Genomic DNA, 66,693 nt, shown 5'->3' on the forward strand with positions numbered 1-66,693 from the left:
CACCGTACGTGACAGCATCGTTAGCATTATCTAATCCTTTAAATTTTGCAAGGGTAACCTTTTTAATTTTGCCACTAAAAAATGTGACAGACTACGAACCTGCACCCCCTTGAGGATGCCAAAGGCAAACCTTTAAATTAGTGACACGTAAAGAACTAAAGGGCATAAATTTTGCCACTACCCCGTTGACGCTATCTGGCAATTACAAATGTAAAATATTTAAGGATGGATTGATCGGCAATTAATTTGGGTTCTTTGATATCATAAAATTAACTTATAAAGCCAACTGGCTCGCTCTAGGACTATATGTGACTATTGACTAATCCTACCATGCTTCCCAGTGCACTTCCCGGTTGTGACAAACAAGAAACTTTCTCACACAATTTCCTAATAAATCCCACAATACAAGACAACATAACAAACCTGAAATTCCTATGCTGCTGAGTAGGGAACAGACCATTTGGCCCTTGGAATATTATCCATATATATTCTTAATCATTACAATTACATACATACCTCATATCTCATTAATTCATTCCTTAAGTGGAGAAAAGCTAGCTTCATTGGTCATAACTATATCTGCGGTGGTGGTTGGTCGTATTAATTAAGTTAATTAGAGAATGGCGAAATTGAAGTTGTTGTCAGCTCTAGACACGGCGAGGACACAGTACTATCACTTCAAGGCCATAATAATAGCAGGGATGGGGCTATTCACCGATGCATACGATCTCTTCTCCATCACTCTCATCGTGAGGATGATAGGAAGGACATATTACGGCGACCGCCACGGCGACAACCAATACAAGACCCCACCCGTCGTGGTCGCCGCCTTGATAGCCGTCGCACTGTTAGGGATGGTAATCGGTCAACTCGTATTCGGAAGGCTCGGGGATCTCAAAGGGAGGCGCTACGTTTACGGATTGGCCTTGTTGTTGATGATCATGAGCTCCTTAGCTTCTGGCTTCTCCGTTTGCATAAGAAGACCATGCGTTCTCCTTTCTCTTGGCTTATTCAGGTTTAGCTTTGAACATCATGCATAATGTTTTTTCATGCTTAACACAAACACAAAGATCCGTTTCATTTATTTTAAAATAAGTGACAAATATCATCGATCAAATCACATGCATTAACGGACACAAGATTAATTATTTCAACTTAAGAAATGATTTAGAGTTAGAGTTTTGAATGCATCTAATTATTTCGGTTTTATTGTGTGTGTGAAAAATAGTACTACTTTATTTCATTTATAGGTATTACTAAATTTTTTTTATTATGCATATTAATCATCAAAACAACTAGTAACAAAAAATTATTATTTGAGTCAAGAATCAATTCTCACGTGCCTCAATCGCTCCTCTTATATTGTTCTATTTTGTGTGCCTCGATTACTTACTTCTCATCTATTATTTTACATGTTAGTCCAAATATAAGCTCGAGGAAATATTAAGGCTAGAATCTAACGTTGTTAATTTTGTTCTCACGAGGTTCTTTCTGGGGTTGGGAATTGGAGGAGACTACCCTCTCTCATCTACCATAATGTCTGAGTTTGCAAACAAAAGGACGCGAGGGTCTTTCATAGCGGCGGTGTTTTCCATGCAAGGATTCGGGATATTGGCCAGCGCCACCGTTACCATGGTGGTGTGCTCCATATTCCGCCGCGAAGAGGACGCTGACTTTGCATGGAGGTTGATACTGATGATAGGTTCAGTTCCGGCAGGCTTGACGTACTACTGGCGTATGAAGATGCCCGAAACTGCCAGGTAGCTGCCTCTCTTCACGTTGACGTCTTTATTTATTTATTTATTATTATTATTATTATTATTATTATAAGGTAGGATATTGTAATAATCAATTAGTGTTACTATCAATATTACTATCAATATTACTATCAATCAATTTCACCGTTAGATCGATTATGTTGATCCAACGGTTATATTTATTTTCATCTTTGTATGGTTATGATTCTTCGTATTTAACGTGAAAGTATTAAATATAAAAAATCATAACCATACAAAGGTGTATATCTCTAAGAGTAAAATTGACTGGTAGTAAAATATGAGAAATCATAATCATACAAAGATGTATATTTATTTTATCTTTGTATGATTATGATTCACTATATTTCACTAATTGATTGTTACAATATCATTTTTCTATTATTATTATTACTACATTTTATTGTTCTTGTATCCATTCAATTGAATTTGATGTTGCATTGGTGTCTCTAACCATACAAACTGAATTGAAATGAAAAGTTTGATGTAATTAATTACGAAGAAGCTTATATTTATAAAAAATTTATTTAAAAATTACACTACGTCTTGTTGGAAAGATATTTTTGAATGAAATCCTACCAGTAAGACACAATATAATTTGTAAGTTTATAAAAAAAAAAATTTGTGGAATATAATTAACGTTACTTATTAATTATATGTATTGGTAAAGAATGAGAAGTTTGTCTGACAAGACGCGCTGATATATGTTTACCCTGGTTGAGTTCTTATTTATATACTCATTAGCTATGATGCACGGACACGGGACACGACATGACACGACACGCCAACACGTTAATTTTAAAAAATGTCATATTTCGACACGTTGGGACACGTTTTGATATTAAATAAAATTTGTAATATATATAATATAATTTATATTTAATACATATAAGAGTCCATTATAAGTCATATAACCAATCAAATATTTAAATTTCATAACATAAATATAAATATAAGTAATTTCTCGTATTTTGTTAATTTTTAATGTCAAATTTCATAACAGAAAAAAATTAATTTATAAATTATTTCTTTTATATTTAATTAATAAAATAAAATTAAGATTTAAAAAAAAAAATAAAAAATGTCTGAGCGTGTCCCCAAATGTTGACCGCGTGTCGAAACGTGTCGAAGAGTTGACCGCATGTCCCCAAATGTTGACCGCGTGTCGGACACATGTCCGAATGTATCATAAGCTCATTAGTGCTTGTCGTAGGCCAGCCATCAAGGAGCAAGTTTAACCACTTAGTTAACTGTTTTAGTCAAAGGAAAAACTATTCCTTTTCTCGTTCATTGTGTCCATGTCGTTGAATTTCCGTGTTGATCAAACCAAAAAAGATTTCAAGCAGTGTACGTACACCCATAAAAGAAATGGCAAGCACATAGTAGAAAATGCAAGGTTGAGTTACCCAAAAAAAAAAAATGAGGCACAATTGAATAGTTTAATTTACAATGATAGAAGGGGCTTGTTTGCACGGCTAATCGTCCCTCCTAAATTTTGATTTTTTTTATTATATAACTAAAATGATATTTTTATAATATTAATAAATAATGAATGCTATTTTTTTCACCCTCAAAAATATTTATGATAGTTAGTCCTTCCGATTAATTTTAATAACACTTGTAATTTTAATATTTTATTTTTGCCTCATCGTAACAAATTCTGAATTCGCCACTGCTTGTTCATTGGTGGTTTTCGTATTTGATATTAAAAAGAAAAATAGTCTTAAAACAATTCCTAAATTGGGGTGAGTCTAGCGGTTTTCAAACCGAGATAATCGATGAACCAGTTGAAAAAAATAAATAGATAATCAAACAAGTAAAAAGTAGTACAAGACGTTATGTTGGAACTTAATAGGTGCTAATCAAGACAGGCAGGAAAAAAAATCCAAATTCTTGTGTTATGATCAAATTCAATGATGCAATGTTCCAAACAAATAACAATGAATGTTGTCATATATATATATATATATATATATATATATATATATATATATATATATATATATATATATATGTGCCTCAGGTATACAGCGCTAGTGGAACAAGACGTTACGCAAGCAGTAAAGGACATGGAGAGAGTCCTAGAGTTCTCAATGAGCCAGATTTCTGGAGAAAATACATTGCCACCAGCGCATCCGTACCCGCTCCTTTCCAGGGAATTTTTCCGTCGTCATGGTCGTGATCTTTTTGCTTGTTCCTCTAATTGGTTTCTGTTGGACATTGTGTTCTACAGCAATGTTCTGTTCCAGAGTCAAATATACAAGCACTTCCTCGAGCTCGACGACAATCACCAAGTGAATGTGTATCATGAGGTTTTCCATGTTGCCAAGATCCAAGCCATTATTGCTGTATGTTCCACCATTCCTGGCTACTTCTTCTCAGTGTACTTCATTGACCGTGTTGGAAGAGTCAAAATCCAAATGATGGGCTTTTTCTTCATGGCATTGATTTTTTGGGCCATAGGGATTCCTTATTACTCATACTGGACCACCGAGAAAAACAAAAATAATAAAGGTTTTATTGTACTCTATAGCCTTGCTTTCTTCTTTGCCAATTTTGGACCCAACACCACCACTTTCATAGTCCCAGCTGAACTATTCCCAGCCAGGTTTAGATCAACATGTCATGGCATTTCTGGGGCTTTTGGCAAGGTTGGTGCAATCATTGGAACCGTTGGATTTCTATGGGCTTCACATAAAGACGAGGAGGACGGATATCCCAAGGCAATTGGAATGGAAGTCTCCTTGGTCATACTTGGAGTGGTGTGCATAGTTGGAATGTTGGTTACCTACTTTTTCACCATGGAAACCATGGGAAGATCTTTGGAAGAGAATGAGATTGAGCCTTGTGAACATGAGGAGTTTAAATGGAGCACCCCGAATTTTGTTAAGGATTTAATTTATATGGGTAGGTAAGTATGCTATTATATGGGAAATATCATTAGGAATTGTATGATAATTTTGTTATGTTTTTCTTATCTAGAAATAAAACTATAATTAAGAAATAGCATTTTGACCCTAAAAAAGTTAAAAATTATGCTTTGACCCCCATACTTAGAGCATGTTTAGTGTGATGTATAAGGCCTAATAGTATAAGCTTATATTATACATTATAACATTTATAATTGTTTGGTATGACCATAGTATAGTATAAACTTATATAGCATAATCCCTTAATACATCAAGATGATGTATTATTTAAGGGAAATCTTTTTGTTATGTTGTTGGAGATGAGTTATCTTATGTTAGTGAAACAAAATTATAAGAGGGACTCACAAAATGATTGGAGAGAAAAAAAATAAAGGTGGGACCCATCTTTGTTATGTGTGTATAGGAAAATGGATTATCTCATGTTGAATGAGATAAATATAGCTCATTATTTAATTAGGCCTAGAGGGTGAGATTAGATCTAATAAATGATCGATATATTAGAGTAATCCCTTCCCATTTTTTCTTCCCCTTTCTTCCTCATAGTAATCCCTTTTTTCTTCTTCTCTCATTCTTCACCAATCATTGTGTTCGTTTTTTGTTTCTTTTTCACTCTTCCAGAACCATCACAACACACAAACTTTCTCTCTCAGAAAATTGCAGAACCTCCACTTTCACAACACACAAACTTCGTGGAACTTCACATCGTTCAGGTTAGCTTTCTCGATCTCAGTTTATCTTGTTGTATATATAGAATAGAAATAGTATGGGCTTAGCCCACATCATGCATTTTAGGTTGTTTGTTTCCTATAACCCTCTGTATATATTATATTCTCCATTGTGCTATTACACACGAATTAATTAATGTTCTTTTTGTCTCTTGTTTCTCTACATGGTATCTAGAGCCTAACGAGAGGAATCTCAATCCTCTTATTCTCTCCGGTGAACTTATTATTCATCTCCTTTTCAAAAAAAAAAATGAATATTGTCTATTTGTCAGTTTCTGAAAGTCTCTTTTTCTTTGGGTCGCATCAGCATTGTTAATGGGCCTTTCTCATCGCACATCATTGTCAGACACCGGTTGACCGACGTTCCTCCGCCGTTGACTACCATTGTCCGTTGGAAATTTTTGGCGACCCACCTACCGTTGTGCTCGTCTCAGCCGTGCATTCGTTTGGTCTAAGTCTAGTTGTTGCCTGGTTAGCCATGCGCTCGTGGAAATTTTGCTACTCAGTTTGGTTGTCCGCATGTAGAGCCTCTTCTCCGGCTGCTATCGGTTCGATTTTTCTCCTCTCTCTGAGACAGTTTTGGATCTGGTCTTGTTTTGGAGTTTTGACCTCGTTATCAGTGACGTCAAGATCCCCCATTTCCGGTTTGTTTTATGATCTGACGTTTCTGATTTTTTTTTCGTAGTTTCTTTTATTTGGTGATTATAAACTCTCCTATCTTTTCTGTTTCTGGATCTCCGACTAGCCCCAAGTCAGATCCTCCTATTGTTACCAATTATATCCTTGCTCCACTTAATGTGGATAACTTGGATGGCTCAAACTATGATTCGTGGACTTTAGATCTGCAACTTTGGTTGGATGGGCATAATTATACAGCTAACCTAAATACTCAAGCTGGTTTTATTGTGGCTGGTGAACGCACGTGATGGAAGATGATTGATGCTCAACTGTGCAGTCTCATCAAGTCCACTCTTCATCATTCCATTAAGCAGATTTTTTGGCCTACAAACACTTGTAAGGCTATTTTGCGTCAAGCGAAGGCCTTGTACACCAAAGACACGCAACAACTCTATGCGTGTGTAAGAAGTTGATGTCTACCTTTGCTCTTCGCGATTTTCATGGTCCTACATCTGAGTACTTGGGGAAAGCTCAGAGTTTACTTTATAATCTCACTGAAATTATGCCCATTACTGGTGATATTGCTAAGGAGCGGGAAGAGCGTAATACTCTTTTTATGTTGTTGATTCTCTATTGTTTACCTCCTCATTTATTTGCCAATCATGATCAATTTTTGGGATCTGCTACTATTTCTACACTGGATTTTGTGATGTCTACTTTGCTTAAGATTCAACCTAAGCCCTCTACATCATCATCACCTGTTATTGTTAATGTCTCTCCGGTTGACACCTCTAACTCTTCTGCCCATGCTGCTCATGGCTCTAGTCGTGGACGTAAACCCTCTACAGGTCGGCTACTCTGCACTCATTGTTATCAGACCAATCATATTGTTGATCACTGTTGAAAGCTCCATGGCAAGCCACCTCAGCTTCTTCGGACTGCTCATGTTACTCAGGCTCCTTCTATTGCACCTAATCCAGGGTTACCTTCTGCAGCACAACCTCCTGAAGCTTTTCTTAATGAGTTTATAATTTGGTGGTCTAAGAAGTAAGCATCTGGTACTCCTGCTTTCATTACTCTAACTGTTAATTCTTTTGATGGGATCTCTCAGATACAATCTCTAAGCCCTTGGACTCTTGATTCTGGGGCTTCTAATCACATTTTGGGTAATAAGTCTTTATTCACCTCTCTTTGTACTACTAGTTTATTCCGTATTATTACTATGGCCAATGGGTCTTTGGTCCAACCCCGTGGGATCGACACGGTTTTTCTCTTCCACACTTTATCTCTGGATCATGTTCTCTATGTTCCTAATTCCGATTTTAACTTACTTTCCATTAGTCATTTGACCAAATCCATTGATTGTATGGTTTTCTTTACTAAATCTTCTGTCATTTTGCAAGATCGGAGTTTGGAGAAAGAGATTATCAGAGGATGTGAGTCTCATGACCTCTACCAACTTTTTCTTTCTTCTTCAGCTTGCTCTATTGTGGATTCTCCCCTCACCACCCATGCTCGTTTGGGTCATCCCAGTCTTGCCAAGCTTTAGAAAATGGTTCCTCATTTTACGTCTCTTTCTAGTTTACATTGTGAGTTATGTCAGTTTGGGAAACATACTCATAGTATGTTCTTGAGTCATCTTAGTCGACAAGCTTTGTCTTCTTTTTCTTTGGTCCAATCTGATATTTGGGGACCTAGTCCTCATCCTATCTACTTTAGGTTTAAGTATTTTGCTTCATTTATTGGTGATTATTCCAGATGTACTAGGTTATTTTTAATGAAAAATCATTCTGAGCTATTTTATAATGAAATCAAAACTCAATTTGATAGATATCCATGTCCAAAAAAAAATTTACTTAATCAAGCGAACCTATATAATGCACCCCATATGGATATTGACTTAAAAATTACAATTGATAGCAACTCATGATAATTATAAAATTGTTAATGTTTAATAGAATAAAAAAAACACACACACAACAAGCATGTTTAAACACAAATAGATAATCACTAATGTAAAGAAGTTTGAAGCATATAGTTTCCATGTCAAAATAGTATGTATGAGTTTGTGTCAAAGTATATATATATATATATATATATATATATATATATATATATTATCAAACTAAATGAAAAATAATTATATTTTTGTTTTATTTTAAAAATATGTGACGAAGTATATATGAAGAATAAAGTTGAATATCAAGAGAGATTTGGGATAAAAAGGTTTAATAACTTCAATAGGCCATAAAAATGTATAGGTTACAAAATTAAGTAAAAAATTATAAAAAAATCGAATTATTTAAACTTATTCAACTAATTTTCTAAACGAGTCAAAATTGGATACTAGGAAAGTTTTTTTTTTAAGTAAGGATACTGGGAAAGTTAATTGAGTTTTTTTGTGTATAATTTTTTAAACGAGTCAAAATTGGATACTGGAAAAGTTTTTTTTTATTTTTGATAATTTGTAGCTATATCATTTTTACCAATACGGGAAAAGAATGGGGAAAACATGAGAGAAACATATGGGAGATGAGAAAAATTGTAAGGAGTAATAGACAAATGAAAGAGAGAATCAAGACATGGGAGCGGAGCAGGTGAGGGAGATGAGAACATGCATTACTGGAAAATTTCATATTTTGACAGAATTTTTCCATAGCAAATGATGAAAATTCATGAATATTTCATCGAAAAAGCATTTTTCAATGGAATTCTTTCGTCGAAAGCCGATGGAATTTTTTTTGTCAAAATTTGCAATGGAAAAAATTTTCGTTGAAAATTTTAACGGAATTTTTTCCGTCAAAGCCTTACTTTTTCTTTCGACAAATAAAGCCATAATATAATATTAATTTAATAATTTCCGTCAAAAAAGTTCCATCACAATTTGCAACGGAATTTAACTAGAATTCCATCGAAAATATTTTTCGCAGAAAATACCAACGAAAATTTTTCCATTGGAAATTCTAACAAAAAAAAGCCACATTTCGTACTGTTTCAGTAGAGAAATTTCTACTCTGTTCATCTTTTTCACCAGACAGACGGATAAAATCAAAAAGAACAGAAGAACTAAAACAACAAAAGTGCAACATAATCAATCCAAATCATTATCATACAGACAAAAGGATCGACCAAATCTTATTTCTACAACTGCAACTTGAAAAAAAAATTATGGCCTTATCTTCTTGTTTCTCTTTTTCTCCGTACAAAAACAAAACTATGACTTTATCACCATAACAAAAAAGAAAACTTAAAAAAAAACTACACAAATTTTCTTATCAAAGATCGCTCTTTCATCTACTTGTTTCTCATTTTCTTCTTTTTGCTGACGAAGCACAACCCTCCTTCGGTAGCTTCTTGGTAACCTTCAACTTCTTCTCCACCAGTGGTGGCTTCTTTACCACCATGGATTTCTTCCCCTTTGCATTTGCTTCTCTGTTGCGTTTTGCTTCCACATTAGCTCTTTGGAACTGTGAAAAATATTGGGATTAATGAAATGGATAGATATATAAAAGTTTTAAATCAAAATTTTCAACTGAAAAAATCCATTGCAAAATTTAAATTATTCAAGTGTTCCCATTGGCTAATGAGTTTCACGCGGATTGTGTTTTTATTTGAAATTTTCAACAGAATTTTTTTCGTTGAAATTTGTAACAGAATTTAATTATGTTGCAAATTTTAAATTATTCAAGTGTTCTCGTTGGCTAATAAGGTTTCACGAGGATTGTGTTTTTTATTCACAATTTTTTACGGAAAAGATTTCGTGGCAAATTTTAAATTATTCAAGTGTTTCTATTGGTTAATGAGGTTTAACGCGGATTGTGTTTTTATTCGAAATTTTCAACGAAATTTTTTTTCGTTGAAATTGCAACGGAATTTAATTCCTTTGAAATTTGCAACGAAATTAAATTTCGTTACTAATTTTAAATTATTCAAGCGTTCCAATTGACTAATGAGGCTTCGTGAGGATTTTATTTTTTATTCACAATTACAAATTTTAATTTATTCAAATGTTTCCATTGTCGAATGAGGTTTCACATTGATTGTGTTTTTATTCAAAATTTTCAACAAATTTTTTTCTGCGGAAATTTACAATAGAATTAAATGACATTGCAAATTTCGATGGAAAAAAATTCCGGTAAAAATCTCGATGGAAAAATTATGTTGCAAATTTCATCGTAAAAAATTTCTTTGCAAATTTCGACGAAAAAATTCTGTCAAAAATATTAAACTATTCAAGCTAATGAAGGTTCACGAAGATTGTGTTTTTATTCGAAAATTTTTTTGTCGATAATTGCAATGGAATTTAAAATTCTGTTGCAAATTCTAAGGGAGAAAAATTCATTGCAAATTTCTACGAAATTGATTTTCTGTCAAACATATCTACGAAATTATTTTTCCGTTGAAAATTTCCATCACAATTTTCAATGGAATGTTTTTCGTTGATAAATTTTGTCTCTATTTTCGACAGAAATATTTTCTATCTCTATTTTTTATGGAATTGGATTTCCGTCAAAAATTATGTCTCTCTTTGCAATGGAATATTTTTTGTTAATAAACTCCGTCGATAATTAGAACTTTTCTAGTAGTGATGTGTTTGATCCTTCTCATTACCACCTTTAGAAAGAATTTAAAGCCTTATTAATAGACTTGTCCCAAATAATCGATCGGAATATTTAAAAAGAAAAAAGAGAGAATCAAGAAGTTTTGGGGAAAAGATAGGGAGAATCGAAGAAATAGAGAGAGAAATTGAACGAGGGAGATTTCAAACATTTTCTTCTATGTAGCTTTCGCATTGATACTACTATTGTTTGACAAACAGTTTGTTGTTATCAATAGTCAACAATTCTAATTTTTTTTTTTTTTTTTTGATAACAATTCTAATTAACTAATGGTAAGGAAGTATTAAAGAAAAAATACAGAACTTAGCCTATGAAAGGTCTAAAAAAAATAAAGCTGGGGCCGTTGGGTTTTTATTTTCCATTAAACCAACCTCGTCTTCAATGTTAAGATATAACAGTAAAGATGAAAGTACATTACATTAGTGATAATGTACGTGGAGCAACAATACTAGAATCTTCAGTTAGAAATAGCCTTAGCAAATTGTTGGATCTGAAATATATATTCTTGCATTTCGTACCCGCGAGCTTAGGGTGCGCATTTTCGTTGAAAGAGGAAATATAGATGTAAAGCATTCCAGGAGTGGAAAGAAATCCTTATATAAATTCGAAAGTTACTGCCACTTCTCAACTAATGGTGTAGCATGAGAATGTCAAAATAAACAGGCTGATTCAGCTTTCCTCCAAAAAAAAAAAAAAATTCAAATATCTTATTATAAAGTAATCTTGGATATCCATGATTTGAACATAACAAATTACTTAAACCCCTCGTCACTAAACTAATCCCAGTGGCTTGAAAGTGTAGTATTCAATTGTAATATTAAAATGAACATTAAATAGTTCACTATCTTACAACTCATATATTAATTAACTATTTACAATATACAAAAAAAGAATTAACTGTAGAACACCATCACATGCTCTTTTAAGAGAAGTCAACTTCAATTTGATCAATGATTTGGTTGTACGCATAAAACTGCTAAGTTAAGAGTTTTTTAAGCACAATTAAATCTCAGTTTAACGGGATACCCAAAAAAAAAAAAAAAAATCTCAGTTTAACGATCTACCAAAATAAAAAATATCTGAGTTATTTATTTATTTATTTTATTTTTTTAGTAGAAACTCGTAGCTGAGTTAGCTACAAAAATGCAAAGTGCACGCCTTAAATTTTGCCACTAAAAAATGTGACAGAGTGCAAACCTGGATGCCTGTAATGTCCCACATCGGTTGGAGAGGAGAACGAAGCATGCCTTATAAGGGTGTGGATACCTCTTCTAGTGTGAGGCCTTTAGTGGAGTGTCCCAAGAAACAAAACCGTGAGCCCGAGGGCAAAGCGTACAATAATGCTACAGGGTTTGGGGCTGTTACATTTGGTATCAGAGCCTGATCCTGGACCGGTGTGTACAGCGGGGACGCTCCCAGTGGGGGAGGATGTAATGTCCCATATCGGTTGGAGAGGGGGAACGAAGAATGCCTTATAAGGGTGTAGATACCTCTTCTAGTGTGAGGCCTTTTGTGAGGTGTCCAAAGAAGAAATAAAACCGTGAGTCCGAGGGCAAAGCGGACAATAATGCTACAGGGTTTGGGGCTGTTACATTTGGTATCAGAGCCTGACCCTGGACCGGTGTGTACAGCGGGGACGCTCCCAGTGGGGGAGGATGTAATGTCCCATATCGGTTGGAGAGGGGGAACGAAGAATGCCTTATAAGGGTGTAGATACCTCTTCTAGTGTGAGGCCTTTTGTGAGGTGTCCAAAGAAGAAATAAAACCGTGAGTCCGAGGACAAAACGGACAATATCATGCTACAGGATTTAGGGCTGTACGTTACAATGCCAATGCCAAAACAGTTGAAATTAGTAACCTGTACGGACAAAAGGGCACACGTAGCAACCTTTGCAGATGACGCCGGCAATTACATATATATGACAAGTATAACATAATTTTTTATTGTTTTTCGGAAATAACATAAATTTTTCTTATACAATACCCATGACACCAAGTTTTGAACCAATAATCTCATACTAACTATCGATTCCCCTGGCCACTACCCAATATTAGGCACTCGTATAACATGAATTTTAAATATTCAAGGATGAAAGTGATTCGCATCTTTAGTGGAATGATACATTCATGAGTTGACTATTGACTAATCCCACACCTCCCTAACAACCTTCCTAGTTCCTAATACTTTGCCAGTTGTCACAAACCAGTGACTTTCTCACACAATTTCCTGATAAAAACAAATAATTAACCCCACAAGACAATAAAAACAAAACAAATCAGAAATTTCTATGCTACTTAGTAGTAGACTACATGCCATGGGACAAAAGCCCCATAGGCCATAACCATATCCGAGGTAGTTCAGACTTGAAAAAAAAAAAAAAAAATTTTGAAGTCAGAGAATGGCGAGATTGAAGGTGCTATCAGCCCTTGACACGGCGAAGACACAGTACTATCACTTCAAGGCCATAATCATTGCAGGGATGGGGCTATTCACCGATGCATATGATCTCTTCTCAATCACTCTCATCATGAAGATGATAGGAAGGACATACTACAGCGACCGCGACGGCGGCAACCAAAACCAGACCCCACCCGTCGTCGTCTCCGCCTTGGTGGCCGTCGCACTATTAGGAACGGCCATCGGTCAACTGGTCTTCGGTAGGCTCGGCGATCTCAAGGGGCGGCGCCACGTGTACGGATTCGCCTTGTTGTTGATGGTGATGAGCACCTTAGCTTCTGGCTTCTCTATTTGCATTAGAAGAACCTGCGTTCTCCTCTCTCTTGGCTTCTTCAGGTAATTCAATTTGTTTTCAACACCAAAATATTTTTATAAGGTAAAACTTTGTGTACCTTGTCTTGAGTTCGAGTCGATGCAGTGGGTATGCAAATGTTTTATAAAATAATCTCTTCCCAAATATGTTATGATAAGATTGTGGATTACCTCAAAGAAAAAAGTTTATTTGTGAGAAAAAAATTTGTCACAAATGATAATTTTTGACATAAATAATCAAATTTTGTAGTAAATAAAAATTTGTGATGCAATTATATAAAATTTCATCATTTATAGTGACTCTATCTTTGTTAATAAAAAATTAACGGGTATTGATTTTTTTTTTTTAGGAAATTGGTAGTGATTAAGGTTTGGATTTTGATTTTGTTTTCTCTAGGTTCTTTCTAGGGTTGGGGATTGGTGGAGACTACCCTCTCTCATCTACCATCATGTCTGAGTTTGCAAACAAAAGGACGCGAGGGTCTTTCATAGCGGCGGTGTTTTCCATGCAAGGATTCGGGATATTGGCCAGCGCCACCGTTACCATGGTGGTGTGCTCCATATTCCACGGCGAAAATGGCATTGACTTTGCATGGAGGTTGATACTGATGATAGGTTCAGTTCCGGCAGGCCTGACGTATTATTGGCGTATGATGATGCCCGAAACTGCCAGGTACGTAGCTAGCTGCCTCTCTTGACTTTTTGATATTGATGTCTCTTATTTTATTGTTCTTATTATTTTACTTTTGACTGTGGAAAAATTTTATGCACTTAATTATATGTATTGGTAAAGAATGTCAAACACGAACCTGTGCTTACGGTTTACCTTAGTTGAATTTTTATTTGATATACTTAAAAGTGCTTGTCGTAGGCCATCAAGGAGCAAGTATAACCACTTAATTAAATCTTTTAGTCAAACAAAAAATATTTTATTTTATTTTTGTTCTTTGAGTCCATGACTTTAAATTTTCGCGTTTATTAAGTCGATTAAATTAAAAAAGATTCCAATCACCGTATAATAGAAAATACAAGGTTGAGTCACCAAAAAAAAAAAGACGGAGGTTAATGTTGATTAATTTAATTTAGAGTGGTTCAAGGCGTGATTCTTGTTTCATACTAAGAAATACAAAAAAAAAAAAAAAAGTCAAACGTATAGATAAATCAATACATGGCTATTAATTAAGGACATTTGACTTGGGTCAAAGAAATAACAATGAAATGATGTCATGTGCATCAGGTATACAGCGTTAGTTGAACAAAATGTGTTGCAAGCAGCAAAAGACATGGAGAAAGTTCTTGATGTATCAATAAGCCAGATTGCTGAAGAAAATCCTGAAGAAAATGCGTTTGTATCAAAAACGCATGCGTACTCTCTTTTTTCCAGGGAATTCTTACGTCGACATGGTCGTGATCTTTTTGCTTGTTCCTGTAATTGGTTTCTATTGGATATTGTGTTCTATAGCAACGTTTTATTCCAGAGTCAAATATACGACCGCTTCCTTGGAAGCAACGAAGATAGTACGGTAAAGGGACAGATAAATAGTGCGGATTTGTATCATGAGATTTTCCGTATGGCAAGGATCCAAGCCATTATTGCTGTATGTTCCACCATTCCTGGCTACTTCTTCTCTATGTACTTCATTGACCGTGTAGGAAGAGTCAAAATCCAAATGATGGGCTTTTTCTTCATGGCATTGATTCTTTGGGCCATTGGGATTCCCTATTACTCATATTGGACCACCGATAAACACAAACATAATAAAGGTTTTGTGGTACTCTATAGCCTTGCTTTCTTCTTTGCCAATTTTGGACCCAACACCACCACTTTCATAGTCCCAGCTGAACTATTCCCAGCCAGGTTTAGATCAACATGTCATGGCATTTCTGGGGCTTTTGGCAAGGTTGGTGCAATCATTGGAACCGTTGGATTTCTATGGGCTTCACATAAAGACGAGGAGGACGGATATCCCAAGGCAATTGGAATGCGAACCTCACTTATCATACTTGGAGGTGTGTGCATAGTTGGAATGTTTGTCACCTACTTTTTCACTAGGGAAACCATGGGAATGTCTTTGGAAGATAATGAGGTCGAGCCTGAAGAGGTTAACGGTCTATGATTTAAGTCCATCGAGGACCTGTTTGGTATTACCTGTATAAAAAAAAAATGTTAGTAAGAATAATAATTCAATAATGAATTTTATATATGGAGATTTGTATATAAAGTTTATTCTTCAAATTTTCACAATTAGAGACTTGAACCACACTATTCGTGTTTAGGAATGTATATAATTTCATATTTAATGTGAATTTAGGTGAAAAGTTAATTTTTACATTTGGCAGAATTCCTTACTATTACCAGTTTTTAGTTAGTTTTGGTTATTATAGTGATTAGTTCAATTATTTTATTAGTTCGTTAACAATTTGTAACACTCTGTTTTATATGTAATAGCTCTGACTTTTGTACACTCAATGTTGTTCATTAAATCTAAACTCAGTTGTCCCTTTTAAATTCACTTTCTATCAAGCTCTTTGTCATGTTCTAAACACTTACCATAGTAAGAGTGTGTAATTATGATCTTCAGTACCAAGAATACATACATGAGTGAATCAACTTGATTGATTATATAAAATATGGGGAAAGTGTGTACTTTTGAAGGACACAAACTTAATTAGATTCTAGCTATTAAGATATAGATAAATATCAAAATATTAAACTCACACATTTATTTATTTATTTATTTAATCTTTATTTTTTTCAATGGAATCCATATTTTTTTATATTTATCTCTCTCTTAAAATGACCTAAATTTATGTTCTTTAAAATCACATATAATTTTCCCATAAAATATATGGAAGAATTATGCCTAGCTTGTAATACTACAGATATGACTGTTCTCATAATTAAAAAAGGGATAAATATTTCTGCAGCCACTTTAGATAAGGTTATCTATAGCTACTATTTATAACTATGTTCTTTCGGGATAATATAGTTATAATATTAAAAGTTATTTTTTTTCTCTCTCCTCAGTTACTTTTCAGAACTTGTTTGCTGACGTGGAGAGAGAGAAAAAAAAATAACTTTAATGTTATAACTATGTTCTTCCGGGATAATATAGTTATAATATTAAAAGTTATTTTTCTCTCTCTCCTCAGTTACTTTTCAGAACTTGTTTGCTGACGTGGAGAGAGAAAAAAAAAACAATTTTAATGTTATAACTATGTTCTTCCCGAAGAACATAGTTATAAATAACAGCTGTAGATAGCCTTATTTAAAGTGGCTGTAGAAATACTTTTTTCTCGTAAAAATCATGCTTGATATACGTTTTATTAGCATACATCACTTCTTTACATTAAAGTGTTGATAATAAAATCAGAATATAAATATATAAAAAAGATTAAATTAACTATAATTAAATAATAAAAATCATATATATATATATATATATATATATATATATATATATAGAGGTAGGATATTTTGACTACCAATTTTTTTTACTACCACTCCACTACCACTTTAATCACCATTAGATTAAAAGTTATTTTTTTTCTCTCTCTCTCTTCATTCAATTTTTTCTCTAATCCAATGGTGATTAGAGTGGTAGTGGAGTGGTAATAGAAAAAATTAGTAGTCAAAATATTCTAACCCATATATATATATATATATATATGTATATATATATATAAAAGAAAACGTATTTTTCTTTTTATATAATATAATAGACGGCTTAGACGCAAAGCCCCAGTTGGAAGGAAAATGACACCACCCTATAATAAGTCAACTCAACGGTCCTCCTCACCCTAAGCAGACTTGGGAAAGGGTCGATGGTATTAGGTAAAGGCATACGTAAAGTAAAGGAGTGAAGCATGCCTTGGTCGCTGCCTTATCACCCCTTATTCAGGTGTTGACCTATCAGCGTCTTCTTGCTAAGAGTAAGTCAGTCTTTAAAATGCGACGAAACGGTCTCTTCAAATTTCCTAAAGTCTCTTTCAAAGACTAAAGTCAGTCTTCAAAATACCTAAAATTTCAAACTTTTTTTTTTTTTTTTCCATAAGAAAATTTCAAACTTTCTAAGGTAATAGTTCTTTATCCTGACCGTTCAATTTTAGGAGATCATCTTTTGTATATAGTAAGTACATCTATCATTTAACAAGTGATATTTGAATAAATTTTTGTTGTTGTTGTTTTCCATACAAACATAATAATTATTTCTCATTTTTTATTGAATAAATACACTGAGTAAATGGTACAGTACCATAGATATTTCTCAATTTTAGGGAAATATTTAATCATTTGACATGTAGGCATGTATTAGTTGGATAATTGACCAACTTATGGTGGAAGGAACAGAACACACGCTCAAAGACACGCGTCTAAATTAGCATGTTTAACAGATTTTTTTATTTTTTTATTTATAAAAAAAAGGTGCAATGCACAGCGCCCCTTAAGAAATTTGGGGCGTTATGCTCCATCCATTTTGAGCCGCCAATCTTGGTTAAAATTTGATCAACATCCAATCTCTCTTTTGAGCATCATAGACGGCACACCTAAATGAAAGTGAGTGGCTAAATACATTTTGATCACTCCATCTGTTCACAATAGGTCTCACAAGCTTAATTTATTGATTTCACTACTAAAATTTAAAGAAATACTATTCTCATTTTATATGAGTTAATTATTTCATGTTATCTCATTTCGAAAATCACACCCATTTTTTTCTTTTTTCTTTTTTATCTTTTAATGGTGGACCTACGTGACTTCTTTCTGTAACATGAAAAAATTACTCTCGTGTAAAATGAAAATAGTATCCCCTTAAATGTATATAAAAGGTCATATTGTTATACTTTAAAGTAAGATAATTAAAACCTCATTAAAGGAAATTTCACTCCCCCTAGCACACATTTCTCATGCAATGGGTGAAGTTGCCTTATGCTCCAAAACGGACATGGTTCTCTTTGTCACTCATCATTAAAAAATCTTCTTCACCTATATATATACCATTATTTTGTCATTGAAGAGGCACAAAAATTTTGTGTACTAATTTATATATTATCACTCTCCTAAACTAATTTCACAAAGCCACCATACCCTACATCTTCTCATGATTCTCAATCTTCGCCCGAGGCTTACTTATAGTGATTCACCATTGAGCTTAGGTTTATACCTCTCCTTAATGAGAAGATTGTTACATTGACATACCCCACCTCATCGAGGGAAACAAACCCATAAGTTCAATACCTTTGTCAATTGGCTTTACAAAACCTGCCAATTGGCCTTACAGAACTGGCCAATTGTGTCCCCCGGCCAGATTTATGACCAATACTCATAGGGTGTCATTCCCCCAAACGATCCACTACAACATTCATTCATTACCCAGGCACAACGTGCATCAAAATCCATCCTACTCTATTGCTCACCCTGGCCAAACCCCAGGCCTTGACCTCAATACTAATACCAGTAAATCCAATATCAGCAAGCTCAAGCACATTTAGGAACTCTAAGTGCTTCCTCCGGACGTACGGAACAAGCCACTTGCCAATGCATTCTGCTTAGCTCCTATTCCTTTGGGTTTTAAGGGCCCAGCAACATCCCCACTTATGAAGGTGATATTGATATCTTCGAATAGATCAAAAAATATGAGGTTGCTATGACACTTCACAGAGAATGAGACCTTCTAATGTACAGAACCTTCCCCACTTTGCTTAGGGTAAGAGCATTGGATGGCTACACAAATATGTCGATCGGTTCAATCTCAACATGGGATGACCTAGCAAGGAAGTTCCAAAAATAGTTTGTGACAAGTTGACATGCCCTTAATTAGATTTATACAAGAGGATCATACCAAAAGTGTGTGATTATTTGATAAAGATATTTCTTGTTGATAATATATTATTTTATAATAAAATTTTTAATATTAAGCTATATATATCCTTTGGAACGACTTTTTTTTAATCAAAAATTACTTTTTTTATCATAAAAAAATATCACTTTTATAACAAAATCCATTTGGATAACTAGTTTAATAAAAAGGAGAAGTCACCAAACAAAATCAAAATTTTATTTTTTTAAGTTAAAAATTTTAACTTTTTAAAAAGTAAAAGTCAAAAGTTAAAAATGATAAGAAATTTGTACAAAAAAAAAAGGGATAAGAAATTTATATCCTTAATCAAAGATTTCAAGTTTGAGATTCGGAATAAAAATAATAATTTTGAAAGAGCCATATCCTATTATACTGCCCAGTCTTGGGAAAGGGTCGACAGAGATTTGTAAGGACATACCGTGTAGGGAAGGAGCCGAACTGCCGAAGCATTTGTAAGTCGCTGCCTGATCAGTTATCACCTTACTCGGACGTTCACCTTTCAGCGTCTCTTTCAAAGAGCAAGTCAGTCTACAAAATGCGACAAAACAGACTCATAATTTCCTAAGTTTTCAAACCTTCTACAGTGGGTAGAGCAGACATCCATTACCACAGTGATGCAGGGTGGAAATTGTGCCGTCTAAAAATCAAATTGTTTTTTGATAATTAATTAAAAAAATTATAAATAACTTATTATCATTTTGAGGTGTTGCATACGTGGGGTGCCACGTGTGTAGTACGTTATTTTACTTGACTACTTATAACTCAAAAAAAAAAAATTCAGAGATTGTGCCACATGCCTAACGTACGTACATGGAAGATAGTACTATTTGATATTATAAGATGTTACGCGGAAGTTGCCACAAGTGAATTTATACTGTCGAGGATCACTGAATCTTTGGTGCTCTCTCACATTATTAATTTCTTTTTTATTTTTTTATCTCTGTTATTTTTTCTCTTTTTCAATTTTATTCTTCTATTTACACTAAGGGACTACCTAAAAAATAGTGGTTCCGGTTCACAATAAATAATCTCCACAATAAATAACCTTTGTGAAGTTCATGTGAGGAGAAAATAAAAGAAAAATTTAAACCCCACACCTTTTTTTTTCTATACTAACCCGAATTATCTCTTCGATGCAAATCAGCCTCTCGGTAACCTCATAAACTTAACTCTTTGAACCAGTTTTGTAATTATTGTTGAGTCGGGACTTACACATAGTTACACCTATATATTTTTATGTATATATAAAAGATAATTTTATTTTTTACTATATGAAAAATTATAAATTCTATATAAAAATTATTTCCTACTGCAGGAAAAATTATATATATATATATAGGGAAAGTGTGTGTGAGTCTCACCTCTTTGTAAGAGTGAAATGAGATAAGTTGTGTAACTTAAAAGGATAAATATTTTTCATATATATATATATATATATATATATATATATATATATATATTCCAACCTATACATGTTTTCTTTCTTTGTTAATAAAATAAATAATCAAATGTTATAAAAAAAAAAAAAAAAAAAATAATCAAATAAGTTATTTAATTACGTCAGAGAAATCGAAATTACTATTTACTAGTAGTATGACAACAAAGAAAACTGTGTGAGAAAAAAAAAATTAGAAATCGGTGATGAGCAGGCTGTGCCTATCCATCAACCTTTTTTTTAATTGTGTCTAAATTAATTTATACACATTTCGATTAATATATGTTAATACTAACATCAGCATCACACACAGTAATTCATAAAATAAATTTCTTCTAAAGTAACTCTAAGAAACTGGCCATCCACTTCTTTTTTATATCGTTGTTGAGCATTTTTTTCATTATTTATTTAAGGTAAATTTATATAATTTTATTTTAATATATCATCATCATAAAAAATCTTATATTAATTTTTCATATTATTTAATAGGTTTAACTATTTATATATTATTAAATTTATTAAATAGCATAATATTATATTTTAAAAAAATAGTATACATATTTTTACACTAACTAATATACAAATTTAATTTAATTATAGCGTGTAATTGAATTCTATGATAAAACTGCTTACCAAAAGAAAAGAAAAAAGAGTTATATGATAAAACTCATTAGTTATTATAAAACATACATTGACAATAACGTACATTCATCAACTTTTGATAATATAACGGGAGCCATGTGAACTAATGCTAAATTAATGGTGGTTTTAAAGTCAATTGATTAACTTTCCCATTTAATTGGTATTTTTATTTTTTTTTGAAAATATTCCAATCGGTTCATTGCTTCACAACTAACCAAATTCGGGACGGGTTCAGGATTAAGGCTTTAAACTCCTCCCAAATGTGGTACTGGAGAGATTCGAACACATGCTCTCAACCCACCTGCTTATAATTTGATCAATTTTGAACCGCTAATCTTTGGTTATAATTTGATCAATGAAGCAAATACGCTCCAACCTCTCTTCGGAGCATGAAAGACGGTAAACCTAAATGGATGTGAGTGCATAAACATATCGAATTACATCTTGATCACTTTTTCCTTTAGTAATCCTATTTTCATTAGTAGACTTCAGAAATATACCATTTCCTATGGTAGGTTTATCTGTAACATCCTAGTCAAAGGTCATGGAAAGAGAATTTAGAAATGGGAAGCTTCGATCTCCATTATTTACTTTTGGAGATGGGTGTTGGTGTAATTGGGTTTAGATAACTAGGAGGAAAATAATCTTCAAATTCATAGTTTTTAATTTATGACTCTAATGTTTTCATATATCAATTAAACCAAATCACTCCTCATTAGGTGGAGTGAGGACAATCATTATATACAACCTTACCATTTGCATATATAAATATGGATCTACGATTACTCTGCAGCTAACAATGTTCTAATTCAGATGGAAGGGATCTACCTATACCCTAGCAAGGTTTAAAAACATGTCTTGCAACACATTTGATAGTTGATACTTTCTACTGGATAAAACCACAAGCCATAAATTGACATTCAAAATCTCAACCTACTCTATATTTTAAGGCTACTAGAAAAACTCAATTATCTGGATCAGACAAGTTAGAGGGGCTGTCAAGTTCTGCCATGCTAGCAGATGCAAAAGACTCTGTGGAGTCCATACTAGACAGGGATGAAACAGTATCTGAGTCTGAGACAACTTCATCATGAACAATGATGTGATCTTCATCAACATCAGATGTCTCCGAACCTGATGCCCCAAGCAAGAGCTTGTTTATTGCTGACTTTGCTGTTTCGACAAACCATTCATCCTCAGGAAGTGCACTAATTGGTAATGACAATTGGTTAGTGAACAATCCAGCTGAGGTTAAGGAATGGAAAACAAGAATCAAGATCACAGAAATGAAAATTTATACCTTTGTAGGTCTATACCCCTAGCAGAGAAGGTTCGGATGGCACGTGCAATAATAGCTGATGCTATCTGATGGACATGTCGAGATGGATAACCCGCAAAGCGTGCAATTTCAACAGTGAAGTGCATATCAAGAATTAACTGCCACAAAAAGTTAGCTATGGTTGAGAGGATGGCAGAGAAAGAAAAAGACATCCACTAAATTTTACCATAATACATTTCTATTGACTTGTTTCTAATGAGAATGAGTAATAATAGCATGATATTACATAAATTTCTTATAAGAAGTAGGCTTTGTTACTTCATGATACTATGGAGTATAGATTATAGATATACATAAGTAGCATAACCATCAAAGAAATGAAATTCTTTATATTTTCAATTGTGCTTGATGACATTCTTGAGATGCAATCAGAGACTCCCATCGTAACCACAGCAATTATTTATGCGACAAGCCAAAAGAAAGAATGCTATTTGTTGAAACTGTGAATTTAACCACGACTTGTACAAAATGAAGCATCAAGGTTGACCAGGGTAAAACTTAAGACCTGATTATAGCATCAGTTTTAAGTCATTAGACTTTCATGTTGGTTGTTCAATGTACACAAATACCATTTTAGCAGTCAAAGAAAACCTTTTTGAAACTCAACATGCATTTGGATGATTGAATTTGGACATAAAAGTATTCAAATTACCTGTAGCTTGAAATAATATGGTATAGGGAAGGAATTAAGTATGTAAACAAGTACCTGCGGCAAACCAAGTGGCTGTAGAGGAGCTGAATTATCCTCTAATACACCCCAGAACTCTTGCTCATCAGACAACCACATGACAACAGTCTCTGTTAACCTAGCAAGCAAAATTTTCTTTATTTTCTCTTTCCCAAGTAATACATCTCCAGCCACAGTTGCTAATTGCTGCAGCTTTGCAAATAATGCCTGCAAATATAGCTACACATGTGAGTACTAAAACAAAAAGCATGAATACTATATATATATATATATATATATATATATATATATATATATATATATATATATATATATATATATATAGGGAGGGATCTTTTGACTCTGATATAAGAATAAGATGTCTTACTCATCTCAATCGTTGATGTCCATGTATCTGACGGCTGTAATTTATTATGGATTAATAATTAATTAATGGATATCAACATCAACAACACTTTTATCCCAAATTAATTGGGGTCGGTGGTAGATGAACCCAAATAAAAAAAATGCGAAAGGGTTGAAATCCATGGATTCTATCAAAACCTCCATTACTTTTACCAACATGACCATTTAGATCTCCTCATAAGAAAATCTTCTTCTCTCGTGGTATCCCCCTCAAAACCTCCTCCAAGTCTTCCCAAAATTGACTCTTATCATTTGGTTGCAATCCAACTTGGGGTGCATACACACTGAGAATATTCAAGATTAAATCATCCACTACCAGAGAATAATCCTGTCGCCTTTCTTTTTGACGTCAACAACTTTATCTCTGAAACTTTTATCAATCATAATTCCAACACCATTTCGACTCTTGTTTATACCTGTGTACCATAATTTGAAACCAGTTCCATCCACTTCCTTGGCCTTTTCTCCAATCCACTTAGTTTCCTGCAAGCAAACAATATTCACTTTCCTTATCCCAAAAACATATGCTAACTCCCTCAATTTACCCGTTAAGGTTCCTATGTTCCAACTTCCCAATCGTATCCTTAACCCCTGGGCTGTACTTGCCCGCCACGCTCGCCCATCGGCGTTTTGGGACCCTGACATACTTCTCACCAAATCCGGGTGAAGACCCGGCACCTTGCCTTGAGGCAAGGACCCTAGCTCATTTATCACTACACCCGGGGCCCGATGCAGCGCCTTGCCTTATGGCAAGGGCCCTAGCCCATTTCTCGCTACACCCGGGGCTCGATGCAACGCGTCGCTATGAAGGGTACGCCCCAACGAAAAATTATAAGGGTTCATCTCATAATATAGCTGTTTTTTATGGCCGGTTCGCTACACCTAACGCCAACCCTCCTCCTTTGTCCTGGCTTGGGACAGACCATGCATGCAAGCACACACAGGCGGAGTTAATTAATTAATAGATATAATTCAATAAATTACAACGGTCATATGTACAGAGTTCAACGATTGAGATAGGGAGTAAGACTTCTTAATCTTATACCGTAGTCAAAATATCCTTCCCCTAAAAGAATTATTTTACACCGCTATAAGTTATGTTCTCAATTTTGGCCATTAATCTCACTTATATCTAACCGCTCTAATTTATTAATTATGTGAATCATTGGATACATTACAAGTGGATCAATGGTCAAGAATAAGTAAAAAAAACTTTTTATTCTTACAACAACTTCCCCAAATATATATATAGAGTCACAAACAAAACGCAAAAAAAACAGTGAGCCAATAGCAGCCACAGCTTCATTAAGAAACGCAATTTCTGATAATGATTGAAAACACATGCAACCAACAGCTAACATTACCAAAAAGGAAACATGGAAACACAAAAGGATTATGGAAGCCACAAATGAGAAACAAAAAATTAGCAGCAAAAGCAGAAGAATAAGAATAATGACCTGAAATGGCAGCGAAGGCAGTAGGTCAGAATCCCAGTAAAAATCTTCTCTGTTATCACCCATGTAAATATGTGCATTCAACTGTGTTTTTCCCTCTCTTGAATAAATGAAACTCAGAACATACTGCCGACAGAAGTGATCTCGAAGTTTGTCAAAAGAATGCTGGAGATGTTTCCTCCACTCTTTTAATTCTACACTAGCATTTGTATTGAACACAGCATTCTCCGTGAGTCCACTATTTGGTTCCTTGCTTTCACTTTGCTGCATCCATGTTGATAATACAGCATTAGGTAACAGTTCATCCAATATGGTAAATGCTATTCCTAATATTGCAAGTTGTTCCGAGTCTGTTTCAGCTCTGAAAAGCATGGCCTCTTTTAGCTCAGGAAGATTGTCATCATCAGAAGGACCCGGTAGCGCTTTGATAAGAGCATCCATGTATTTATCAAATAGCGCTGAGATTCTAATTAGTACATTTCCTCCGAAGTGCAAAGTGGCCAACGGCGTTAGCTGTTCCAATATCTCCTGTAATTTGTACCACAAATACACTATTATATTCTAGCAAGACAAAACTAAATTTCAAGCAAGTTCATTCATTTGCACTCAGGTAAAGACTGTCTCTTGCACATACATACAGAAATACACAAACAAAACAAGTGAAGATGCAGACGCATTGATGGGGCAAGATCATTATGACCACCAAAACCAATTATTGTTTTCAGGACACCCCACTATCAACATCAATCTTGTTACTAAACCCCTTGGGAAATCGAAAGCTCCTTCTAAGGCCAAGGGCTTTTGTTAGGACTCAGAACAGGGTCCTAGACCACCCCCCAAAAAAAAAATCATTCTCCTGATGTCTGCTTTTTGTGGTTCTGATTTGAAATCTCTGTTACTACATTGCTCTGCAGCCACTATTGTTTGGAATAACTTGTTTGCCAGTTTTGGAGAATGTTGGACTAGTCGTTTGTCTTTGCAGCCAGTCTTTGTAATCTGAAAGAAGGAAGAAGGCCAAACCTCATGTTGACATGCAAATGTTGCAGTTTCCTTGGTGTGTTTGGTTAAAGCAGAACACTCATACTTTTCAGGGTGTTTCATCTACTTACTACTGTTATGAGATCGGATGTTTTTTATGGCTTCTCTTGGGTCTTTTATCGTTGCTTCTTTAATAGAATGCCCCTTTCATATACTTGCTACTGTTATGAGAAAAGGATGTTTTTCATGGATTTTCTCAGATGCCTTTCTCATTACTTCTTTAAAAGAATGCCCCTATCAAATATGCACAGGAATTTGACCACTTTATTATGAGTTTGTCTTTCCTTTTATTTTCTTCTGTTTTTTGGGAAATATCCACCATGTTACTGTGATAAGGTCCCACCAGAATAATAGGATACAAAAAAAAAAAGGACGACATGGAAAACTATATTGACAATTGTTGATTCAGGTGGAATACAACTCAAAACAGTAAAAAGAGCAAGATTTCAAGAACAGATATGAAAAAGAAACTCTAAAATAACAAGAAAAAGGAAAAGATATTCCAAGAGAATTCGAGAGCTCCTGGTCTCTCCCAAATGCCTAAGCCCAGTTCCAAAGATGGTGAATGTCTTTACATGATCCCTTTTTATGCAACAGAATTGTAGCTCTAGAAGCTTTCCAACATTTTCCACATCAGCCATTTCATAACCTTTTCTCCTACTAATTAAATGGTGAATATGTGCTGCTGACTCAGCAAATAATAGTGGAGATAAAGATCTATAACTCTCCCTACAATACGCCTTTATCTTCTTTGGTTCCCTAACATACTAGCACCTTGTCATTCCTTCTATCGATAATATTTCTCAAAAAAATGGAAAATGTGAAGAAGGATTCTTGGTCAAAATATTTCTAGTTTAGGAAAAATATGGAGTCAACGAATGGTTACTAATTAACTACATTATAAACATAATCAACCAGTTGAGAGGTTACTTGTTCCTAAACCAGAAACACTTATACCAAGAAATCCTTTAGTATAATTTTCCCAAAAGAAATCATATAAAGGGGAAGGGAAAAATATGTATGTAGTCATGGAGGCAGGCAGGCACATAAAAGTCAACATATTGACATAACTGCAGAAGTCTGCATATATGTTGCACCATTAGCACTAGAAACGCATCAACTATCAATAGTATAGATAATTCCCCATGCATCACACCAGACCAGGATAAGCACTAAAGATCACAGCTATCAAGGAACATTTACTAAGAATCTAAAACCTGATATACATCATGAAGACTTAATTCAATATTTTGTTAACCAACAGACAAATTTATTACATTTTTTTTCATTTCAATTTGTTGAGATGAGGGTCAGCAACATGCTATGGTCTTAAGTAATATATATCCAGCATAATTCTTTTTTAATGACACAGATAGCAAGGGGAAAATGGAGAAGGAAAAAGAGGAAAAAAAATCCACAGCAAAGGCTTTTCTTAACAACATTAATTTTTCTTCTCCTGCTTGCAAAGTTTACATGATTCCATCATGCAAAAGAGTGCTTAGGCAATATAACATAATTAATGTCCATTTGATAATAGCCATATCATATGATGAAGTTTACTTACTTCAACTATGCGCATGAATCGCATTCCACTCTCAACGAGCATGCTAGTAGATGAAATTGCAATTGCAGAAAGTGAAGATGCAAATTGTGGTGACAAAGGGAAGCGTTCAGCAGATTCTGCCATGTCAAGAACTACTCTTCTAGCACGTCTAAAATTTAATTCTAAAACTTCTTCAACAGAAGGACGAAGTAGCACCAACAGTAATTTAGACATTTTCAATCCTTGTGACTCCAAGATTGAGCAGTATTTCAGACTAGCCTGAATGCATACGCTAGCAGCACGTAAGGCAGAAACAGTCTCAGATGAGGGTGCATTCTCTTTCACCAATCGTACAAAATATTCGATTTCCCACTCTGCCCACTGAACAATTCTGTTGGTATAAACAGGATTATCTCCAAAAATCAAAGCAGATTCCTTTGTTGCCAGTGAAATTAGAGAAAACACAATCTTAGATAACGTAGAAGGAAATGTTTCAGGACAGAAAGAACTTGAGGGAAGCAAAGCCTCAATTCTCTTATGGAGTTGAGACCCATAAAATTTCAGCAGTAGATGATGTGCCTGCGCACCTTTTCCGAGTTTTATTAAACCATTTAAGGCCTTCTTCAGCTCAGGAAAACTAATCGAAGGTTGTTCGGCAATTCCAACTAGCTGGTCTTCAAGCACTGCCTTTCTTTCCAAGAAAGCAGACTTGTATGAGGAAAATTCATCTGAAGAGTTATTCCCTGATCCTTTCAATTCAGCAGAATTTCTTTCTTCAGCATCTAACGCCTCTAATGCTTCTTCAAACTTATGCTCAGCCACAAGTACATCGATGTTTTCTAAGAATATTGTTTTCTGGTTAGTTCTCTCATTCGGTAAGGGCTCAAGGAGTTCAGATAGTTCAGGTTCATGCTGAATTTCATCATCATCATTGTTTAACTGATTCCACTCTTCCAATTCATGGCAGACACCAGTCATTAAATCCTGTACAAGAATACCTTGAGCTGAGATATGCTTTTGCAGCTCAATCAATTCATGCTTTACTTCCACAGCCTCCTCAGATATCCTACATTATCAAGAACAAACAACCAAAATATTTTTACATATGATATCATTGAGGAAAGTACTTTAAATTATTACAAAGTCTGTTTCTTTACAGTTCAGGTCTCAAACTTATTAGAAATATTAAAATAGGAACAACTCCTCATGATCCATAGAACTTCCACTAACAGCTCATGCTTTTGGGAAGCTTGGTCTTTTGACCAAGAGGTGAAGTGTTCCATACTACCCCTATTACCCTGTTTAAATTCAATTTCAGCACAAAGTAATGGGCTGGTGCTTTGTGCACAGTACTAGTTCAAGCAAACAAATAGCTTCCATGTATAGGGGTTTGTTGTAGATATTAAAATATAACCAATTCACTGGGCAATCTTCCAGCACGCTTTTTGGATGATTGGTTCTTGACAGAACTAAACAAATAAAAATACTACCAGCTTGTTCCTCATCTTCCACTACAGCAACCATACTATAGAAACCTTTAACAAGCTACGCTTACAAGTTGCAACAGGAATGAATATCATGACAGTGGTTACTGTTTTCATTAAATAGGATACTGAAAAATGTCACCATAACTTAAGAAAAATATAGTGAAGAGAGAAAGTAAATAAACATATTACCATAATTTTATCCATGATTATCAGTTATTACTCAAGAAAATGAAATTTTGTTCAGGTCAGTTTGGTATGAGGGTAAAAATGGAGGTGAAAAACTCATGGATCAGCTTGAATTCAATGCAACTTCAATAAAACTTATCCATGAATTTTTTACCACCATTTTTTATCGCCATACCAATCTGACCATTAAAATGTTGACTATTTTTTTCCCCATTTTTTGGGACAGCTATTAAATGGCTGTGTGACCAGTAACCAGTACATACGGGTACCAGTTCGGTGACCAATACAATACACTTATATTAAAAAAATTAAAAATGGTCTAGTACCCAGGCCCAATACATACTATGCTGGCACTCTACTCATATCAGAACAATATAGAAAAACAGTACACATATATAAAGGTCTTGGCATCCCTTACTGGGTAACTTCAAAGAATTGATAGCACATATGTACTAGCTGCTTAACAGGGAAAGTGAGGAGAGTGGAGAGGACTAGTAACATTTTAAGGTAGATGATATATGTCACCTCAAGAAAGCCAAGAACTTCGAGTGCATATTGCCACATAAGTTCTCCACAGCATCCTTCAAATCTAAGAGCTCACAGCAAAGCTTTCTAATCCCCTGAAAAGATGGACAAGTTTCATCACCATCTAAAGATGCATGCACAGTGCCGTTGATAACAATGCTAATCATGCTATCCAGTAGTCCTTAGAAGGGAACTCACAGAACATGCTAGTAAATAAAAAGTAGATTCCACACTATATGTCTTACGATAGGGCAAAAACGTGAAACATTTTAAAATGGGATTAAAACACATGAATTACACAAAAGAACATTTCAAGCATTAAATAAAATTAACATAAATTCTTCATCGTATTTTATTACAGAAGAAAATATATCATACAGTAATTCAGTCACTCTTTATTTTAGTCGATCAGAAGAAACTTTTCCTTTTGTCTAAACCCACACTTCAGGAGGAATAAGAGGCGATTCATGGATACACAGTCACAAGGTTAAAAATAGACTAGCAATTCTTACATTAGCAAACAATTTTATAGTTGTATCCAAGTAATTAAAATAAATCAGACTGGCGTAAAGGTAGAAGGCAAATCAGTGTCTTGCTCTGGCTAAATCCATGACTGTACTTACTTTATATTCAATTTTAATTCACCGTGGGAAGCTCAAACACAACTCAGAATTTGTGACCATGCTGAACAGGAGAATTATTTACTTTTATGTCAAATTCAAGATCAGGTTTTGCACAGAAAACGAAGGCCCTGAGGAAAAATCAAAAGCCATGTATGTATTCCAAAATAAAAATCAATGCGTGAGTTACCAATCGCATGTTAACAAAACAACTATGAGGTGAACCAGAACAAAGCCAAATATCGAGGTGCCCTCTCAAAAGAAAGACCGTTTAGCTATAATAAATCCATAGCTTTATTTATTTAACACAAATATATTCACTATAACCATTGAAAGGGAATAAGCAATTAGGAAAAATAAAGTATATTATAGATGTCTACAAAACTTAATAGTACTATTTAGAACTGCGTTGCCAAAAAGAGAATTTGTGTGAAGTTTTGATTAACCATTAATATAGCAAATCTCAGTTATTATTATTTTTCAGCCCTATCAAAAATATTATGAGAATGTAGACAAACCCATTTTCTCTTACCCAGAAAAAAACGGAAATGTTGGTAAACCAGACATGGAAGAAATAAAAACTTAAGGTAGATACCTTCCAAGAGCAAATGACGAGAATAGAAATACCCTTTGGTCCAAACCTCACAAAACATGAAAGGCTTAATTGAAATTAATATCAGATAACACAATGATGAATCTAAAGTAAAACACTTCAATCTGTCCCAGTTAGTTAGTAAGCAAAGAGCGAACCTTTTCAGCGTTGGACTGGTAGAGAGAATCAACCTTGGATTGGGGGATGATGCTCTCAATGGAAGGGAAGTCATCTTCTTCCTCGCTACTCTCCATTACTCTCTCTCTCTCTCTCTCTGATTGTGTGTCTTTGGAATGACCAAGTGAAACAGGATCCAAAGACCAAAGAACATGCCCCAAAGAAAATGGGTGGAAATTTTTTTTTATTTTTTTGAAAAATGAAATGATTTTTAATTTTACAAAGGGGAATATGTTTCTTCTCCCTTGTGAAATAAAATTGTCTCATATAATATATAAAAAAAGGAATGATATTATAATAATTAATTAGGGTTATTATTAATATTACTACCAATTAATTTCACCGTTAGATCGATTATGTTGATCCAACAGTTATATTTATTTTCATCTTTGTATGGTTATGATTCCTCATATTTAATATTTTATATTTATTTCCACATTTGTATGGTTATAATTTCTCATATTTAATTCTTTCACAATAAATATGGAGAATCATAGCCATACAAAGATGAAAATAAATATAACCGTTGGATCAACATAATCGATCTAACGGTAAAATTGATTGATAGTAACATTGGTAGTAACCTTAATTGGTTGTTACAATATCCTACCAAAAAAATGGATATGACCTACTAAGAAGAAAAGATAAAAAAAAAAAGTGAGTATGACTGACTTTTTGTGTGTGCATAAGATAAAATTGTCTTGTACAACATGAGAGTTATATTTCTCTTTTATGAAATATAGTTACCGGTAAAAGCTGAATTATTTTTGTAAAAAAAAAATTGAAAATAACGCGAGTACGTATGGAAATCTTTTTATGCAAAATTAATTAAAGAGGATATATTGGATTGAGATTTCAAAGAATTTTAATATATTATTTTTGGACAAAAAAATTTATTGGAAAAATCACGTGACATTTTAAAGGATTTAGTGGAAAAATCACGTGGTATTCAAAAAAATCACAGTGGTGATATGAATACTCAACAAGTCACGACCCGTTAACGATAGATCCTGAAAGCGTTTACTATTTTCCCTCCACCATTGCAATACATCCAAATGTTCATAATATTCAAAACACAATGTTGTCTCTTCCAAATAAATGTAGAGATGTGACCTTCCGATTTTTGTTGCAATGTGATGATTGAGCATTTTTAAATTCTGTAACATGAAAAATGAAAATAAAAGTAAGATTATGCTTATAAAAAGACAGAATTTAAAATAATTAAACTACATAAATTTACACCAAACATTGGCACTTCCAAATCTTTCTTATCCATTGACCTTGACACACTTGATGACTAAGATGCAATATCACTTTGATTAGTGGAAGTAAAAGAATTATTACTTGCATACTTCTCATAGAGCATGTACAACTTTCTCCTTGTTTGCTCTACCTTTTGATCAGTTGTAGATTCATCAACTTGTGAATAACAAAATTTCAATTAATCTAACTTCATCTGGGGATCAAGAACCAATCCAAATGCAAGTTGAACGCTATATTCATCCCATTATTTCTCAAACTTCAGCAACATGTTTTCAACCATATTCTTTAAAAGCTCATGTTCATCATTCAAATAACGAATTAGAATGCATTGAATTTTCCAAACCTGCTCAAAATAAATGTTGGAAGTAGGATATGATATGTCATAAATAAAGGTGGTAATATCATAAAATGACTTCAAGAAAATACAAAACTTTTCTCCTCTTTTCCATTCTTTAGCCGATGGACAAAATTTATAATGGCTATCATTCAATTGAAGCCATGCAAACACACGTTGGTAACCAGCAGTGGCGGAGCCACGACAAAAGTTTAGCTAGTGCCAATTTTTTTTAATACATAATTTTTTTTAATATTCATTTTGTAAACAAATTTTTCTTTCTCCAATACTCATTCTCTCTCTTTTTTCTTACTTTATATTCATACTTCGATTAAAAAAATATGGGAACAACCCGAATAGGTCAGCTTGTCAATTACACTCTGTATAATAAGGAGAAAAGAGAAAGCAGAGCGAGAACGAGAACAAGAAAAGAAGTAAAGAGTAGGAAAGAAAGATTATTCATTTTAAACATTGGAGGTCGTCAAATATACAATGAATCATGCTTAAGTTGTCCACGTGCTCAGCAACTCTTTCACAATTAATTAATCAAAAATATATTTACAGAGAAAATAAAAATACTTGATGCATGACACGGATAAAACAGAGCCATTGTTAAAGACATTAGAACAGAAATGACAGATATCCACAAAATTAGACAATATAAAACACTTGGCACATGATATATGAATACTCCATGAAAAATAACAAAAAAGTGCCCTTCCCCAGCCAATTAAAAGGCTAAAAACAACCAACAAGAATGTAAAAATATGATGATGATAGCAATACCATGATGCAGTAAGGAAAACTTGTACAAGGGTAGATTAGCAATTACGATATAGCGGAACTTATAATCCACTTAACCCCAAACAAACAACGTCGATTGAGGGATAGAGAGGTTGAGGAGGGATGGTTGGGGTTTGGGTTCGAGAATGTGTGAAGGTTGAGAAAGCCAGTGCCAGGAAATTTTCTCTCGCTTAACCCCTACCTGGATTACATGGAATGTCGTTCAGTTTTGAAAACCAAGCCAGTGCCAAGGCACTGGCTGGCATCAACATGGCTCCGCCACTGGGTAACCAAGAGCACTTTGGAGCATCAAATAAGTAGAGTTCCATCTAGTAGGAACACCTAGATGCATGCCGATTGAAATGTCAACATCTCTAATTTGGTCAATGCATTCCTTAAATTTTATTGCTTGATGGGACATAAATTCGTTCCCATCTAAGCCCATTTTGATGGCAAAATACCATCTGTTCCCTCATCTGATGAGCAACTTCAGCATGAAAATCACTTGTTTTACACATTTGTGACAAAAACACAGTGAGGGAACGGATGATGACGTATTAAAAGGAAAACGGATTGAGAGCATTTATTACACATGCTCCCTTCATTTAATGCTTCTGTTCATTTTGCAGGAAACGTGGAAACAACGTCTTCTAAAAGCAAAGGCGGTGCACCACTTAAGCACCAAGAAACGTGAACAGCAGAGAATCAAGAGTTCTCATTGGCTAAAGAAGAAAGCAAGGCATAGGGGACTGCAAGAAAACGGCTAATCATCAACAATAACTGACCCATCAAGCAAGTTGAAAGCTTCCAAACACTGTTGCCACCGCCCCATCCCATCAGTCAAGAAACCAACTCCAAAGGATTTTACAAGACTGTCACTCCCTCTTCTGCCTATAAAAAGGACGTCCCAAACACGAAGACATCATCGAATTCCTTAGGAATAAAATTCCTGAAGAAGAGATCACCTAAATATTAGTTAGTAGTTTAATTTTGTATAGTTGTTGTTGTAGTTAAGTGACAACTCTTCTACCTTGTTCTGTAATATTCACTTGAGACTCCTCACGAGCATCAATCATCTTCTTCATTTTATATTTTGTTGTAATCTTTCTTGTTTCATTTCAATATAAGTGTTTCTTTTTCATTTCCACTCGTTATCTCTGAACTGAATCTCGAGTCTATGGGCTTCAGTTTAGAATAATTATGTTTAAAGTATCAGCCATGGGCTAAAATATCTGTGGGACGGATAAGCTGTAAAACTCTTAAAGAATTATTTTCAAAACTCTTGACTGAAGCTTTTTGTATTTCTCTGGCTAAGTAAGCTATATTCATTGTGTATCAATGGAAATTGAACACATACTGAGAAAGGAACTTTCTTAAGGAAGGGATTTCAGACAACTTAGCCATTGGGGGAAGGTAGTGTTATGGCAAAAACACTATTGGTCACCTTAGGAATAAGGGGCCACTTCGTCCATTTTAAGGTTATGTACTAAGTATCTGTTGGAGTCAAGGGAGCCATAGGAATATGGAAACTTGTGAGCCATCTAGTTCATGAGATGAGGAATCAGAGTTGGAAGATAAGAAACTGGGACAAAGCCAAAAAGTGCTAAGTCTTGAGCAGAGGAAATAACTATTTAAGAATGGAGCAGTGAATCTGTTCCTTCTGTTAAATTGTTTTTAAAACCATCCACCTTGTTGTCTATTGATTATAGTTATTACTGTTTTATTTTTACTTTGTTTAATCTTGTATCTATCAAACTCCAATGATTATTATCACACCTTCTTTTAAACAGGAAGGATCACATATATAACGCAGCGAGCAATTGTTTGCCATCAGACTGAACTTACTGTTCCTAAGAAACGTTGTCAAGACAATAGGGAACGTTTGATCATACAGTTCAATCACTAACTTTTCTTTTCATTTTCATTCTTTATAAAATAGCTTAAGATAATATTTAGAGTTCTATCCTCGTGAGAACGATAATCTGGGCATTAATACACCCATTATTACTTGATGCGTGCACTTGCGCACTTGGGTTGGAAGTAAGGGAACAACTCTATTTTCTGTTGCTAATTTAGAACAGAGGAACGTCCCCCATCAGAATATATATTTTTCCACCATCAGTAAACCACCCAACATTGCTCAACCTTCTAAGCCCTTAATATATTTGACACTCTCTAATCTTCATCAAGGAAACACTAGCTACTTTCAACCTTTCTTGCACAATTAGATTCAAAATATGTGCAGAACAATGTACGTGAAAAAATTATCCATCACATAATAAAATATTTTGTATAAGAAGTTACTTTTTAAAACGTGACCAATCATATTGTCATTGGCAAATGCATTATCCAAATTAAGGTCGAAAACCTTCTTCTCTATTTCTTATTCCTTCAAAAAAACCAACTATTTTTTTAGACAATTCAAATCCAGTCTGAGGAGGAGGCATATGAGAGAAATTGAGAATTTTGCTATTTAACCTCCACTTTGTATCTACAAGGTGTGCTGTCAAGCATAGAGTTGGCAAAATGGGCCAACCCGGCTCGACCTGGCCCAATCCGCATGCAATCCGAAAAAACAAGTCGGGTTAGGGTTGACTCGAAAAAAAACGAGCCAGAAAACCCAACCCGACCCGAGTCGGGTTAGGATTGACTCGCGGGTTGACTCAAAAATATGACTCGTGGGTTGGCTCGAAAAAACAGCTCGCGAGTTGGCTCATTTTTAGCCTATTTAAATGAACCTGTAATATTAATGCACCAGCTATGTGTCTTCCATCAGCTTAAACAAAGGGTTACAAAATGAGAAATAAAAGCAAAATATTCTAGTTTTGAATTTTCTTCACAACAAATTTGCATCAACATCAAGAAACAATCGGAACCACTTGCTACCAAATGGGTAAGATATTTGAACCAAACAAAGCCAGCACAGCCTAACAATATAAAAATGGCAGGGATGTAAGAAGATTAGGGTTAGAGAAGGAAGAAATATGATAACAGCACGTATGAGTTTTGTCCATTTTTGTATATTATATTTTGTATTATTTTATTAAAAAAAAACTCAATCCGCGAAATAGACCGTTTGACCCGCGGGTTGGCTCATTTTTTCACGAGCTGGATTGGGTCGGGTTGCCAGCTCATTTTTGTCAACCCAACCCGACTTATTTTTTGAGGGTTACGAGTCAACCCGTCGGGTCAGGTTGGCTCGTTTTTGCCAACCGTAGTCAAGCACATGTAACATTCAATTGTATAAGATGTCCATAAATTGAAAGTTAAGCAAATCCTACCAGGGATGCTAGCTATTGTTTGCTTCAGCTTCTCCTTCTCTCTCTTGTAAATAGTTAGGACATCACTCTTGGCAGTATTTCTTGAAATAGGAACAAAATCAGAATTCAAGTATTTTACTCATTCTTTAATCTTCTTATATTCAACAAAGCTAAATGACAAATCATGTTCAATGATTGCAATTGCCAACATCTGCCAACATTTTATCTTTCCAGGCTTATGTGGTCGTAGGTAATCAAGGAAGAAGGTTGGGTGAGGGATTATTTGGTGAAAAGGAAATGAAGACAGTGAAAGGGAACAAAAACAATCCCAAATAATCAAAGTTAGGGTTTGGAAACCAAACCTGAGATATGTGTGTTGCTTAAATCGAATATACCAAAGGGTTTCCTTGCAGGAGTTGGCATCAGGAAAGCGTAACAAGGATGTTGAAATGTTGGTGATGCTCGAAGATTTCTAGCAGCGAAAAAAACATTTGACGAACAGTGCCATCGGGTGGGTGCCTGGTGTGGTCGAAGAAAAGGTTTTGATCTAATCTGCTTTTGGTAACCTAAAAAAAAGGTTGGCATGCTGGTGAGTTGAAAAACACAGCCCACCCCGCCCACCAAAATGAGCTCATTTTTCTGCCTATGGTTGTTCAAGATGATACTTTGAAGATGTATATAAAAAACCAATAGAGAAGAAGAATTCAAAAATTGTAAATATTCTTATTCCCATTTTTATAAACCCCAAAGTCATGACTGGATTCAACAACGAAATGCCAAAAATTTGCTCATGAACCGTTATGTCGACGGTTAAGTGTGGCCGTGAAAAGTCATGGTTTACAATTATAAAATTCGATCATTGCAGTGGCATTTTGGGAAATTTAAAAATACATAATTATAAAAATTATTTTTCGATAAGCAGTAGTGCACATAGTGGTTGTTACCTTGTTGGGTTATCCATGTGCATTATGTGCACACGGTGGAAGTCATGACTAGATTCGACAATGAAATGCCATAAAGTTGCTGGCAAATTGTCATGTCAACTGTTAGGTGCAACTACAAAAAGACATGGTTTACTATTATGAAATTTGACCATTGCAGTAGCATTTTAGAAAAAATTTAAAGAAGACATAATTATAAAAAAAAATACATTTGGTAGGAAGCAATGCACATGGTGGTTGTTGGATTGTCTATGATCTTTCTCTTTCATCAAAGTGGGTATTCTTAGGGCTCAACTAAAGGAATTAAGATAATAATTATAAATCTTTCTCATCATTTTTCTTTATCCAATGTGGGACTTCTTCCCACAAGCCACCCATTTTTTTCTCCTTTTATTCTTTCCCAACTTCCTATTCATAACATTGATTCTAATAGTACTTATAGACTCAATAGTCAAGAACACAATTTCTTTACCCCTCAAGGAGATGTCAATGACATCCATAAGAGCGGGGATACCTTTCTTTACATAACAAATGAGACATTATACTAACAAGACAATTTTGTTACATCTTGAGGATTATGGAATTATTCAAGTTTGTTGTGTGAGAATCATATTCAAGTAAAGTCTCTACAGTGATAAATGTTGAAAACATAAATGTAATGCTTGTTTTATTATATACTTAAATAAGAGTGCGAAAAATCAAATGAACCAAACCAATCCACACCATTTTTCTCCAAATCTATTCAAGAATCAGACTAATTTTTAAAATCAATTTGATTCACTTGAATCAAACCACTTTTTCAGTTTGGTATAGAAAACCTAATCGAAGCAAATCGTGCCCACACTACTAAAAAAGTATGAATTAGGGACGAATTTTTGAGATAGAAAATATTTAGTCTTTAATTATGAGAGATTTAGAGACGAAAAAAACAATATATCCCTATTTGGGGCTAAATTAGCGATTAAATAAGTTTTGTATCTCAAAATATTTCATCCCTATTTTGAGATGGACTTAGGGATAAAATATTTTCATTTTCTACAATTTGTCCTTATAGGTATAAAATATTATTTGTCCTAACTTGGGACAAAACTAGGATATCTCTTCTAAAATTTATCCCTAAATTTGTCTCTAATAGAGACAGAAAAATTTAGCCTCTATTAAGAACGGAAAAAAATTGTCCCCAATTGGGACAAAAAACACTCGTCCCTAATATGTATTGAAAATAATCTGTCTCTAATTGGGAACTACACTTGGGTTCATATCATGAAAGGATTTGCATGCATCATGGTAGAAACATATTCTCTCACACTTTTCCTTCATCAATTGTATTTTTCAATTATTTAATTTATTTTTTGTTTCTTCTTTATTTTTTCTTATTTTGTTCTGAAATGTGTCCTCCTCATAATTGAAATATTCAATGTAGAATGCTTTCAATTTTCTCTAATTTTTTTTGCTCCCTCAAACTTTACTCTATCTAATGTTCAAAGCAAAAACAATTATCATTGTTTTTATTCTTCATTAAGTGATAAATCCATTTTTAATTTATCACCAATGCATTTAGTTGAGTCTGAATAATATTAAAGAATGTGTAAAACTTACAATTGTGCGAACTATAAAAAATATATATTTTGACACCATACTTAATTTTTGTGAGTTTTGGAATTATTTTTTATCTTTGTCCAATGCTTTTATTTTAATTTTTAAAACTTATTATCTTGAAAGTCATTGTATATATTGTGGTTGAAATGTATTCTCTTACTTTATTTTTTATAGATATTCTCTCACTCTTTTATATAATCACTTGTATTTTCCAATTATTTAATTGGTTTTCTATTTCTTCTTCATTTTTCTCCTTTTGTTCTTATATGCATGCTCCTCATAATGATGCTTTAGTGCTTAAGTTTTTTTAATTTCTTTCCTTGTTTTTTCACCTTAGTTTAACTTACGCATTGTTTTGTTTATTTTTTTTTCTTTTCGGGAGATAAATCTATATTTAATTTATCATCAATGCTTTGAGTTGGACACAGGGGAGAAATTCATGTCAGCGAGTTGTGTTTGTGTCAAGTCGAGATCTAATATGAACATAAATATACTTGACACGAACATGACACAAGTAAATATTTGTGCCAAAACCTTCAACATGAACACGACACACTTAATGTATGGGTAGACAAGACACGACAGGAATAACATGCCAAACTCAAGGGTTCAATTTATTATGCGAGTTAACAAGTCACAAATAAACTGTGTATTGAATATTGCTTTTGCCAGTATTATGTTAATGGGACACAACATGAATAACCTGAAAGAAGATTAATATGGGTCAATTTAGTTTTTGCAGGTTTATTTGCAACAATGCACAAATTTGTTTGTATCTGATTTTTGCCAATACGAACACGATACGATTTAAAAAACGAGCAACCCAAACATAAATGTTTCATGTCGTGTTCGAGTCCTGTCAGCGGGTTATGTTAAACATGTTAGGCAATGGCCAGGGGGAGCCCAATTAGGGGAAACTACATTCACACGTCAAATTGGCTTAAGCGACAAACCCACAACATGGGGCAAGACACCACAACTCAACCTAAAATCTTAAGACATTGGGTTCATAGGTCCTCCTACTTATAACAATCTTTCCCTCAAGTGTGAAACTCAACATTGATATGCTTCCTCTCTCTGCAAGTATCCTAGGCCTAAGTACTCAACATGCCTTTAGCCAAACATTTGGCTAGCTTGAGCCCAACCCGACTCTAATACCACTGTCAGGCGGGCTTAGGAAGAGCTCGTGGCCGGGGATTACCACCAATGGGTTAAGCTAGACCAACCACATCGAGTGAGTTCAATACCATATCTCAATCCAAAATTTTAAGGCATTGGGTTCATGGGTCCTCTCATTTATATGCACTTCACTTAGCCCATTATCAACCAATGTAGGACTACATCACACTTGAATATGTCAACAATCTCCCCCTCAAGTGCAAAACTCCACATTGATATGCTCCCCTTTTATTTGAATACCCTAGACCGAAATACTCAATCCGCCTCTAGCCTAACATCAAGCTAGCTTGAACCCAACCTGACTTTAATACCACTATTAGTCAGCGGCCAAGGGGAGAATACATTCACACATCAAATAGGTTTAAACAACAAACCCACAACATGGGGGTAACACATCATTGCTCAACCCAAAACAGAAATGCATTGGGTTCATGAGTCCTCCCACTTATATAGACTTCACTTAGCCCATCACCAATCAATGTGGGACTCGTCACACTTGAATATTTCAATATAACATTGCCACCCTTAGTTGGATATGAATAATATTAAACAATACTTGAATTTACCATCGTTTGAACTTTAAAATAATATAGTTTGACATCATGCTATATTTTGTTAGTTTTAGAACTACTATAAGGCTTAGTTTTATAGCTTCATCTCAATTTTTATTATTTTTTTAATTTTCATCGAAATGTATTCTTTCACTCTTTTGCTTCATCATATTTTTTAAATTATTTAATTGGCATTATGTTTCTTTCTCTATTTTTTCCTGCTTTGTGCCTACTTGTAATTGAAATCTTAAATGTGCAATTCTTCAATGTTTCAGCTTTTTAATGTTATTATCCTTCCTTCAAATACTACTAGAAAAAACTTGTATAGCGACGGAATTGTTATGGAAATTCCGTCGCTAATTTCATCGTCACTACTACTTTCCGTCACAAATCCCTCACAAAATCATTTGCGAGGAAATTTGTGACGAAAAATAATAGCGATGATGAAATTAGCGATAGAATTTTCATAGCAATTCCGTCACTATACATGTATTTTCTAGTAGTAAACTTTGCTGAGAAGGATTATATTGACAAACTTTTTTCTTACAAACTTACAAATTATACTATATCTTATTGGTAAGACTTCCTCAAGAGTGTTTTACCGATAAGACATGGTGTAATTTATAACAAAAAATTTATAAATATAAATTTTCTCAACTTTACTTTATCTACTGTTTAAAGTAAAAACAATGCGCATTGTTTGTTTTTTCCTCTTCTCGGTTGATGAGTTTGTATTTAACTTATTATTAGTGCTTTCAGTTGGGACTCAATAATATTAAATAATATTTGGAACTTACGTTCATCTTAACTATAAAATAATATAGTTTGCATGTACTAAAAATATAATATAATTTGACATCGTGCAATATTTTTTGTGAGTTTTGAAACTATTCGAAGGCTTACTTTTGCAGCATAATCCGATGTTTTGTTATTTTTTTAATTTTTTAAGGCTTGCCACTTTGAAAGCTTGAGCTAGTGTTGTGGTCAAACGTGTTATCTCACTCTTTTCTTTTATCGCGCTTGTATTTTTAAATTTCTTCTTCTTATTATTATTATTATTATTTTTTTCTCCTCGGGTGATAAGTCCAAAGTTAATTGGGTCTAAATGGTATTAAAGTATGGGTTTTATAATTCTCATTCAACATGAGAATTCAAATTTTCCTACACACCCTTCGATTCCCGTGTTAACATGGGTCATACATATAATTTTTTCTAACACATGGGTCCCACATGCTTTTTATCTCTACAACATGAGAATTGAATTCTCATTCAACATGAGAAAATCAAACCCCTTAAACTATATATACTTGAAAGTTACCATTATTTGACCTATACAATAATATAATTTGATGTCGGTAATTGAAGATTAATCCCCATCGAGCACTATAATACCCTTTGAGAGATGACTTTCTTAAATCCTTCTTTTTCATTCTCAAAACTCAAACTCGAAATCTATTATTAAGAGCCGAGACCCTTACCATATGTATCAAAAGAGTTTGGTTCCTTTTTTATTCTTATATATTTGTAATTGAAAGCTTCAATTTACAATCATTCAATGCTTGAGCTTTTTTAATTTCTTGTCGTTTTTTCCCTTCTATCGAACATTACTCTATCTACAATTTAAAATGAAAATATTGCACATTGTTTGTTTTTCCGCCTTGGGTGATGAATCCATATTTACTTTATCATCAATGCTTTTAGTTGGGCCTGAGTGGTATTAAACAATTCTTGGAACTTATAGCATCGTGCGAACAGTAAAATAATGTAGCATGACGTCATATTAAATTTCTGCGAGTTTTTGAACTATTTTAAGGCGTAATTTGGTTGGTTTATTTGATTTTTTTTAGTCTTAATCTTTTCATGTGACTTGAAATTATGTCATGTTTTCTAGTGATTTTAACTCCTTTCATTGAGAAAGAATATATTTTTCTTGTTTTGATTGGTAAATGTTTTCTTCCCTTTATCAATTGTAACGGGGGATATGTATTTGAATGAGGATATTCTAACTACTAAAAACTCTCACTACTAACTTACTATCCATCACATCATTATTGGATCAAAGAGAGAGAATATTAAAAAGTTTTTGAAGAGAGAGAAAATATTAATCTAATGGTGATTAGATAAGTAGTAAGTTGGTAGTAGAAACTTTTGGTAGTTAGAATATCTTTTCTCTATGTATTTATACTCTCATCTTTTCTTATAGCCTCTGATCTAGTGTTGATGCTTCATTCAAATTTTTTTTATAAATTATTTGTTACTCTTGAAATTATAAGAATTTATCTAGGGAAGAAAGAAAATAGATAATAAAGACTGAATAATAATATAAAATTTGTATTTATTTTATTTGTTAAATGTGATACAAGATACGAAGCAATAATTTCTATTTACACTAATATTAGACTTCAAATCCTAATTAAATAAGAAAAAAAATCAAGAAATATAAAGAAATAAGGAAACTATTTTTATGAGATCATATAAGATATTTTAAACTATTCTACAAAACAACCAAAACACATTGGATATTTTTCATATGTTCTAACGCATCCACAATTTAAAATTGAAATTGCAAGAAATAAAGGATATATAATTAGTAATTATGGTTCACAACTGTACGGAGAAAACAAAATATGACCCATGCTTTTTTTATCTTCAAACTAAGTTGTGACCAAATAAAATCTCTTCTAGTCATGGCCTTTGGCTTTGGCTAGAAAACATCGGTTACCCAAATATCGTTCGCAAAATTATCGGTCTACCAAATACTCTTGCATGCCTTAACTGCTTGGAGATAGATAATCCTGTCATCCCAAATGATGGAGGCTTACCCCTGACCCAAAATCTAGCGGAAAGGGATATCGCTTCGTGTCTTCGTGATGTTGGCTTTAGTTCCTAGCAAATAAAAAGGCTCATCGTAGTCCTTAAAAAATTTAAAATAGACCTATTTAGTTGAAATTGCGATCCTTCACAAATTCAAAACAAAATTTATATTAGTCTTTCAAAAAGACTAAAATAAGTCTATTTTAAATTTCTTAAAAATCACGATGAGCCTTTTTATTTATTAAAGACTAAAGCAAATATTGTGAAATTTACTGAAGTCCAAATAAAATATTTACTCTACAAAATATGTTAGTGTGAACCGACAGCAAAATAGTCAACTGAATTGCACGATATTTGTGAAGACACTTTTTCCGATACTTGTTAATCCTAACAAATATTATTCTAATAACTTTTGGGGAGTCACTTTTAATGAGTCCCTTAGCTATATATTTAGATTTTGAATGAGATTCAAAATCCGGTTCAAATATAACTAATAATTATAGTTGACAAACGTATATATAAATATCATAATATATAACTTGAGTTTGATAAAAAAAAAAGGTTATACTTATATAATGTTACATAAAAAACACTATTTGATCCTACACAAACATAAAAGAAGAGAGAAAAAATGAGCTGAGGAAAGAGAAAATAAAAAATTGTGGACCCCACATCTATTTGTTTGGGTAGGAAAAGAAGCTTTGATCATGTTACATAATAGATGTATTTCCCTAAAAAAAAAATAAAAGAATGATTGTAATTACATAAGAAGATGAATTAATTAATAAAAAATATGTTAGCCTAAATATAGCAAGAAAGCCAATTCAAGAGTTGCACAATATTTGTGCAAGGCTTTTTTTTTTATACTTGTTAATGCCAATAAACACTATTCTAATAAATTTGGGGAAATTACTTATAATGATTCCCCTGGAAATACTATTCTAATAATTATGATTGATGATGAGTACATGGAGAAGATAAAATATAACATATATTCGATCTAAAATATAAGAAAAATTGTAAACACATAAGAAGAACATGAATTAATTAATAAAACATGAATTCATGCGAACCTATAATAGGAAAGCAAGCTCAAGGAGTTACATGATTTTTATGCAAGGCTTTTTTATGCTTGTTAATGTCAATAAATATATATTATTCTAATAACTTTCGAGGATTTACTTTTTTAATAACTTGCTTCGCGATATATTTACATTTTGATTTTGATTGGTGAACCAACATTGTTCTTCTTGTGAATTAATGATTTCTTGAAATATAAATAGAAAGTGATTAATGAAAAGTAAACTATTTAATACATTAAAATTTAAGAAAAAAATTATTATTTTTAGATAATCAAAAAATATAAAATACTCATTAGCCTCTACATAGTAAGATCTTATTTAAGACCCAACAATAATATTTATTGCAGCAACTATGACTTAAATATTTGCCAAAACGCATAGCAAGTTAGTAACTGGCATATAATAGTATTAAAATTCAATAAGGTCTTATACAATCAGGCCTTATACTATCAAGTCTTATACTATCAAACCTTATCTTATACTATGCACCAAACATGCCCTAAATTCTCATCCCTTCTCTCTAAATCAATTATACAATCCAATTAAGTCAAAACACCATGCATTGTTAATTTGTTTTTTCACTTTTTCTCCAAAGGAGTTATATTTATTATCGTCTTTAATTTTTTCATCAATGCTTTTTATTGGACCTAAATGGTATTCAACAATGAACTATAAAATAATAATATATATTTTTAGTGTAATATAAATATAAAAATATTATATAAATATTCTTTTATATTTCATCCTCATAATCAACATCTTCAATTTACATCACTTTTGCTTTTAAATTCCTAACCCCCTTCCCTCTAACTCAAGTCTACCTACCATTTAAGGTCAAAAGTCAAAATAACTCTACCTACCACTTAAGGTCAAAAGTCAAAATATCGTGTATTGTTTATTTGTTTTTTTCTTTCTTTCTCCAAAGGAGTTATATTTATGATCGTCTTTTATTTGTTCATCAATGCATTTATTGGACCTAAATGGTATTAAATAATGAACTTTAAAATAATGCTACATTTTTTAAAGTTATATAAATATTAATAGGAAAAAAAGTATCTAATGTTACTTTAGATAACTTTACCTAATGTTCATCAAAACGACGTTGTTTTAAATTGAAAAATTAAAAAATTAAAATGATAAAGACTATTATAACCCTTAAATAAATTAAAATTATAAAAACACCATGATTTTCGTCCTAAAGCGACATCATTTTGGTGAACATTAAATAAAGTTATCTAAAGTAAGTTTAGAAAAACAAACTCATTTTAATAATTTATAAATATTCTTTTATATTTCATCCTTATAAACAACATCTCAAATGTATAACGTTTAAGCTTTTAAATTCCTACCCCCTTTGGTGTAACACAACTATATCTATCACTTAAAGATCGAAAGTCAAAACATCGCAAATTGATTATTTGTTTTTTTATTTTTTTTCTCCAAAGGAGCTATATTTATCATCGTTTTTAATTTATTCATCAATGCTTTTATTAGACCTAGATGACATTAAATAATGAATATAAAATAATGTTACATTTTTCAATATTATTTAATTATTCTTTTATATTTCATCCTCCTAACCAACACCTACAATGTAAAAAGTCAAAGCATTTTTTTTTCTCCCTCCAAGATGTATTTATGACCATCTTTAATTTATGGGAAAAATATTTGTCCTTTTAAATGACACAACTTATATCCTTTCACTCTCGCAGAGGTGGGACTCACACCTTTATATTTTTTGTTCCCTCTCTTTCCTCCTTTATCTATCTCTTTCTCTTACTTAAGATGACACAACTTTATATCCTTTGAAATGATACACACTTCTCCCTTAATTTATTCATCAATATATTTATTGGACCTAAATGGTATTAAGTAACGAACTATAAAATAATGCTATATTTTTTAATGGGATAGGTTATTCTGTCTACTCTCGTCTTGCCTACCTTTACCTACCCCTCTCAACACTGTTGGATTACAATCTCATCTAACAGTTCATATTTGAAACATAAATAAAACTTGTACTCTTTTCTCTCTCTCACTCCACCCTTATTCGAAACATAAATAAAACATTTTTACTCTTTTCTCTCTATCTCTCTCTCACTCCACCTTTTCCCTCTCTCTCAGTCTCCACCCTATTCTCTCCTCCCTACAACGAAGAAGACGTATCTTTTCTTGAATCGTTAGTTTAATTTTACCTCTTTCAATTCTAAATTTCTCTAATTGCTTCTTCTTTTTTTCTCCTAATTCATTATAATTTTTTTTCTCTCTCTATTTTTTTTTGGGTTTTGTCTTTGCAGTATGATTTTTTATTTTTAATACCGTCATTGCAGATTTGCGACTATCTGCATCTTTGTCAAGATTACAATGAACTCGCCTTAGCACTGGACTCAGACTTCTTCCCATTGACGAACTAAGACCAAAACATTCAGCCATAAGTAACAATAACAAAGCCAAATACAGAGATATATGTATACTTGATAGGGTGGAGTCTGAGAGAGAATAGGAGAGAATAGGGTGGAGTCTGAGAGAGAGAAAGGGTGGAGTGAGAGAGAGAGAAAAGAGTTGTTCATGGCGGCAGACACAAGCGATTAACGGGGGGAATTTTATCAATTCCCAATTCATGTAATATTGCTGGACGAAATACAATGAATGACGCTGGCGTTTAATGGAAAAAATTATAAGTAAAACTTATCAATTATAAAAACTGAAATGATGAGAATTCAATAGAAAAGTAAAAATCCAAAAATGATTTATTTCGCAAAATTGTTTCGTATAACAATCCCCAGCGCGATGAAGAAAAAAAAATAGGGATGGTGTAGAGGAAGAGAGAAAGGGGAGGAGAAAGATATGGTGTGGGAGGAAGTGAGAAGAAAAAAAGGGAAAAAATTTTATTTTATTTCACAAATATGAACCGTTGGATTAGATTGTAATCAAACGGTAACGAAATGGGTAGGCAAAATGAGAGTAGGTAGAATAACCTATCATTTTTTAATATTATATAAATATTCTTTTATATTTCATCATCGTAACCAACTTTTTTATTGTACAATGCTTCATCTGTTAAATTCTCACTCCTTCTGTCTAACTCAACTCTACCTACCACTTAGGTTCAAAAGTTAAAACATCGTGCATTGTTTATTTAGGTGGTGGTTGGTTCACGACTATATCTTAGTTCACCGGGGAAATGTAATTACTAGGGATCTAGAGGAAAAGTTGAATAGATGGAGAAGTTAAAAAAAAGTAGTTTGATTGGACAAAATTTTACCAGGAAAATATATGAAAATTTTGAAAACCTATGTTTGGTTTAGGAAAAAATATGGATGGGTAAATGATATAAAATTACAAATTTATCCCCAGTACTCTTATCCTATTAAACAAACAAACAGCCAGACCGTATGCCATTTGTCCTCCGTCGATGTTCACCATCAGTTACATTTACACTTCGTCGGTCACCATCTTATTCACACTAGCTTTAAACTCGGCGACCACGCAAGTTTTTCCTTCTCGTCGGCTTGACCAAGTTAACTGTGTCCTAAACCCACACACGCACTTGGACATCACGGTTGTGTTATGGAGTGGATCGGTGCTGGAAGTTAGGGTTGGAGTTGCTTCTTTGCACCAAATTTTTTGGTAAGTGAAGTTAATCCTTTGACATAGATGTTCAAACATTTGGCCTTCCATGAGCTTGTGTATGGACCGTATTGCATGTTGGATATGTTTTGGAATGTTGTAGGTTTGAAACCTTCTTCTTCGCAGAGAAATTTTAGAGAAGAAGGAATATTTTGTGACACCCAGAATAAGAGAATTACATATAAATGAATTAAGTCACATATTCGTATCCTGCATTTGACCGACTGTGAAATATATTTTGTTGTTTTTGGTTTGTGGAAAAAGAAATATATTAAAAGTTAATGAAAGTTTTGATTTTGCTTTCTTGCGGGGGTGTATTAATTGCAAAGATGGTCAAGAAAAAAGATATTGCTGAAGGCATTAAGAAGGACAAAACCATGTTAATCAGAGGGTGCCATGTATCTGACTGATAGTCACGTATTATTTGATAGCTTCACCAAAATCATGAGCCAATGTTAAATGTCCATGACTTGTTGGGTCCAAGGGAAATTATAGTTTACTAAGTGGGTTGCATACATTGCTATTATCTGACTGTCATTGTGTGACTTTTTTTGTAAATGTCCGCAGTCTAGGGACAAGAGGAGTTTGTAAAGGAGAAGACCATTATCTGAAGGAAGCATGGGTGGAAATGGATCTGGAATTGGTGGGTCTGACAGCATAAATTCGAGGCATTCTTCATCGTTATACACATCGAGGACAAAGATGTGCTATCGTGGAGTTCCGGCTGCGTTGCGGATGTCTAATACAAAAAAGAATCCGAGAAGACAGTTTTTTGGCTGCCCTAACTTCAGGACAACGCAGGATTGTCATTTCTTTGAATGGTTGGAAGAATCCACTTGCCGGACTTGTGTGAAGAATGAAAATATGAATAAACTACTAGTTGTTTTGGTAATGGTAATTGTCATAACGTTTGGGATAATTATGTGGAAAGCGATAAGATGCGGTTGAGTTGAAATTGCATGTTGATGCTACATGTCATGTGCATTTCCAAGTTGTTATAGGGTTATGACTTGTTGTATATTTTGTGACCCCACTATGTCTAAGGTTGTTATGTTTGATATATGTTTAGGAACTTTATGTACCTTGTGTGGAACTGTTAGTTGGTTTATATGTTGTCTTCTTGCTAAATTGTGTATTGATTGCAACTTGCATTACACAGTGGCTTGGCTTAGTAATTACTGTTTCAGTTGTTGTTGTATAAATTAGCCGTCTTTTGTATTACTGTTCATGCAGCAATGGGGGACATGTGTGCTCCAGCTTTGATCTGACTTAATTTTATTGGGCATGTAATTTGCTAAAGAATGTACAAAGTAATTACTGTTTCAGTCATGATGTCCTTTTATGGACTTGCTAATGAATTTAATAAGTCAAACACAAAGAGTGCTGTCTGGCAAGAGAAAAGTTGGCTAATAGCAATGTTCGCTTAGTTATGTAATCTTCCTCAAAGATATGATCATTTGGGTGCTGAAATGGCTGACTTTGTTCAGGTGATTATATAGATGTCTCTGTTTTAACTTCGTATCTAGTTAGTTTTGTTGCTTTGTCTGTTGTATAACACCCATCTCGTGTTCTCTGTAGGGTGGCTTGATTGGACTACTTCGTGGAATTGAGAAGTTTGATTCTTCAAAAGGTTTTAAGATTTCAACTTATATTTACTGGTGGACACGTTAGGTGAGGCTTGCATATTTATGAGAACCCTTGGCAGCAACATTAAGGCCACATGGATGATTAGTTGACATCCTAACCTCTGTGAACAAGTAAAAAGAAATTGTATTGCAAATCGTAGAATTAATACAGCAAAGTCAGTGCAAACAACATGCGCATGGAAACTCAATTATAGCAAATGTAACTCTTAATGTTACTTCTGTCAAATACTTTAATTTTTCTCTTAATTTTTTTAAACCTCTAGTTTTACATAGCTTATATTTGACATTCATTATTGATGGGCTTATAGCAATGAAGCCTTATCGAATAGTGTATGCAGGCAGAAAGAGAAGGACCTTGAAGAGGAACAGAAGAACATTGATGAAATCAATGTGTTGTGAGCATCATGAGTTATTGAATGGTATGTTGTCATGCAGCTACTACTCTTTTCCATTTTCTTTCTTTTGCTGAGTACAGCCTGGACTCTTTGCAGGTTGAGATTCAGAAGCTTCTTGATGAACACCAAGCCAATCTTGATGTGAAGAAGCAGGAGTTTGCAGTTGAATTGGATGAGAAAAGAAAATCCTTTGAAGATGGATTGAAGACTAGATTACTGGAAGTGGAAAAGAAAGAAGCTGAAATCAATCACATGGAGGAGAAAGTTACAAAACAGGAGCAGAACTTGGAAAAGAAGGCGGAGAAGCTTAAGGAGAAAGAGAAAGAGAAAGAGCATGAACTAAAATTCAAAGCTTTGAAGGAAATGGAGAAGTCTATTAAGTCTGAGGAGAAAAAATTGGAGAATGAAAAAGGGAAAATAGAAAGCGAGAGAGAGGAATTGCTCAGTCTTAAGGCTGAAGTTGAGAAAATAAAGACTAACAATGAAGAAGAGTTGGTGAGGATAAATGAAGAGATTAATCATCTTAAAGTGACTGAGGAAGAGAGAGGTCTGAATATCTGCGCTTGTAGTCACAGTTGAAGCATGAAGTTGAGCAGTACAGGCTCCAGAAAGAACTCATTATGAAGGAAGTTGATGACTTGAGGCAGCAAAAAGAAACTTTTGAAAGAGAATAGGATGACTTGGATCTGAAAAGAGAAGAAGTGGAGAAAGAGCTGAAAAATGTGATTCAACAGAAGGAAGAAATATTAAAATTACAACAATTTGAAGAAGAAAAATTAAAGAATGAGCAGCAGGCCACACAGGATTACCTACAAATAGAGTTGGAAACTCTTAAGTTGGCTAAAGAGTCGTTTGCCACAGAAATGGAGTTGGAGAAGTCAAGCCTAGCTGAAAAAGCTCAAAGTGAGAGAAACCAAATGCTTCTTGATTTTGAGCAGCAGAATAAAGAACTGGAAGCTGATATGCAGAATCAGTTAGAGCAGAAGGAAAAAGACTTGCTGGAGAGGAGGAAGTTATTTGAGGAACAAAGAGAGAGTAAATTAAACAATATTAATTTCTTAAGCGAAGTAGCTAATAGAGAAATGGATGAAATGAAACTTCAAAGAGGTAAATTAGAGAAGGAGAATCAAGAAGTTTATGAGAATAAAAAGCATCTTGAAAGTCCTGCTGCTGAGGCTAGGTGGTTGTCTCTGTAGTTGGGTGAAGGGGTTATTTTCTTGTTATTTCTTATTTGCATTCTGTTGTTATTTTCCATAGTAATTCGGATATGTCCATTGTGTTTATGGCATACTGTTTGTAAGGGGATACTGGTGAAGTGGGTACTGAGATTTCATCAATATTAATATAAGTCATTTGATTCAGTCAATCTTTTGTTATTAGTTCAATTTTCTGTTTTAATCTCTGTGGGTACCATCAATTATTAAAACTCTGGTAGTCCTTCCTGCAGCCATAATGCCACAATTTCTGCATATGGCTGTCAATTTGTTGCTCCCTTTCATTATTATGTTTGTGTGTAGTAAATATTTGACAAGGGATAGGAAATATTTGACAGTCAACTACAGGCTGTCAACAAATATGTTACTACTTTTGTGTATAAGTAGACCTGTCCTCAAACTGAACCCATGATTGTGGCCATTTATTTGCTGTTCCTTGCTATTTCCTTGTAGCAGATAAATGTTGATTGTGGAATATGATAATAGGTACTTTTTATTCTTAATCTGTCATATGCAGAAATGTTGTCCAGTTCCCATGCGAGCAATAGGTGGGAAGATTTTGTTCTACTGTGCTTGCACCAATGGTAGCAGTAAGGTCAGAGCTTCTTTTGCAACATACATGGCTTTCGGGCAATTGTTTCCAGCAGCATCGTTCACATAAGTCCCATGTCTGCTTCACCTTTATGTGGCTACCAATAGCATTTCTGTCATAAAAAAGGAGACACTGGGATGCCACTAACAGACAATGCATTCAGAATGTTTATGTGGGCCATTTTGTCGATTCATGTATTAGATGAAAATAGGAGTCACAATAAATATGTGAGTGTTAAGGTCTCTCTAACAATCAGCTTTTTTATTGCAATCCTTTTTTATATGCTGGAGTTTGTATTTACAGCAGAATCATGATGCTTGGGGTAGGTTTTTACCTTCCAATGATGTGTTTCTCGTTTTGATCAATTCTGGAATCTTTTTTCATCCAATTTTGTACTCCCATCAGGTGACTCTTGCAGTCCAATTACGATGAATATAAATTGACAGAAAAAGGAAAACATATTTTTAGTCTTATTATTTGCTTGACAGAAGTATCCATATAGCAAGAGTGCAAACACATTCCAAAAATTAAACCACTTCGTAGCAGTAGGACCACCAAATTAACATGCAATGTTCTGCTGCAGCAAGGTTCATTGGATTTAACTTTTCATACATTAATGATACTAAATCTGGGAATATTGATTTTGTATAATTGGATCCTTTTTTAACTGAAATACTGAAGTCATAATAAATGTGTCCAACAAAACAGCCTATCAACACGGCACATATCAATAACTCTTAATACACAAAGCATCTTCAGGGTCCTTATATTGGAGCATTTTCACGCATAATACATACAACCCTACATTAAAAGGTTTATACAAATATTTCCATATGTCCAATGACATGGCTTTAACATTAAATAACAACATCTCTCTGCTTTGTTTCCTTTAGTCCACGATCTCCTCTATCTGTGGTTCAGATCAACATCATGTTCTACAGTCTGTATTTAACAAAACACCTTCAGTTGGTGTTGACAGCAAGGTTTAATAATAGTGTATGAAGCAACTTCAGACCTGTAATAGGAGTTTAACCTGTTTCCATATAATGCAAACAGCAGCAGTAAGGTCATAGTAGTGAGTAAGTACAACAACAAATAAAGTACCAACCATTGCCATTTTAGATGCCATTGACAGATTCTGCTATTGTCTCCGCATTACCTCCGGTGGCTGCATCCTTGCCAAATATCGTTCCCAAAACGTCAAAATACGGGAATGGCTTATTGTAAGGACCTTTGGCATTAGGGTGAGACTGTGCAAAATTAAAATAAGTCAGTTGTACGTAAACTATGAAAGCAAAAGAGAAATGACAGTTGTTCATAGTAAAATAATATCTTAATAATAAAGTTACCTTCACCCAATCGTCGAATATTTCCTTCTCGACGTCAATCATTTTTTTGGCGTCATTCCATCCGAAACCACTCCCACCACCAGTTCCGACCATCTCAGAAATAGCATTGTACTATTTTTTCAACAATTTCACCCTGGAGGTAATGTGTGGGATAGCTTTCAGTGAACAATTAGGTATCTTGAGGTGCATCATCTTCTCTATTGCAAAAGAGAAGCTCGGTTTAAACCCATTCTCACCTCTGAAACATGGTATGACTTCGGTAAGACAATCAATAAGGACTTTATCTTCCTCGGTCGTCCAAGTGTGATTATGTTTGTTTCTTGAATTCTGGCTGTCCTCAGCCATAGATTGAATCCAACAAAGACAGGAACTGCCAAAAATTAACAAAATTAGGTAACTGAGATTGATAATTGTATGACATGAGGGCAACAATAGAATGATCACACATGTGGACAATTTCATAAACAACACTAACTAAACAAACGAAAAATCATACATTCACAAGTGCATGGTCAATAAGGACAGCAAGGTATCTCATATTACAACATAATAGCAAATGGATTAAAGTTTACATAACCAGACAACAAAAAGTAAACCCTAAACACAACACTCATTGGTTTGCAATCATGAGAATCAAGCACGATTCCTCCACGTGTTAAACATGGTATTCGCCATTTCATCCCTCCGCAATGTCCATGCATTAGATGACTCTACATGAGTAATCAAATCAATTCCTGCCATGTCATCTTCAGCATGTTGCATGTCCACATCTTCAGCCTCCAATGGGTCCACTGACATCTCTCTCCTTATATGGTTATGAAGCAAGCAAAACGCGCTTATAATCCTGCATTGTGTTTTCACGGGATAAAATGACTTTGATCACACAATTGCCCAACGACCCTTCAGCATTCCAAAGCATCGTTCAATGACATTCCTTGCAGAGGAGTGTTTCATATTAAAAAATTCTTGGGTTGTTCTTGGTTGGGCACCGTGCCTCCATTCACTTAGATGATATCGTTGTCCTCTATATGGCGTAAGGAAACCTTCTCCATTCATGTAACCAGCATCACATAGGTAATAGTATCCTACAACAACAAAAACGGTTAACATGCAATGTCAAAACAGGTCATGTAGTAATTAAGTAAAAATACAAATGTAATGATGAACCACCAAAGAGTCCTAGTCAATACCTTTAGGAACCTTCAAACCGTTTATTCGGCCTATGACATCTCTTAGTACCCTAGAATCGGCAGCTGATCCCTCCCAACCAGGCAAGACGAAAATAAACTGACCATCTTGAGAACAAACCCCTAAAACATTAGTTGCAATGTCACCCTTTCTTGTGCGGTATCTGGCCTTATCTTCTTGTAAGGGATTAATCTTTATGTGTGTCCCATCAAGAGCTCCCAAACAATTCTATAATACATATTACAAAAATTAATAACATGGTCACATGCTTGATACTTGAATTTTATAGCAAGAGTTGTAACAGGAACCACACTTATCTCTTACCTTGAACCACTTCCACTTCTCATCAGTTGAGTTTTCCGGGATTGGCTCAGGTCGTTTAAGTAGAACATTGTGATAGCGTAACACTGACAGCAACACATTAGAGAATTGTCTACTAATGGTTTCCCCTGACCTCGCAAATTGTCTTTTAATTATCCTGTTCTTGACATCGTGAGCCAATATGTGAAGGAATATTGCAACCATCTCCTCTACACCCATATGCCGTGTCGGTTGAAGTTGCCCAACAGCTTTAAGCAACCCACACAAGTTATGAAAACACCTCCTGTCCATCCTTGTGTTCTCGATACAAGCGGTGTCACTTATATGAACAATCCTAAGGAAGTTAACTTCCCTTACCCTAGCCTTACCACAAAAATCCCATGAGACTCTCCTGCGTCTCCTTCTCCGATTTTCAGCAATGCATAACAACAGAGCACATAAGCTGACAAACATATTAGTCAGTTGATTCAAACACCCCAAATGAGTAATGAGTACGATAATGACACTAAACTCCATTCCATTGTCGTTTGCCATTATCTAACACGTGAAGGATAAAAACATTCAGTTTAATCAGTAACAAAAAAATATTAATCTCAGTACGGAGGATAAACAATGAAATCGTTGTTAATGTTATACTTGCTTGTCCTGTTCCATCTAAATCTACAACAACCATCGTTACGAAAACAAATAATATCACCACACGCGCACATACGCACCATACACTACAAAAAAGTGTTATTTTTGAAGGTTATTTTGTGGAGGTTTATAAAACCCCCAATAATTATGCATATTGTGGCATTTTCAAAGAACGCCACATTGTATTTTCATATATATATATTTTTTAGTTTTTATAATTTTGTAGCAGGTTTTGAGCCCCACAATATTTATACTCTAATTTTATTTTATTTTTATATATACTCTAAATTTTTTCACTTTTTCTCTAGAGGAGTTGTATTTATAATCGTCTTTAATTTATTCATTAATGCTTTTTATTAACGTGAATGGTATTAAACAATGAACTATAGAATAATAATCTATAATTAATGTAATATAAATATAAATGTTATATAAATATTCTTTTATATTTATCCTCGTAATTAACGTCTTCAATGTTCATCACTTTTGCTTTTAAGGACTCGTTCAGTGGACATGATAAGATAAGGGTAAGATATGATATGGGGCTGATAAGGGTAGGATATGATACGAGGCTGATAAACCTATATCATGTCCTGTGTTTGATGAACACCTGATTAGCAATCTGATAAGATTATGTAGAAGAAGAAAGAAAAAATAAAAAATAAAATATAATGCAATAAATACAAATATATTGGGTAGCGTGGAGATATATTGGGTAGCGTGAAGATATATTGGGTATCCAATATTGTCATCATATCATGTTGAATCCTAACCCAGCTCTCCCCATACGATAAGAAATCATGTATTGGATAGAATAAAATGAGATAATAGGATAAGTTAATCATATCCTATTGACCCACCAATCACAAGACAAAAGTAGGATATGATAAGTTATCATATCCTATCTTCTTTATCATGTGCTCCAAACAGGCCGTAAATTTCTATCCCCCTTCCCTCGGACTTAATTCCACCTACTACTTAGTCAAAAGTCAAAATATCATGTATTTTTTATTTTATTTTTCTTTCTCCAAAGGAGTTATATTTATGATCGTCTTTAATTTATTCATTAATGCATTTATTGGACCTAAATGGTATTAAATAATGAACTGTAAAATAATGCTATATTTTTAATGTTATATAAATATTCTTTTATATTTCATCATAAAAAACCAACGTCTTCAATATATAACACTTTAGCTTTTAAATTCCCACCCTCTCCCCTATAACTCAACGCTACCTAAGGTCAAAAGTCAAAACATTATGCAGGAGTTGTATTTATGACCGTCTTTAATTTATTCATCAATGCTTTTGTTGGCCCTGAATGATATTAAAAATTAAAGTATAAAATAATGCTATATTTTTTAATGTTATATAAATTTTAATATTATATACATGTTATTTTATAATTTATCCTCGCAACCAACGTCTTCAATGCACAACGCTTCAGCTTTTAAATTCTCAATCCCCTTCCCTCTAAGTCAACTTTACCTACCACTTAAGGTTAATAGTCAAAACATCGTGCGTTGTTTATTTGTTTTTCACTTTTTCTCCAGAGGAGTTGTATTTATGACTGTCTTTTTTTTTTTCCAGTAAATTATGATTGTCTTTAATTTATTCATCAATGCTTTTGTTGGCCCCAAATGATATTAAATAATGAACTACAAAATAATGCTATATTTTTTAATGTTATATAAATATTAATGCTATATAAATAAAGATAGGATATTTTTACTACCAATTAGTGTTACTACCAATGTTACTACCAGTTTGTATCACCGTTAGATCGATTATGTTTGTAATATCCCAGAAAAATAATAGTAATTTATAATAATAATAAATTAATAATAATAATAATAAACTATAAATTAGTAGTAATAATATATATATATATATATATGATGGTTATAGATAACAAATTATAATATAAGTTTTACTTTTGATAAAATGATTTTGTGCGATATATATGGATTTTGATACTTTGTAATACTCCAGATTATTAATAATAAAATAATATTAATATATATATATATATATATATATATATATACATATATATTAGATGATAAATTATGATTAATTGAATTATTAATTGATTGATGATTTATGCATTAATATTTGATTAATAATTTGATTTGATATGATGAGTCAATCATGAGTCAGCCTTGAGATAGCAAATAAGTTAGTTGTATTCTGAGCCATAAGAAATTAAGAATAAAATAGTGTGTGAAGACAATATCCGAGCTAGATACATCAATGAAGAATAAGGAAATAATTGCACGAAATCCATATCTGAGCTCAAAACTTCAACTATAAATAGAAACATAGCCTAACCAAACCAATTCACTTTCAATCCTCGGTATTTCTCATCTTCTCCTCTGATGCTCTCTTCTTACTATTTATTTATTTTAATTTGGTCACAACCGCTTCTCTTCCCCAAATTCTAGAAGGTAGCAAACATGGAGACCAGGTAATCCTAATCTCTAGGTGCTCTTAGGTTAGTTTTATATGAAATTCAGATTAGTTATATATGATTTATGTTTGGGATAATATTGGATTAATATATTAATTTTATTCTTATTTGGTATAATTCCAATCTTTAGGTAACTTTATTTAAAATCTATTATATGTAAACCTAATCCCTAAGTTCCAGAGATTATATTTAATTTGGTATAAGTAATTCTAATCCCTAGAGAGTTATATATTTATATTTAATTTGGTAGATGTAATCCTAATTCCTAGATATGAGTTGATAAATTTATAGGATTAATTCAAATAATGGATAAATGATATGTTTTGAATTATGAAATGATAATCGAATTTGGACTTTAATCTGAGATATGATTTGAATTATGAAAGGATAGTCGGATTTAGACTTTACTTTGATAGATATTTGAATTATGAAATGATAGTTGGATTTGGACTTTTGATATATTTGAATTATAATGTGAGTTGGACCTTATATTGAATATTTGAATAGTTTAAAAAAAAATTATGATGCCTTGAGCAACTGATATATTCAAAGAAGAAAATTTCAAATATGATAATTATGATATTATTGAATTTTCCTTATTGTATGTGATTGTAATAAATTAATAGTGGGAGGATAGCTTTGGGATGGTACATCCCAAAGTGATGGATACAACCTTTGGACTTTTATGCCTCTGATAATTATGTGATGTGAAAAGAGAATATCTGTTCTTCTCAAAGTGGTATCTGGCAGGATATCTGGGACACTAGGAAGAGATGTTTTTGATAATGGCCAAATTATTGATTTGTGACTCGCAGGATATCCGGGTCACAGGGTAGACTGGCAGGATCTCCGGGTCTACCATGGTTCTCTTCCCACTAAATACAATGAACTTAAACATGAATAATAATGAAATTTGATATTTGATTTGATTATGATGAATATCATTGAGTTGTGAATACTTTCATGTATGTAATATTATGATTAATGTTGTGCTGAATGTGTTAGTTGGTGATTATCCTCACTAAATCCACTAAATGAATTTAATAAAGATGATAATTGATTTAATTATATATATATATATATATATATATATATAAACATATATATTATGAATATTGAAATTGATGTTTGATTCTATTGTTATGTGATTATAATTACAATTTGATTATTATAATTGAGTCATAAAATTGTGTTTTGATTAGGATTATCAGATTTGCTGACTGTTTGTGATTATTTGACTGCAATGATCCTGCGGCTGCGGGGGAGCAGATTTTCAGTAAATCAAGCTGCAAGGAATCGGGCTAGCAGTGGGCAGTGACGATAACTACTCAGAGATTTTTTTGTCAATCCTAAATTTTATGTACAAGACATATCTATGATTTTTTTGTAATATTTATGAATGAGCCTTGCACTTGTCCCTGTACAGGTGCGACAGTAACATTTTCCCAAATTAGTTTTAGATTAGCTTCCGCAATAGATACAAGATCTTAATAAATAATTAAATATTATTTTTATTTTATTTTTTTGAAAATTTCTCTATTATAGGTGATGAGACGTAAATTCGTTCCCATCTGGGCCCATTTTGATGGAAAAATACCACACGTTCCCTCATCCGATGAGCAACTTCAGCATGAAAATCACTTGTTTTACACATTTGTGATAAAAACACAGTCGGGGAACGTATGGTAACATATTTCTTTAAAATACATTAAAAAGTGAACAGACTGAGACACATTTAATGCACCTGCTCAACTCATTTAATGCCTCTGTACACTTTGCAGGAAACATGGATATAAAGTCTTCTAAAAGCAGAGGCGATGCACCACTCAAGCACCAGGAAACGTGAATAGCAGAGAATCAAGAGTTCTCATTGGCCAAAGAAGAAAGCAAGGCATGGGGGGACTGCAGAAAACAGCTAATCATCAACAAATCAAGTCCCATCCAGCAATTTGCACAACTTCTACACTCTATTGCCACCGCCCTGTCCCTTCACGCAAGAACCCAGCTCCAAAGAATTTACAAGACTGCCACTCCTCTTCTACCTATAAAAAGGACGTCCCACACACAAAAACATCATCGAATCCTGAAGGAATTGAAGTCCTAAGGGAAGAGATCACCTAGTAGTATTAGTAGCTTAGTTTTATTTTATTTAAGTTGTAACTGTAATTAAGTGACAACCCCTCTTCTCTTCTCTGTATCAACCCCTAAGACTCCTCACGAGCATCAAACCATCCTTCTCCATTTTGTTTCTGTGTAAACTGTCTTTTAATTTAATATAAGTGTTTTTCTCTTCATTCCATTCGTTATCTCTAAACTGAATCTCGGGTCTATGGGATTTCAGTTCGGAATAATTCTGTTTAAAATATCAGCCATGAGCTGAACTATCTGTGGGACGGATAAACTGCAACATTCTTAAAGAATTATTTTCGAAACTCTTGACTGAAGCTTTTTGTATTTCTTTGGCTAAGTAAGCTATATTCATTGTGTATCAATGGAAATTGAACACATACTGAGAAAGGAACTTCCATAAGGAAGGAATTTCATACAGCTTAGCCATTGGGGGCAGGTAGTGTCATGGCAAAAACACTATTGGTCACCTTAGGAATAAGGGGCCGCTTCGTCCACTTTAAGGTTCTGTACTGAGTACCTGTTGGAGTCAAGGGAGCCGTAGGAATATGGAAACTTGTGAGCCATCTAGTCTATGAGCTGAGGAATCAGAGTTGGCAGATAAGAACCTAATCCCTAAGAGTGGAGCAGTGAAACCATTCCTTCTGTTAAACCTTTTTAAAACCATCACCCTGTTGTCTCTTGATTATAGTTATTTCTGTTTAGTAATTTTACTTTATTTAATCTTGTATCTATCAAACTCCAATGCTTGTTATCTCACCTTCTTCTAAACAGGAAGGACCACATACATAACGCAACGAGTAATTGTTTGCCATCAGATTGAACCTACTGTTCCTGAGGAACGTTGTCAAGACAATAGGAAACGTTTGACCAGACAGTTCATTTACTAACTTTTCTTCTCATTTTCATTCTTTATAAAATAGTGTAAGACAATATTCAGAGTTTTATCCTCGTGGGAACGATAATCTGGGCATTAATACACCCAATATTACTTGATGCGTGCACTTGCGCACTTGGGTTGGAAGTGAGGGAATGAATCTGTGTTCTATAAGAACAGAGGAACGTCCCTTATCAGAACTTATATTTTTCCACTATCAGCAAACCACCCAACAAGTTTTTGGCGTCGTTGCCGGGGATAGCAACACTAAATTCTGTTCTTATTTACTGTTTTTAGTACATACACTGTATATTTGACTTTACTTTTATTTTATTGTCACTAAATCTGCTGATTATATAACTTGTGTTTATGGTTTATGAGTGAAGAGTTTGAAACAAACTCTGACCACTCCATTGAAGTACCTGAGTTTCTCTTTGATCCCGAACCAGAACGTACACTTCATAGAAGAAGAAGAAATCTCAGGGAAGAAATTCTTGAAAACATGGCTGATCATAACAATAATGAAGATATTCCTCCTGAACAAAATTTCAGAACTTTGGCTGCTCCTTTCAGGAACAAACCAGATAGGGGAGTAATCCTCCCTCCTGTAGCACCCAATTTTGAACTGAAACCTATCATGTTTCACATGATTAGGGAAGCGGGGGTCTTCAACGGACTCCCTGCAGAAGATCCTTACACACACCTCACAACATTTCAAGATATCTGTGATAATTTCAAAGCTGAGGGTGTGAAAGAGGAGAGTATGAGAATGAGGTTGTTCCCTCACTCCTTGGGCTTGAAAGCAAAAACATGGATGAAACTCTCACCCCTGGTTCAATACACTCATGGGAGGAACTCTCTAACAAGTTCATAGAGAGGTTTCTCCCTATGTCTCGACAAGCTGATGTAAGAGCATAAATCTCTAACTTTAGGATGTTTTATGGAGAAAATCTCTATGAAGCATGGGAGAGATACAAGGACATCATCAGAAAATGTCCAAACCATGGGGTGGAGAGTTGGGGAGTGCTACAATCTTTCTATAAGGGACTTGACCATACTTCTCAATCTCATTTAGATTTTGCTGCAGGAGGATATTTTTTTACAGGAACGCTTGAATCAAGGTATGAAATCATTGAAGGAACTGCTGAAAAATGTCTCCAATGGCCAATAGACAGAGTGAACCCAGTAAGGAAGCCAGACATGCTAGAATTGGATAAACAAACTGCCATGGAAGCCCAGCTGGCATCACTCATAAATGAAGTGAAGAACCTGAAAGCTGACCAAGAAGCACCAAGGATGGAAGTCTTGCAACTCACAACAGCTGAAACTGAACCGTGTTCAGCTTGTAGTGACCTTCATGACTCAACAGATTGCCCATCCACTGCATTGGTGTGTTATGCAGAAAATTTTGGCAACAGGAGCTTCACCAGAGACAATCAACAAGCAGGACGTAGTACCAATTCAAATCCTGGAGGAACTATCACCAAAGATCAGAACCATAACCCCCAATGGAGGCAACCCATGAACCAAAGACCATTCAACACTCAACAAAGCAGCTTTAGCAAGGCAGCAACTGTGGAACGTTTGAACCAAGAAGAAACAATTACGTTCCGTTCCACAGAGATGACCAACGCATCAACATCCTGGAAAATTATGTCAAGGAATATGTCACCAGGAATGATGCAGTGGTCAGGAACATTGAGTCCCATCTGGGACAGATTGCTGCCAATCTTCAAACAAGAACACCAGGATCACTGCCAGGGGACACTGAAGTTCCCTCAACCACTTCTGAGACCACTTAAGAGGTAAGTACCATGTCTAGCTAAAGACATTAAACTAAGCGCTGACTGGGAGGCAACCCAGTGGATACATTTGCTCTCTGACAAAGAGCAAAGTTTTGGGGTGGTTACTCTTAACCACATAGCTCCCAAAAAGGAGGGAACATCTGATGTTCCACTCCAAAAGACAAAATAAGGTATGTCCCGTTCCAGGAACGTAGTTTTGGGGTGGTCCCTGACCACTCAATCCCAAAAAAAAATAAAAATTTATTTATACATATTTTATAAAATGTTATAAATATTAGTAAAATAAATAATTAGTAATGCCTTACATTCCCTTTCCCTTCATTAGATTAGATCCATAGTAATTAGTCAGCACCTTTGTATATTTTCTTTTCTTTTCTTTTTAGTTATTTATTTAGTTAGGAAAAGACAAAGGGAATGTTCCCTGGGTTAGGAGAGAGGCACATGTCCCTGCTGAGTCACTCAAAAGATACGCAGCCAAATCAGATTTGCATTCATTGCAAATCTTGAAAACGTGCTGAGAAAAAGCAACTGTCTCCTCAACCATTAAGACAACTGCACCCTTTTCTCTTCCTTCTCTCCCACGTCCTGACCTAAACCGTTCCATCTCCTCACTCTCACCATCATCAGTTACTAGTCACTAACTACTGACCACTCGTTCTGTAACTTCCTCATTCCACTACCTCTTCAACCTCATGTCCTCAACCTCCACATCCCAGAAAACCCTTCATTTTCTCCTCTATTGTCTATTTAAACTCAGCCTCTCCTTTCTTCAAGTTTTACTACTTCCATTCAACTCAGAACTTTTTTTTGTCTCCTTTGTATTGTGCCCTAACCTCATTTCTGCTAAAAAGATTACTAAGCTATCAGTAAAGGTGACTCCGGTAGCCAGCCGTGGCCAAGATCCTGAGCTCACTGAACCCATCATCCATCTGTACCCAGAAAGGAACATATCCCTGCAGCAGGACAAACTGGTTCTGCCTCCATTTGTGAAGAAAACTCTAACCAAGCTTCAATGGCTTCGTTTTGCCACTGATGACCGAGAAATAAATGTCTCCATGGTAGGAGAGTTTCTATACTAGACGAGGAGGCTGCCTAAGGAGGACGTCACTGATATAGTCACAGTGAGGGGAAAACAAGTGTCATTTTCCCCCACTGCTATCAAAGAAGTACTCTACCTACCCACCGTCCCCAACTGTCCATACCAAAGGTACTTGGACAGTAAAGAAGTCTCCAAATTTCTGGGGGACCTGAAGAAAACAGTAGCCATCAGCAACCCCGTCTACTACAAAGGGTCCCTCTGCAAAGGAAGCATGAAGGACGTAGCCAGATTCTGGGCATTATTTGCCAATTCCAACATCACTCCCTCCACTCATGAAGCCTCTGCCAGTTGGGCACTTCAAGTCCAAATATACTGCATCATGAAGAACACTCCTTTTGATGCAGTACCCCTCATTTACAACAGCTTGAAGAGGGAAATAAGAAAGACCATAGTTTGCCTCCCCTGCCTCATCACGAAACTTTGCTTGAAAGCTGGTGTGGAAGCCCACGATGATGACCTAACAAAGGTAGCTTCTATCATCGATGCTAAGACTTGGAATGGTCTTAGGAGCACCTACATTGATACCACCCAGCCCATTCCTGAAAGCCTCAGACACACTACCACCAGTGATGATGAGGAGGAAGCTTCTGTGGTCCCTCAGAAGAAAACCACGAAGGTCACTCCTTCAAAATCCCCCTCTTCTACCCACGTTCCGACAAGAATAACTGTCCCTCCTCCTACCAAGGTGAAGAAGGATGCCCCTGTTGCTACTGATAGCAAGCAGGGCAAGAAGAAATCCCCTGCCAAGGCTCCCCCAAGAAAGGGGGAACGTTCAAGTCAGAGGCTGAAGAGATCCTTCAGCAGAAGCAAAAGGCCAGAGGGAGCATCCTCTGAGAAGCCCATCACCCTCTTTGACAAAGAGGAAGAGGTAGAGAATTATGACAATGAGCCTTCAGAAAAAAGGCTAAAGGCTGGCAGGATGTCAGCACCCGAACCAGCTGCTAAAGAGACGTCCTGAAGCAGCTCTGCCACTACATTTTCTGACGTTCTGTCCCCACCAACTGCTCACTCTCCACCAACACCTATCACATCACCACCCTCCCCCAGGAAACAACAAGGAGAGGGGAGAACAGAAAAAGAAGCAGCATCTGCTGCTGAAACATCAATGGCTGAGCAAGAGGCTCAGCCACAGAAGAAAAATGACAGAGGAAAGGGGATTCTTGTTGAATCCCCTAAAAAGAAGAAGAAGTCATCCGTCCCCAGGAAAATCAGTCTGGGAGGCCCCCTCCTGTATCCTGTTAACTGTCCTGAGACCACTGGGGACGAAGCTCTGGCTAGAGATTTAGCAGAGGAAGAAGAAATGGCAGTTCCTCCACTAATGGAGCAACACACTGAAGCAATGCCCTCATCATCCAGACCACCAGAAGATGAGCCCAGACCAACACCTGTTCTACCTTCTGCAGTTGGCAGTAGCCTGCAAAACAAGCAAACTACTTCCTCCCCTGTTACAGCAATCCCTCTCCCAACTAAAAAGAGGTCACAAATTGGGATTGCTGAAATTTTTGAGATGATGGGGAAGAGGATAGAAAAGCTGCTGCCAGCAAGGCAATTTGTTCCCCAAATTGATATGACAAGCACCAATGAAGAGCTAAAGGCTCTAAAGAACGGATTGGACCAACTCTCGTCTTCCTTCAACAAATTCCAGGAGCAACAGAAGGAAGAGAGAGAACAACAACTCAGCACCATTAGGACAACCATCAAAGACACCAGTGCTGCCTCCTATGCATCCACACTCCAAGATGTCAAGGGAGAAATCATAAGAGCATCTGACTCCCTAATACTCTCCAACTCTTTGCGCAACCACACAACAGAACTCCTACTCAACAAGCTCATCCTCAAACAGTCTGAGGAACGAAAAGAAACCAAAGAAGCCATTAGGGCCTTTGGAACGTATCTGGAGAGGAGAATCTATGAGTTGGAAATGAGGCTGCTGGATGTTGAAGGACAGATCATTCACTTTCGCACTGGAAGAACAATGATGAGGTCCACCATCAATTACTTTGTTGCAGTAATCAGCGATCTACTGAAGGATGCTGAGAAATGGCTCCCTGCAGCTGAAGTCATCAGACTAAGAGATCAGCTCAGAAGGAGGCCATTGACGCAAGAAGA

The 66,693-nt window shown here is 34.4% G+C and overlaps 3 protein-coding genes, 1 long non-coding RNA gene and 1 other non-coding gene across 7 annotated transcripts; 3 read left to right on the forward strand and 2 right to left on the reverse strand.

Annotated features, from left to right (window-relative positions):
• Nucleotides 1-620: 620 nt before the first annotated feature.
• LOC133299294 (probable inorganic phosphate transporter 1-9) lies at nt 621-6,356 on the forward strand. The gene is made up of 6 exons (XM_061498737.1): nt 621-1,015; nt 1,485-1,760; nt 3,799-4,682; nt 5,324-5,415; nt 5,777-5,901; nt 6,116-6,356. The coding sequence occupies exons 1-6, from the start codon at nt 621-623 to the stop codon at nt 6,354-6,356; spliced, it is 2,013 nt and encodes a 670-aa protein (XP_061354721.1).
• A 5,261-nt stretch (nt 6,357-11,617) lies between these two features.
• On the forward strand, nt 11,618-15,744 carry LOC133299295 (probable inorganic phosphate transporter 1-9). Of its 2 annotated transcripts, XM_061498740.1 has the most exons (4): nt 11,618-11,628; nt 13,060-13,461; nt 13,835-14,110; nt 14,675-15,744. In XM_061498740.1, exons 1-4 carry the CDS (start codon nt 11,618-11,620, stop codon nt 15,552-15,554), a joined length of 1,569 nt encoding a protein of 522 aa, XP_061354724.1. In that variant the 3' UTR covers nt 15,555-15,744. The 2 variants fall into 2 exon arrangements, with proteins under 2 accessions (XP_061354724.1, XP_061354723.1); XM_061498739.1 differs by lacking the exon at nt 11,618-11,628 and having other exon boundaries at nt 13,016-13,461.
• A 6,310-nt stretch (nt 15,745-22,054) lies between these two features.
• LOC133299300 (exocyst complex component EXO84C) lies at nt 22,055-31,542 on the reverse strand. The gene is made up of 7 exons (XM_061498746.1): nt 31,411-31,542; nt 30,041-30,135; nt 27,864-28,908; nt 25,265-25,789; nt 23,421-23,609; nt 22,676-22,812; nt 22,055-22,583 (listed from the first exon to the last, which is right to left on the reverse strand). The coding sequence occupies exons 1-7, from the start codon at nt 31,504-31,506 to the stop codon at nt 22,340-22,342; spliced, it is 2,331 nt and encodes a 776-aa protein (XP_061354730.1). The 5' UTR covers nt 31,507-31,542; the 3' UTR covers nt 22,055-22,339.
• Nucleotides 31,543-48,633: 17,091 nt separating this feature from the next.
• On the forward strand, nt 48,634-50,927 carry LOC133299298 (uncharacterized). Of its 2 annotated transcripts, XR_009749911.1 has the most exons (4): nt 48,634-48,865; nt 49,433-50,352; nt 50,444-50,710; nt 50,850-50,898. It is a non-coding gene; the product is annotated as an uncharacterized LOC133299298 (long non-coding RNA). The 2 variants fall into 2 exon arrangements; XR_009749910.1 differs by having other exon boundaries at nt 50,444-50,927.
• Nucleotides 50,928-62,583: 11,656 nt separating this feature from the next.
• Nucleotides 62,584-62,690, reverse strand: LOC133299313 (small nucleolar RNA R71). Its single transcript, XR_009749912.1, has one exon. It is a non-coding gene; the product is annotated as a small nucleolar RNA R71 (small nucleolar RNA).
• Nucleotides 62,691-66,693: the final 4,003 nt, after the last annotated feature.

This window comes from Gastrolobium bilobum, unplaced genomic scaffold, assembly GCF_033153095.1.
Source record: "Gastrolobium bilobum isolate Gb01-03AN ecotype WA unplaced genomic scaffold, APGP_CSIRO_Gbil_v1 utg61611, whole genome shotgun sequence".
NCBI lineage: Eukaryota > Viridiplantae > Streptophyta > Magnoliopsida > Fabales > Fabaceae > Gastrolobium > Gastrolobium bilobum.

Bases quoted from the DNA above. Each gene is read 5' to 3' on its own strand.
- LOC133299300 (XM_061498746.1), bottom strand. From the start codon at position 31,506: ATGGAGAGTAGCGAGGAAGAAGATGACTTCCCTTCCATTGAGAGCATC. The intron at 30,136-31,410 runs GTTCGCTCTTTG...CCATCTTTTCAG, and splicing joins ACCAGTCCAACGCTGAAAAG to GGGATTAGAAAGCTTTGCTG. The intron at 22,813-23,420 runs GTACTTGTTTAC...TTTTTGTGGCAG, and splicing joins AGCCACTTGGTTTGCCGCAG to TTAATTCTTGATATGCACTT.
- LOC133299295 (XM_061498740.1), top strand. The intron at 13,462-13,834 runs GTAATTCAATTT...TGTTTTCTCTAG, and splicing joins CTCTCTCTTGGCTTCTTCAG to GTTCTTTCTAGGGTTGGGGA. The intron at 14,111-14,674 runs GTACGTAGCTAG...CATGTGCATCAG, and splicing joins ATGATGCCCGAAACTGCCAG to GTATACAGCGTTAGTTGAAC.
- LOC133299294 (XM_061498737.1), top strand. From the start codon at position 621: ATGGCGAAATTGAAGTTGTTGTCAGCTCTAGACACGGCGAGGACACAG. The intron at 4,683-5,323 runs GTAGGTAAGTAT...TCACTCTTCCAG, and splicing joins TAAGGATTTAATTTATATGG to AACCATCACAACACACAAAC. The intron at 5,902-6,115 runs GTTAGCCATGCG...TTTTTTTCGTAG, and splicing joins CTAAGTCTAGTTGTTGCCTG to TTTCTTTTATTTGGTGATTA.